At 46.3% G+C, this 72,089-nt stretch overlaps 6 protein-coding genes and 1 pseudogene across 6 annotated transcripts; all 7 read left to right on the forward strand.

Annotated features, from left to right (window-relative positions):
- Positions 1-4,335: 4,335 nt before the first annotated feature.
- LOC144119781 (uncharacterized) lies at positions 4,336-5,498 on the forward strand. The gene is made up of 2 exons (XM_077652322.1): positions 4,336-4,363; positions 5,169-5,498. Exons 1-2 carry the CDS (start codon positions 4,355-4,357, stop codon positions 5,496-5,498), a joined length of 339 nt encoding a protein of 112 aa, XP_077508448.1. The 5' UTR covers positions 4,336-4,354.
- A 9,984-nt stretch (positions 5,499-15,482) lies between these two features.
- Positions 15,483-16,672, forward strand: LOC144119782 (uncharacterized). The gene is made up of 2 exons (XM_077652323.1): positions 15,483-15,491; positions 16,316-16,672. Exons 1-2 carry the CDS (start codon positions 15,483-15,485, stop codon positions 16,670-16,672), a joined length of 366 nt encoding a protein of 121 aa, XP_077508449.1.
- A 139-nt stretch (positions 16,673-16,811) lies between these two features.
- LOC144119783 (uncharacterized) lies at positions 16,812-22,122 on the forward strand. Its single transcript, XM_077652324.1, has 2 exons — positions 16,812-16,824; positions 21,791-22,122. Exons 1-2 carry the CDS (start codon positions 16,812-16,814, stop codon positions 22,120-22,122), a joined length of 345 nt encoding a protein of 114 aa, XP_077508450.1.
- Positions 22,123-28,840: 6,718 nt separating this feature from the next.
- LOC144119784 (uncharacterized) lies at positions 28,841-29,840 on the forward strand. Its single transcript, XM_077652325.1, has 2 exons — positions 28,841-28,849; positions 29,460-29,840. Exons 1-2 carry the CDS (start codon positions 28,841-28,843, stop codon positions 29,838-29,840), a joined length of 390 nt encoding a protein of 129 aa, XP_077508451.1.
- Positions 29,841-32,572: 2,732 nt separating this feature from the next.
- LOC144119785 (uncharacterized) lies at positions 32,573-32,908 on the forward strand. Its single transcript, XM_077652326.1, has one exon. It carries the CDS (start codon positions 32,573-32,575, stop codon positions 32,906-32,908), a length of 336 nt encoding a protein of 111 aa, XP_077508452.1.
- Positions 32,909-43,080: 10,172 nt separating this feature from the next.
- LOC144119786 (uncharacterized) lies at positions 43,081-45,107 on the forward strand. Its single transcript, XM_077652327.1, has 3 exons — positions 43,081-43,089; positions 43,700-44,085; positions 44,975-45,107. Coding segments are annotated over exons 1-3 (396 nt in total). The 3' UTR covers positions 44,976-45,107.
- A 7,589-nt stretch (positions 45,108-52,696) lies between these two features.
- On the forward strand, positions 52,697-52,818 carry LOC144122243 (U2 spliceosomal RNA; annotated as a pseudogene).
- The last annotated feature ends 19,271 nt before the right edge of the window (positions 52,819-72,089 follow it).

The raw sequence follows: 72,089 nt of genomic DNA on the forward strand, positions 1-72,089 counted from the left end.
GATCGCACCGAGCAACGGGCTATCAACACTTGAATGTAGGAAAGAGTTCACTACAAAACCAGCAGAGCCCAGTGTATAACGCTGGCTAAATGACCCTAAAAAAAGTTCGGCGAATTGATCATGGTGTCAAGTTCTTAACATGCGGTTGTAAGAGTACGCGCTGCAGCACTTCCTCCGTAGCACACGACAAACGCAAAAACTTCGTATCATGCGAGTTAATGGCGGTCAAGGCAAGCATTGCTTCGACGGCGACAGCTGCAGGGAAAACGGCTGATACCAGGAACCGGAGTTTCTCGTTTACTTTACAAAACTCCGATACAGAAAGAGCAAAATCCTTTGCGGATAACACCCTGAGCTGAGGAAATACTTGGGAGCTGTATGCGATTTGTGTAGGACCTGCCGCTAACACAAACAACTTTCCTCCGGGTTCTCAGCTTTGCTAATGTTTTGATGCCAAAAGAAAAAGTTACTTCAGTATTCAGATGTGTCACGTGTTATCCTTCATTTTATTTTCCATGCATCAAAATATCTCCCCTGCCGTCATTGTGCTTCGAAACGGCCTATCGTTACTGTGCGGCTACTTCACTTCCGGTTTATTTTTTCTCATATCTCAGCCGCCTGATATCATATTACTCTCCGCCTGTAGTGCTAGTTTCTCCGAACATCTGCATGCGCAGGTAACACAAAAACTCACTCGGCTGAGCATCACAGCAGAATGTGTGGGCAAATGGCTTTCCTGCCCTTCGGTCACGTAGTTAACTGCTCATATGGTCTCCGAAAGGATCCCTTTTGTCCCACGAACCTGCAAGAACATGGTCCAGAAGTTAGCTGATGCAGTATATGTTCGTTTTATTTATTTTCTCATTTTTTAAATGACTGTTTATTGGCCAGAATATATGCAAAAGATTATAAGTGCACACACGAGGGTCCCATAGTCAAAGACAGTGCCGAGACCCTCGATAGGTCTGTAGTACAAGAAATAATTACAACAAAGTCAGTGGATAATTATAGAATATAGAAAATAACAAATCAATCGTTCACCAAAAAAAACCTGTCTATAACCAGAATAACGCTAGCATTATTCATAAAAACAGAACAAAACATTAGCATTCCAATAAAAATAACTTGAGCTTAGTCTTGAATGCAGGCAAGGAAATTGATTTTTTTTAGAGTGGGCCGCAATGTATTCCAAAATGAAATTCTTTGAAAAGACGACGTCGTTTTACTATAATTGGTATGGACTTTGCGGAGAAGAAAATTGTTTTTTGGTGCAAATCTGGTAGGGTTGTAATTTATCAGCAGGGTGGGGTCTACACACTGAAAATGCAGGGTGCCATGTAGTAACCTAAACAACATGATTCCAATGAGATACTGGAAAAGCTTGTGTACTGGTAAAATGTTGTGCTCATGCAATAAAGAATGAGCATTAGTAGAGAAAGGTCTATGGGTAATAATGCGGGTGGCCTGGTTTTGTAAATGTTGCAGAGAGGATAAATGGCAATGATAAGTATTTCCCTATGCAATAATCCCATAAGTGATGTGATTATGTATGAAGGCATAATACAAGATAGGAGTAGGTTGCATGGAAATAATGAACGCGCCTTAATTAAAGCTCTGATGCCAAACATAGATCTTGTTTTTGATGAGCAATATGAACAGAAAATTAAACAGCTGAATCAAGAATAACGCCAAGAAATATTAAGAAACAACAACAGTTGCCTATGCGCATTAAAAATATCAATGACACAACCGCTGAGTAATCATGAAATGTCCTGCAAAGATTAAGAAGAGCTTTAATGTCAACATTTATGCAATTTCAAAATGACCGCCACTTAAAAAAATTATCACTCATAACCACACACTCAGCCGCCATCGATCACTAGATTTAGCTCTTCACTGCCTGGCAGCCTGGGCCTAGCTTTTTTGCGTGTGTTATGATGTTTACATAGCAGTTTAATCCGTGCTGCGCTGCCTACACTTAGGTTATGCAATTCCCGGCGCTACGTTTGCAAAGAATCGTTCGCCTAGCCGACATTAAGTTTGCTGAAGTGTACGGAACGACACAGACACTTATCCAAGCCGGAATTATTTGTTTGCTGATCATATAGTTTGTAAAAGGAGACCGTGTTGCTTGCCCTCAGCGTGGCATAAGTGCCTTGCACGAGTGTGCGTCACAAAGACTCAAGATAAACTAGTGCATATCGAGACACCTAATGAACCCAGGTAAAGGCAGAGCAGAGCCCAAAGCAATCTTCTGAAGGACATACGCAACTTCAAGGGGAGCGAACGCGAGCACATTGCAGAGCCTAAAAGGTGATACATACAGTAGGAGGGTGTCGGTCTGGACATGGAACACTACACGGGCACACAGAATGAGCAAATGGTCAAGGAGATCACAGCCTGGGACGTACGTACCGCACTCTTCGACTTGAAGAATGATACTTGCTTTGGGGGAGATCGGGTGACCACTAAAATGGTGAAGTAAACCGCACAAATATCTAAACGGGGACCAAGGGGTCACCCTAAGAAAATTTCAATCCAATACTTATATAAATACCGCCAAATTCAGCTGAATGTTTCCAGATTCATACGATCCGCATTGTGCCTTCTGCGGTGAAGTGATTAATTTTTACCACGTGGTATGTGCATGCGACAAGAATCCAGGTATTCCAAGAATCAGCACCCGAACAACTAAGGATTGGGATGCGCCGCTGCCCAGCTCACATTCGGAAGACCAGCCATGGCTGGTGAGCAGGGCAAAAGCGGCGGCCAAGCCGATGAGCTCCGAGAATGAGGGCCCACCCATGTGCGATTTCCTCTGTGCATTAAAATTTTTTCTCTCTCTCCAAGTGCACAACCTTAAACTAACTGAACTTTATCATTAATCTTTTTTTATTTTTCATTTTGCTCCTGGTCGTCCACTTTTAGCGTCTTGCACCGTTATTGGTGTTTTCACATTCATATCCATTATGCGTTTCTTTTATGAATGCCACAAGACTCAAGCATTTGAGACGTGTTTCTGCCTAGGGGTTCAATCTCTCTCGCTCTCGTAATCATTATATACAGTGACGCGCAGCCAATGCCTCAATATAAACTTGGGGATTCACAAAGATGGAGACGTGACAGAGAACAGAGGGTGAAACAAATTTCGGTACTTTAATGTTCAGACTCTCGCGCATTGTAACCCTTCCAGACTCAAGTATGCGACTGAAACTACGATGTCATAACTAGCCTTTTTAATCGCACCTTCTTAATAATACGGTCCCTTCTAATTTCTGTACAGTCCCCCCCCCCTCTTCACAGTATAAAATATCTTCAAAAGAGGGCCTACAAGTTTGTGCTGAATAAAATAAATGCAATAAATCCTAGAGGAGATAAATGCCTGCCGTCAAAAAGCATGACCTGTGGCTGCAATGCAATTTTAATTGCGAACAAAAGCAGGTTCCAGCCTTCGCTTACTATACATGGACCGGGGGAAACCTCGTAAAATAAATACACTCTCTGTCACTTCTCAGTAAGGAAACCTCGGTTTATTTTGGGGAAATATACTATGAAAAATGCGCACCTCTTGGAACGCACAAAAAAAAACACATTTTTCGCTTACTCACATGCAGACTCTCAAAATAACACATAGCATCGGCGAAAGGTTAGTAAACAACCTCACGGATACTAAAAAAAAAAAACCTTCAGTATGGCACGCGTCGAAAAAGTGTGTCGACATCGACCCCCGCAGAAACTGAAAGCAGAAAGATATGGCAGTAAGATAGGCGAGGACGCGCAGGTTCCGCCGACCAATGACCAGACAAGGGCCAGATAACATCTGAAAGTTCAAGGCAACAAATAGAGTGACCTCCTGTCCTGCTAAAAAAGGAAGGAATAATCTCGTGGGCGAGGGCTTTGCTACCTTGAGAGACTCCATGCATGTTACCTGTTTAGGATTTAAGTTTCTACTTGCTAAGTACTTTTACTTCTTAGGGTATTATTCGTATTCCTGAGAATGCGACACACGCTGAATGAGGGAGAGAGGCCGACTATACGCTCATATCGGGGCGAAAGATTTAAAGCATGAGCGTCTATTGGCCACCAAAGGTTTTCAAGGTGCTCGATAAAAAAAAAGGCAACGCATGAAAGCAGCAAAGTCATATCTTGTGAAACACGACCGGCAACACAACTTAGCTCCGCCTTTCCATAGCATGTGGCGCCCAGCAACTGTCACTGAGTGAACTGCGCGAAAAACTGAGAAAAAAAAATTAGTTTCCATCTCGCCTGTCCGCGTGTATAAAAGGAGACCGAACACCACTGCCCAGCCATCGTTTCTTCGAGCACCTACAAGCTTCGAAAAACTAATTCAGCCATGATCGCCGTAAGTACGACCACTGTGCTTCATTCTCGTCGACCTAAAATGCAAAACTTATGTACATAAGATCGTCATAGAATATTCTCGGGCATTTATGACGCGTTAATGCTTAGTGCTTAAAACGGTTTTCGCTTCATGAAACCGCTCGTATCTCTTGCGGTGCCCCCCAAAATAACCTATCTTGCAAGCCACAGGTACATGTCGCCGCTAAAATAACTTCCAGGCTTTCAACAAACCGGTTGGCTTGCATAAAGGCTACTGAAAGCCCTCCATTACAAGCACGGAATATATATAATGTATGTCTGAGTGTCACACATATTAAACAGTATTTCATGAGCAAATAAATTACACCTGAGCAACTCATTGTAATGCACCTGCACAACTACGTTTTAGTGCTTCGTTTTTATTTCTACGCTGTAGGCTGTGACAGGGCCCTCGTCAGGCAGAGCATTTTGCCCTGTCATCCTTGATCGTTTGTGTCTGAAAGAATGTTACAAATACATGAATATAATAAAATTTTAATATTCTCTATATATTCCCACTGCTTACCGCATCTTCAAGTCCCTCTCAACGTGTTTAATGTTATTAGGTTCAATTGACTGCTTTAGTTTTGTGCCTCATTTGTTATGAGTATTCTGTGCCCGCTGTAAAAGCATGTTCGCCATTAAATAAATTTGGGACATAAAATATCAATAAATTACATTAAATCAGTAACCATTTAGTTTGTGATTGTACTCTTTTCGCCTACCGATTCCTGGTTATTGCTACCCATCGATTGATCTAAAGACGTTCTTGAACGCCATCCGCGCAGGTCCTCTGCCTGTTCGCTCTGCTGGGCAACGCCCTCGCCGTGTACGTTCCCACGTACGGCGTTCCGGTGGCCGGCTACCCCACCGTGCACAGTGTCTCGACGGTGCACGCCACCCCTGTCGCCACCGCTGTCCACCACGTGGTGCCTGTGAAGCCCACCGTGCACAACGTGGCCACCCCGTTCGGCTACCGCACCACGGGCGTCAGCTACAGCCACCGGGTCGACGCGCACCCTGTGCGCGTCCGCTACGTGTACGGCCTCAGCCCGTACGGCCTCAACTACGGCTACGGATTGGGCGCTTTCGGATACCCCATCCTGAAGAAGTGGTAAGACTCGAGAAATCGTAGCAATTTCTCCTGGATTCCAGAGATCCATGTTTCACAAATCAGCAGAAATCAGTCAGGAAACAGGCAAGCATATGTAGCTTCCTTTCATCGATTATAGAGAGCTTCTGTAGTACCGGGTGTCCTCAGGAAGTACTACCCATAGTAATGACCAACAGTAAGTGTGCCCCAAGTTCACGACCTTGACACCTCGAGATTCAGGGTCATGTAAGCTCATTACATCAATGTGGTCTTTTCCATACCAACAATGTACTCCTTGCAGGGGTCCATGCGATGCACATATGGTTTCCTTGAGGTAATTGAGATAGAGTCACGCTTCAAAGTCTACTCAGGAGACAACCGTCTTTTGCCGAGGCTACCATGATCGAGGGGTAGAGCTGAGCTCTCTGATAAAGCTCATATAACGCTATGTCTTAAAATTCGATTTGTATTGAATGCGGTGACTGCATATCATTGCAAACTTGATCAGGTTAGTGAACCCAGGTTAGATTTTTATAATATAATTGGGTACCACTGATGGCAAAGAGCAATGCTGAAGGTTTCTCGCAGTAATCAAGGAACCTAAATATCATCACCCTTCCACCTGCTCAAGTCATTTTAGTTTCTATAGGTAGGCGTATATTTCTGGGGGGGTGTCACTAAGTAGAGGGTTTTTTTCACCATGCAGGCTATATAACAATATTTCTGATAATCTACGAAACGTGAACTGGCGCTACGCACTCGATCAGATATTATAGCATGCTCTGCACGCTCCATTATTTTCAGTAAGTATAGTAGTGACGAATTCAGAGAGCGGCCCTAATAAAAAAGGATTTGGCTTCCCGGTGAAACCAGGAGTTTTCATTTGTCTCCAAAGATTCTGTCAGCATATTTTCACATAAGCATGGGTGTAACCTTACTGCACTGATCGTTGCCCCCGAGCCTCATTGACGTAAAGGTCAGCTCGTGTGCCAACGTAAAGGCATAAATGAAAGCAAAATTTTTCAGTAGTGCAGTTATGTTCAGAATTTAGGGCCAAATTTCAGTGCATTTTTCTCTTGAATATTTGCATAGCTCAGTAAGAAATATTGACAACACTCAGCCCAGTGCTCTCCATTTCACGACGCCCCATACACACCCGTTTCACTTCCCATTTTTATGCTTTCAAAACAGTTGCTATTGCTGATAACTACAACCATACTCAGCGATCTGTTTATTTACCTTTGCCTTTTCTTCGCAGAACGGCGGTCCTCTGACGGAAAAATGACCATCGAGCCTTCAAGAATAATTAGCATGGACGACGAAACTTCAAGACGATGCTATCGTTGATGATGAGCTTGTTTCATCTCCATGGAGACGATAAATAAAGATCGGAAATCCAAAGCGAAGTTTTTTGCTGTTGAGTTTACAGCAGCCTGCGCGTGCCATAGTGAAAATCACTCAGATATTTTACCTTCCCCTGAGGTTAGATACGACTGCGAAATCAAGGCACCCTATCCCCAAGTGCTCTACGAGTGCATACATTTGAAGTCCGAAGTTTGAAGTTTGAAGTTTATTTTCATTTCAGTAAGAAATGAGGCACCCGAGACTAAAAGTGAAGGTTAATTCACTTGACGGCGCTCGGGCCCCATTACATGGCAAAACAGCGAGGTGTCGGTAGTAACATTTGGTGCACTTACAATTTAGGCAGTACATCCCAGTACATTTACAGACATGTTAGCTCTTATTACGCATAGTTCAGTCTTTTTGTTGTTAAAGATAAAGGCACAATATTAATGACAAACATGATCAGCGAATAATAGCAGTTGTACATAGCAACAAACCCGCAAAAAATCCAAAAGACACAGGAGAAACACACCTCACGATAAGCAGAAAAATTACATTTGCGAGAGAAAGAATGAATGTATTCTTTTCTTATTTACATTTTCAATATTAACTTTATTTTCTCGAAAATAGTTTAACATAGTGGGCAGAGTATGTGCAAGCATTTGTTGGCCAAACGTCGTTCTTACGAAAGGTACCACCCAGTGAAATGGCCGCAATGGCCCAGAACTACTTGTATAATACTGTCATGGCCCAGCAAAAGAATGCGGCATATTTCTCTTCTAGCATACTACGAGGCGATATCGCAGTAACAGTGCCGCGCATGCATTAAGGGCTAAGCAAGCGGTATATCAGCTTGCTTACAGCTTTTGGGTCTGAGCGTCGGTCGTTGGAGGCCGCAGAAGTTTAAACGAATGACTCCAGGCATAAATAATGAACCAAAATTTATTCTATTTATTGATATCCATTTAAACCACGTGTAATGATAAACACCATACGTCGTACTATGTATGCTATTCACAGCGATAAATATGCTTATTAAAGCTTTTTGTGCAATTCTGGATGCCAAGAAAAAGCCCTCTCAAGCTGCGTTTCATAAGCCAGCAAGAGCTAAAAATGATAACGTAGGAGACAGGAGAGAAATTATAGTATATTTTACAATTTGCTTCTACAGAAGTGACTCAACACTCGAACAAAATTATTAGGGGCACTTCACAACCTTGCAAGCAAGTAATGCGAAAATATTACATTTATATTCCTACTCTATTCCAATTTTATTCTTTTCAAATTCTATTCCAATTTAAACCTAGTAGACGACTAATTATAATCTAATGTTTTCTATTCTTTTGTAGTTGTTGATGTTGAGCTAGTTCTCTCACTGGTTAACATTTCGTATTTTCCCGCTTTTGATAACGTCATACTGTTTCGGCCAGTGGTGAGAATATTTTGGGCAATGCCAGACTTTCGTATCGATGAGACATCTCATGCCTTCCCAATTAAACTGTTAGTGCACTGTGGAAAGCTTGTATTTTCAATCTAAACGTTTTGACTGCCTTCAGCCCATACACCGTGGCTGCCGCAGTCACAAGGGAAGACCAGATACAAATCGTTTTAGAGAGATAGATGCGTCACAAAATGCTACCACGATTTACTTTTCGGCAAGTTATAAGATGGTGATAGCAGTCTGAAAAAGCAGGTCATACTGCGCAGTAAAGGTGGAATTCTGCTCACGATTTTGAGATTCGCCAGTAAATTGCGAGGCACAGATTGTATGAACATATTCACACGACCACGTCTATTTACGTAAAGGCAAGGTAGAGTGAACTCCACCGTATAACTTTGCGCTGACAGAAGGCGCCAGCAGCTTCTTTTTTCAGTACTCCCTAGTGTGAATGTGGTGACAAAAATAGTGAGCTGACACTGGTTTGCTGTCAGAAACTGCTCCCAGCAAAGGTTTCAGGGGAATCAAAGCCAATAAGGTCTAGTTGTCAAAAAAAAAACCTTCACAGTTTCATCGTCCCTTGCTTGTTGGTTACCCCTTGTTATTGATTATCCGCTCGCAATACTTGCGACAATGCGCCGAAATCATGCTAGCTATTGGGAGTTTTATTGAAACTAATCAACTACTCAATAATGAAGTGTTAGAAATGTTTATTCTCTTTCAGACAAGCAGAACAAGATCCACGAGCGATCAAGAGCAATCAATGGCTACTTAACACAAATAAAAACGAAAAGCGCGAACCACAAGAATAAAAAAAAAAAACAAAACTTTATCAAGCATGAACGCACAACCACTTTACGGTTGCAAGCAAAAATAAATTTAAAAAGATGCTCTATTCTTTATTAAGTGTCATCTTAATTTTTATGACCTTAGTTTTTCGTATATTGTCAGCTTTCAATATAACAATCAATGTATTGGCAGATCCCCCATCGTTAAGCTTGCATTGTTTTGCTATTACCGTTTTTTCTACCGTCAAAGTGCTCCCCATCGGCTTTCTATGGCAGTCTTAACTGTTCGATGCAAGCGATGGATACATTGTAAAAGACAGATTTTGAACATATTGCAAGAACGGACCATTACCTTCCATATCTCTATACCAGCATCTTACTATTTTTCATTTTTTTTTTAATTTTTGTCCGCGAATCTTGGACATATATTATAATTCAGGATATGAAAAGGATAAGCATTTAATTGTGACCAAATGTGTTGGCCGTCCCAGAAGCATTCGCAGTGAAATTAAAGGGCACGTTCTGAATACATGAATTCATCCCGACCTCATATTTACTCAAGGCTTTAATAATTTACCTTTTGCCAACTCGATCAAATCAGATACCAATCACCGACCTGACAGCACCTTGGTTTGGGCATTTGGGCGAAAAGTTACGAACACCTTCAACTTCATTTGCGTGACCAATTCTCTGCAGAACGTGCTGCGCACGGCGGACTGCAAACCGAAAGCTCAGGACAATACATTTGTGCCTCAAGCCCACTTGGAAAATATTACTGTACAATAAAATACAATTTTATAGAGCGCAAAGTAGAGTAGAATATGAGACCACCAAAGTCTCGGAAGCTTGTGTGCAGGGCTGATTGTCAATCGGTGCAGCTTTTAGCAACGTATTCTGGGGTGAAGAACTGTGTTTGATATGTCGCGTTCTCTCTTTGCGTTCAGACAGAACCGAAAATCACAAAACAATAAGGACGACATCATCGCAAACAATTAGCCAGCAGGAATATAACAAACGAAGCTAGAAACATTGGAGTGTGTGGTGTAGGAACACAGTAACGCAATTAAACACGGAGGCAGGATACGATGCAAAATGCAGAATAATGCGGGAACGGAAATAACACATACAAAAAGGTAGTAACAAGCGCAGACGTACCATGAAGAGCGCCACACTACAAAACAATAGGAAATGCTTAGAAGAGTAGATAAGTGTGAATGAAGGGACACAAGTTAAGGATAGTGATAACACAAGTCAGTAATTAGGAAGGCAGAAGAGTTCAACTCAGTAGCTTAGCGTTTAGCTGGATTGTAAAAATGCAAGTAGGACGCACTGACGCACCATACGCAGTGATCAACGCGGGGTTGTTGAAGAACATAAATCAGAACAAGCAGCACGGTGCACTGCATAAAATCCATGAATTCAGCTATGAAAAAGACGACACTGTGAACGCAACGACGGAGCGAGCAATTAAACGCACAGGTTGTAATGCACAGGAAAAAGGAAAACCCTCTGGGGAACACGCGCACCATTCACAGCATGGAGTGCCTAGCACAGGTAGTACAAAGGGTGCAAAGCTAAAAGGAAACGTTAGCACAACGCATGAAGAATATCCGGGCCAAGCCTAACCTCCGCCTGCGAGAGAACGCTTCGCCCAAAGAACATTCAAATGAAATAAAATTGCCCCTGAAGAAAAACAACCAGAAGCTGCTTCAGTTCTCGCCAGACACCGCGAACGCGCCGTGAGGGTACAAAGAAAAAGGGAGTGAAAGGAGGAGAATATCAAGAGCATCCGTAGTAAAGTACACGGATTAATTTCGACCGCCTGAGTGCCTCTAACGTGCGCTAACGCTGCACATGCCACGGGCGTCTTTTGGGTTTCACCTCCATTGAATTCCGCATCCTCGGTCGTGGCAGCCGAGCGTCTCACCACTGAACCACTGCGAGAGGCAATTAAGGAGCGCCAGCGAACCGATTGCACCTGCATATTGTATCTACACACAATCATATCACAACTCACATCGAGAAAGAAAATAAAAAACGACCCCAGACATCGCACAATATTGGACGAGCAAGCATGAAGTGGCTTGTGCTAATTCCTAATTACGATTTAAAAAAGGTGAGGAGGAAGGAGCCTTCACGGCTAAACAGCACTGAATTAATTTTCAATTGCGCTTTCTTCACAGAAGACTCATTCTTCTATGAAGGAGTGTTAAAAAAGAATAGAAATGCGCAGCACTCTTCCTGTCGTATAGCGTGCAACATATACGGTGACATGCATAGAGTGCCCCTCGCCTCAGTACATACCCAACAATCTTCGACAAAATCATTTTTGAACGGGAGAGAGTTGAGTGCAATTTTTTCATATATTGCAAGATCTCACTATAACAATCAAAATATCACCAAAAGGGTTCCCTATCGGTTTTCTATTCTGCAGGAGAGGGGATGGAAAGAGGTGCTCGTAAGGACGTACATGACGGAGGCCAACAGTTACCGAAACCAAAGAGTACAGGGGATGTCTTTTTTCTGTTTTGTAGTTTATATAAACGGGAGATTAATAAAAGCAGAATAAAAAACAACCACATGCCGCCGGTGGGGTCCGAACACACGACCACTAAATTACGCGTCCGGTGCTCTACCAACTGAGCTACGGTGATCTACCAACTGAGCACAAGATGGGACAGCCGTCGCAGTAGCCCAGCTCGTAGAGCACCGGACGCGAAATTCAGAGGTTGTGGGCTCGGATCTCACCTGCGGCATGTGGTCGTTTTTTCTTCAGCTTATATTAATCTCCCGTTTATGAAAACTACAGATTAAAAAAGGCATCCCCTGTGCTCCTTGGTTTCGGCGACTGTTGGCTTCCGTCAAGTACTGGTTTTCCACGGAAGTCTGAACTGGTCGATGCGAGCGATGGAAACACTATAACAGAAAGGTCTTACTATATATCGGAAGAATGAGCCATTATGTTCGATATTTCTATACCAGTATCTTACAGTATGCCACTATACAAAATTTTTGTCCAAGAATGTTGAAAACGATCGAAGGTCTAGTCGCACATATCTCTTCGGAATCACCAGGACTAATATATCTAGAAGAGAGTGGATTGGGATGTATTTCAATTCTATGCGTAATATGTGTGCAGAAAAGGAGTATAGAATTTGCTCCACATTATTGGTTCTGTATTCCGAGCAGTGACTGAACTGCGTTGTAGATTCCGAGCAGGCATATAATACTTTAAGTGCAGACTCCGCAAGAGTTGCAAACAAATAAAAAATGTTTACAGGACCGTTTAACATTTTTCATGTTGTTGTACTCAGAGTAGTCTTACTGACTTAATCAATGTGCTACGACCAAATTATGTTCTGATGACACGCGGCACAAGAACGCGAAAGCTAACGGATGCGGAACCCTACAACATCCGCACTCTTTGCCACAAAGTTCTTCTTGTAGCTACGGATGTAAACACACGTCTCCTCGCTGATATGCCTAGAACTCGGCCCGGTAAGGTACTCCTGTTTAATAACTATAGGATATGACATTGGCATCGGCGGTACGCAGAGCAACATGAGTATGGCACTAATATGACCAATTAAATTCAACAACAGATTGGATGTAACTGCGCTTAACGCAACACTGAGGAGAAATTGAAGTTGGCTTGTGTCGATAGAGTACCAGCTCCTGATCACAAAAACGGCGCTCTTATTGAAAACAAAGCTCTTGTAAGGTAGAAAATAGCAAGAACCAAAATACAGGTATCGCCACCACAGGCCAATCTCGCAAGTACAAGCGTGGCGATGTCATAGGAGAAGAGACGCCACCTTGGAAGAATTTTCCTTCCTGCATTGTGCGCGAATCTCTGAGACTGACAAAGGAAGGTAGTGCGGTTCAATATTGAAGTATGTTTTGTTTTAAAACCGACAGTGCACTTTTATCACACAAGAAAGGCTGACAAAAGACAACGTGAATGTTAGAAGCAAAGAAAACCGATGCTTGGCGGCGCCACAGGCGGCCAGGAGAGTTTCGATTTTTTATGGCGCTTCGCGTCTATAAGCTTTGCGTGCCCCATGGTTTTGTTTTTGACGCGCCTCGATTTACAAGCGCCGAACAGCAGAGGAACTCCAAGTGCCGCTTCAAGTGCTGATTAACCTTTGAAGGAGCCTGTTAAGGCTTGTCAGATGATCGCCACGTTCGATGAAAAACTATGATGACACGATGGTCGGTGATCGTACAAGGCAGCACTTGTGTCTTCGCACGCTTGCCCGGCGAAACATTCCCGGCTGTGCCAGTCAACTTCGAACTACTTAACGGAAATCGTTTATTAGGGACTGAAGCCAAGGTACAAGGCAGTAAAGAAAAATTGCTGATGACCTAGCTGTGTTAGGCCAGGATATACGTTGCGAAAGCGCGGAGATTTCTGCATCGGAAGAGTGCATTCACTAGATGCGCCTTTATTGATGAATTCACCCTGAGACGTCGCGGCGGAGTGGTAACGTCACCGCCTTAAACAACAAAGGCCCCGGTCCAATTCCGAACCTCGGCACAGCATTTTTTTTTTTATTCAGTGAGTGGGCGGGGGGTTTCAGTGGCTCCCATAGATGCCGCCACCGAATACGTTGGTTAGTGGTTAAGCGCAGGCTCTGTTAAGGCGCGTTTATGCTCTGGCGTAACGCGCGCGCGCGCGCTGCACGGCGACGTCACGTCGGCCAAAGCGAGACCCTCTACACTCCTACTGCGCTAGACCGCCGACGCGTTCGGCGTCTTCGGCGCACTCGGACAGCACTGGCGGAGACTTGGAGCATGCCTCTATTTCGCGCCGAGTGCGCCAGCCGCCGCCGGCCCGGCAAGAATGATTTGGCTCCGCGGCGAGGTGCGCGTTATATTCAATAGCTGCGGCAGTTGGGCAGAGCTGTTCTTTTCGAGCTCTCGGCTAATTTAGTCCATTCACAGTACACATTTTAAGGCACATGCAAGTGGGCGAGAGAGCCCGATCCAGTGGACCCGCTGGATCTAGCGGAAGCCGTTGAAGCGTCGTGCGCCGGCTTTAGTTTCAAGCCGCCAACTTTAAACGCGACCGCACTTGAGCACCAATCCATTTTTTGTGGCGAAAAAATAAATAAATAACTTGGCCCTTCCGCGCCGTTCAAGGAACCACAATCCGTTGGCCCCAAAGCCCCGGCCAGCCTCCGATGGGTGCAACGCGCCGACCTTGTCCTGGCCCCTCGCGACTCTCCGCACTGGCGTTATGATATTTAGTTTGCAACGGCTGCTCACTGAGAAGAGGGAAACGGCCTGCCGGCGCCTAACCTAACCGTGCTCCCTCAAAAGCATCGCACGCTCTGTGGGGCTGAGGTCGCTGAAATGCAGGCCAGAGTTTTTGCGAGAACTACGTCGTCGTGTTCGCGAACGGGATCCATCGTAACGCTGGCAAGACGCCGGTGCAAACGTAAACGGAGCGACGGCAGCGACCCCCGATAGATGCATTCAACGTGCAGCGGCGGTAGCATTCATTTCGGCAGCTGCTAGGCGGCACCGCTAGTCACCAGAAATCACGGAGTCTGCGTTTACGTCGCGTTTCACGTCACTCCGTCCTGTGACGTCATAAGAGTTCTCCGTGACGTCATAAGAGTTCTCGACTTTGAATCGGAGCGGCGGGAAAAACTTTTTCAACTTTCAATCCAAATTTCTTTGAAATAAATGCATCTTTCGCTCTTGGACAAGCGGCAACAAAGCCATGAAATGCCGAACTATCAGATTTTGCTAACGAAAAAAATCCGATAGAGTTCTCCTCAGTGTCCCTTTAAGACTGGACAAAGGGAACGAGACACAGACTTGCAATGAATATCAACCAGAGCTATCATAAGCGCTGTTACAATCTCCCTCATTACGCACCGACCAGCCAGCCCGCATTAGCCCTCTTCTTAAATTCAAAGACCAATACCGTACTAGATACGCAATTAAAGCTTCGAACTACGAGAGTTCAAGGTTACAGAATACGCTACGTCCTCCTTCAGATAAAAGCATGAGCTCGAATGGAGAGGGTCCGGGCTGGTTAATCCTCTGATTTGCATCTGAATGTTCCTGAGAGCTCGACTTCCTCTCTTGACTGCTCGTAAAGTAAACGAAACCCAAATTCAATGTCGTTTAGATTACAGTAGTCACAGGCAAGAGGCACGTACAAGTGGCAGTGAGCAAAAACTGTGACCCCTCCTTTTTCAGCGCAGTCAATGATCTTCAGTGGCCAGGACCAGTTGTTACAGACGTCAGTTCAACGCTATCTATTCGAAAAATCCAGAAAACCTGACTGGCAGCGCTTGATAAGCACCAAGAAGAAAACACACCAGGTTTGGGGTTCTTGCGACGAGGGTATAAAAGAGGACCGAACAGCGCTGTCCAGCTACCATTTCTTCGAGCTATTCCCCAGCCGCAAGGAATCAAATCAACCATGATTGCCGTAAGTAACCCAATTTTCGCATTCTTAGCCGCTCATGCATCGTGGTATTTATGGTCGCTTCATTGCTAGTGAATTCTTTTACGATGAAGGAGGCGTCAAGGCGTGAAATTGTAGTCCATGCCGTCTAAACCTTAGTTCGTTTCCATTGCAGATCCGTGTTTGTAAATTCAGACAATTCTTTTAAAAGTTCTCTCTCATGTGTTTCTGATACTGTAAAGGTTCTAGGAATCGTATATTTGCAGCACTGGCTAGCCATCACGCAGGTTAAAAACCCAACCAAGAATAAGATAAAAATTGTAATTTAAAAGTGTGTTCAAGGGGTCTATTAGTGCTCTCAGCAAAATGGCTTGCGGACAATATGCACAGTCCTGGTCAAAAGTCTTAAGGCAAAAGCCTTTTCGCGTCAGCCGCATAACAGAACCATTATCGCGCTATTAAAGAACTAATGACCTTGAAATGCTAGCAGAAGGTTTCTTAATGCGGTAGAGAAGCTTCCTGCTTGACTTGAGTTTTGAATGATCCGCTACACGGAACATTCTAGAAACATTCATTTCGCTGCAGCCGAACCCTGTGGCCTTAAGATTTTTGACCAAGACTGTACATATGTGTAGATACTTTACTATTATTATATATAACGCACAACGTCCTCCGCAGCGGACATCAGCAACCGCGAACACTTCTAGGGCCCCAACTTTTTATTTGCATGCACACTCAGACTCGTCATTATTTTATTCTTCTGTTATGTTCCACCATTACGTTTCTTCATTTCTTCTCTTCTTTTAATCACTTTATAAGCAACCAACATACCGCAATATGCCTCACAGGTTCTGTGCCTCCTCGCTCTGCTGGGCAACGCCCTCGCCGTGTACGTGCCCTCGTACGGCGTGCCGGTAGCGGGCTACCCCACAGTGCCGGTGGCGGGCTACCCAACCATTCCCGCTATCTCGACGGTGCACGCCACCCCTGTGGCAGCCGGTGTTCACCGCGCGGTGCCTGTGACCCCCACCGTGCACAACGTGGAAACCCCCTACGGCTACCGCACCACGGGCGTCAGCTACAGCCACCGGGTCGAGCCCCAGCCATTGCGCGTCGCCTACGGGTACGGCCTCACCCCGTACGGCCTGAAGTACGGCTACGGACTGGGCGCTTACGGATACACCCCCATCCTGAAGACGTGGTAAGCACCGCAAAATTGTGCTCAGTGATCACGTGCAGGTTATATTAAAGATGAAGCAGGTAAATCCAGAAACCATGATGAAAATATGCAGTAAATTTAGCATTGAAAATAAAGGGTTGTTCTTTAATTGTGCTAGTGCTCGCATGGTCAAGAGACGTAAGTGTACCATTTGCAACGTGAACGCAGATGGGACATAAGATGTGCATCAAGTAAAAAGACTATTTCCTTCAGAAACAGTCATAATGGGTCGTATGTATATGTTTATTTCATACTCTGTTTTTTTTTTCTTGTATTCGTTGTTTTGTCTCCACCACATGCTAGCTTTTCTTTAGAATGAAATGCACGCAGAATTGTCTCTTTTGTACTTAGTTCGAAGGCATGATGAGTTTTTCGTCCTTACAGCATAGTTTTAAAAATGACACATAGGTGACATGCTAATATTGCTCACTGAACTTCATCGCAATTCCTGCTGTTAAAGTAATATTAACAATGGGTATTGTAATAGCACGCAAGCCGAGTAGTGACGCGAACTCAAATTGTTTGCCACTTTTCGAGAGGCCCCAGCGTTCATCGGCTACGGTGGAAGAAAAGTGCGTGCTCTGCGGTATCACACACTTGTTTATGTACGATAAATAAGATTACAGCGTAAGTGTATAAGGCCATGTAAAACTCTATGCTCATTAACGTTGGCCGTATAGGTGCATTTTCTCACCGAGGCCGTTTAGGAATGGAATGTTTAGAAGCTGTGAATATCCTACTCGCTGATGTTATCTTCACGTTCCCATAGGGTTCTCTACATAACGAGTGCAGTGTTCCACCCATAACTGTTTCGCTAAAAGAAAATATTTTTGCTTTACTCGCAGAGACCGTCCAAGCGACCGAACAAGCACCACGACGCTCGTCACGCCTCCGATGTGGTAGCCGCAAGACCATGAGAACACCTCCGCCGACTTGATTGGCCGTTTCGTTAAAAATAAAGTAAAAAGCTAAACAAACACTCATTCTGTCTCGCTTTGCGTTTGGTATGAAAGCTATGCCATGCGGCATACTTATCCCTGTCATACAACAGCAGAAAGAAGCAGGCTGGCGACCAGGCGGTAGGCGACTAAGGGTTAGGTTCTAGGAATAGCAGGGGAGAGTTATTAGCAGAGTTCGCAGATAGAAATAACTTACGGATCATGGATACCTTCTTCCGCAAACAAGATAACAGGAAGTGGACCTAGAAAAGACCCAATGGTGAGAATAAAATTAAAATTGTGTTCATACTATGCGCTCACCCTGGCATTGTGCAGGATGTGGACGTCGTCTTAAAGGTGCGCTGTAGCGACCACAGAATAGTAAGGTCACGATTTAGCCAAGATGTGAAGAAGGAATGGAAGAAACTAGTGAAGCCGAAGTCCATTAACGAGTTAGCGGTAAAAGGGGAAGCATAGGATTTTGAGATTTCGCTGCAGACCAGATATTTGTCTTTACCTGAGGAAGACGACCTTCATGTTCAAATAATGAATCCTAATCTCAATGCTATTATTACGGAGTGCGCCGTAGAAGTAGGCGATAGGATGTTTCTACAGGATACCGGCAAACTATCTCAGGAGACGAAAGATCTGATTAAGAAACGCCAAAGCATAAGGGCGTCTAGTCCTAAACCCAAAATAGAACTAACACAACTATAGAAGTTAATAAATAAGCGCAAGTGTAGATAACATCTGGAGGTTTAATATGAAGAGATTCGAGCATGCTCTCAATAACGAAGGTAACCTAAAAGCGGCGAAGAGAAAACTAGACATAGGTAAGAACCACATGCATGCGTTACGAGAGAAGGATGGCAATTTCATCAGCAATATGTATATGATAGGTAAAGTAGCCGAAGAGTTCTATACAAAACAATACAGTAGCCAATGTAGTCAGAACATTAATGAGAGAGACAGTAGCGAACAGCAATGCGTCATTCCGTCAGTAACAAAAGTAAAAGTAAATAAATCCTTCGGAGCAATGCAAAGGAGAAAACAGCAGGTGAGGATCAGGTAACAGAATCTGTTGAAGTACGGAGGAGAGGTTGTGCTAGAAAAACTAGCCAGCCTGTATACGCAATGTCTTAGGACCCCGACCGTACCACAAGCTTCAAAAAACGCTAACATTATCTTAATTCATAAGAAAGAATACGCCAAAGACTTGAAAAATTACAGGCCGATCAGCTTACTGTCCGTTGCCTACAAGGTATTTACTATGGTAACCGCTAATAGAGTCAGGCCAACCTTAGAGTTCAATATACCAAATGATCAGGCAGGCTTTCGTAAAGGATATTCCACAATAAATCATATTCACACTATCAAGCAGGTGATAGAGATATGCGCATAATATAACCAACCCCTGTATATAGCCTTTATTGATTATGAGAAACCATTTGACTCCGTGGATATCTCGGCAATTTTGTGCGCATTGCGGAATCAGGGTGTCGAAGTGCCTTACGTGAAAATACTGGAAGGTGTTTATAGAAGCTGCACTGCTACTGTAGTCCTCTATAAAGTCCCCAATATAATTCCAATAAAAAACGGCGTCAGGCAGGGACACAACATCTCGCCAATGCTATTCATCGCCTGTTTACAGGAGGTACTCCGAGACCTGAATTGGGAACCGTCAGTGGTAAGAGTTAACTTAGAATTCCTGAATAATCTGTAATTCCCTGAAGACATTGCCTTGCTGAGTCACTAAGGAGATGAACTGTTAACCATGACCATTGCGTTAGACAGGCAGAGAGAACGGTGGATCTAAAAATTAACTTGCTTAGTATGTAGTGGCTGGCTTGAACAACTACAGTCTAGCCAGGAAACAGCAATTCACAATTGGTAGCGAAGTGCTGGCAGTGATAAAAGAATATGTCGACTTAGGGCAGGTAGTGACTGCGGATCCGGAACATGAGAGGGAAATAACTAGACGAATAAAAATGTGGTGGAACGCATATGGGACGTTCTGTCAGATCATGAACGGCAGTTTACCAATTTCCTTCAAGAGAAAGGTGTACAACAGCTGTATCTTACCAGTACTCACTTACGGGGCAGAAACGTGGAGGCTGACGAAAAGGATTCAGCTCAAGTTAAGGACAACGCAGCGAGCTATGAAAGAAAAATCACAGGTGTAAAGTTAAGAGACCGGAACCGCGTACAGTGGATGAGGGAACAAATGCGGGTTATTTTTTTAATTACGTGGGTTAATGACATTCTAGCTGAAATCAAGATGAAGAAATGCGCTTGGGCAGGGCATGTAATGCGAAGGCAAGATAACCGCTGGTCCTTAAGAGTAACGGATTGGAGGGGGCGGCAGAAGGTTATAGGTGGGCGGATGAAATTAAGAAGTTTGCGGGGATACGGTGGCCGCAGCTGGCAAAATTCAGGGTTTATTAGAGAGACAGGGGAGGGGCCCTTTCTCTGTAGTGAAAATAGTCAGGCTGATGATGGTGATAACGACATCTCTTAATGCTGCTTTTCTTTCCGCTTTACGTTTCTTGTTTGTATCGTGCACTTTTCTGCTGTCTTTTTCTTTAGATGCAAATATGTAACGAAAAGATATTTTTTTAGCAAACGCAAAACTGACTATAACGGTTCTGGTGCGACTTTTCAGGAACTTCTTTCAACACCACGATATCAAGAAACAAATACAGCAGTACATGCACATGAGAGCAGGCACAAGGAATAAACAGCATCAGAGAAATTAAATTTAACAAACTCCACGAATGTCTACAAAAACGCCGTCACTGTGCCACGCGTCGGAAAAATTGTGCCGACATCGACCCCGGCAGCACCTGACAGCCATAAAAGCGAGATAGCTTAAACATAGACGCGGACGCGCAGGTTCCACCGAGCAATGACCATACAAGGGCGAGATAGCATCTGCACGAAAAGTTCGAGGCAACAAGTATAATGACCCCCTCTCCTGCTAAAGAAAGAAGGAATAATCTCGTCGAAGATGAGGGCTTCGCTGTCTAGACAGAATGCTCAAATGTTAGCTGTTTCGATGTTTAAGCCGGTGATTGCTAAGTACTTTTAACCCTTTGAATATTGATGTTTCTCATAATGCGAAACACGCTGAATGAGGAAGAGAGGAATAGTGTACACGCTGGTCTCGGACGAACGTTGAGGCATGAGTTCCTACTGATCAGCAAGGATTTTGAAGCCATTAGCTAAAAAAAAAGAAGAAAAAGGCAACGCGGACGACCGCAGCAAAAACACATCCTGACGATGTGAAACACGACTGGCAACGCAGCATAGCTCCGCCCTTTACAGCGTGTGGCGTACAATGACAGCCACTGAGTGAAATCCGCAATAAAACTAAAAAAACAGTTCCCGTCTCTCCTGTCCGCAGGTATAAAAGGAGACCGAATACCATTGCCCAGGCATCAATTTTCCCAACACCTGCTAGCTTTCGAAAAACAAACTCAACCATGATAGCCCTTAATATCACCGCTATGCTTCATTCTCATCGACATGAAATGCAAGGCTTACATGCATGAGAAAGCTGTGAATTGTTCCCGAGCATTTGTGACGCATTCATGCTTTGTGCTGTAAACAGTTTCATTTTTTTTATGGCCGCTTATGTCTCTTACTGCTTCCCTAAACAACCTATCCAGCCATTCACAGGTAGATATCGCCGATCAACTTTACTTTCAACGTTTCAGAAATGCGCCTTGCTTCAATAAAAGGGCTACAGAAAGTAAATTTCTTTGGCGCAGTGTGAATATACTTTACATACACATTTCCCTTGCATACGCTGCATGAGCTTCAGTGTCATATCCAACTGTAGTTCATGAATAAATATGCTGATGTCTAATGAACATCTTATGTGCTGCAGCGTAACTGCCTTCCGCTACTTACTTTTCACTTCTACTTAAAAAATTCTATTGCGCAAATATAAGCGCTGCTTAACGCATCTCCAATCGCGTTTCAACGAGCTTGTCACCATTATGTTTGCAGTTAATGTATTTTGAACACTCAGTAAACTTGGCACATAAAACTGCAATAAATGGCAGTCTATTAACAACTTCACACGTTTGTATTTTTTTGCTAACTGATTCTTGATTATTATTATATGTGGCTGACTTGGCGTCCTTCAACTCCATTCGCGCAAGTTCTGTGCCTGTTCGCTCTGCTGGGCAACGCCCTTGCCGTGTACGTTCCCACGTACGGCGTTCCTGTTGCCGGCTACCCCACAGTGCCGGCTATCGCGACGGTGCACGCCACCCTTGTCACCACCACCGCTGTCCACCACGTGTTGCCTGTAAAGCCCACCATGCACAACGTGGCTACCCCGTTCGTCTACCGCACCACAGGCGTCAGCTACAGCCACCGGGTGGACGCCCACCCGGTGCGCGTCCGCTACGTGTACGGCCTGAGCCCGTACGGCCTCAACTACGGCTACGGATTGGACGCTTTCGGATACCCCGTCCTGAAGAAGTGGTAAGAATTGAGAAACCGCGTGAATTTCGCCTGCACTTCATAAGCCCGTGTTTCCCAAATCTGCCGGAAACATCCAGGAAATATGGAAGCTTATAACTGCACTTCCTCGATGAATAAAAGACTTCCAATCTACCGGTTATGTGCAAGAAGTAAAATCAATAATACTGTCATACAGTCTGTGCGCCTCATGTTCACCGTCTTGGCAGCTTCAAAATTGAGATTCATGTTAGCTCGTTACATCCTTGCAGAGTCTTTCGCTTAGCAAGAAGCGCTCGTTGTCGGAGTCCAAGCAATGCGTTTATGGCTTCGTTGTGCTTGTTGAGGTACAGCCATGGTTCAATCTCTGCTCAGGAGGAGACATCTGCTTTTGCTGGAGGTGCATTGGTCGAGAGGTAGACTTGTGTACTTTGACATAGCTCATACCACTGTTTATCTCTACTTGTTCGGTCTGTATTGAACGCGGTTATTTGTTGGATGCCACTGCTTAACTGATCAAGTAAGTGATCAAAGCCCTGATTTTAATAACAAAATTTGATGTCGCCGATATTGAAGCAAAATGTGCAGTTTTGTTGAGAATAATCAGTGACACTGCAGGATTTCAAAATTCCAGCTGTTGCAAGTCATTTCGGTTTCCTCCGTGGGTAGGCTCCTATTTTTTTTTTCGGAGGGGGGGTCCCACGCAAGCCACACAACTGTCTCAGCTAATTTACGATACGTGAACGGATGCCACGTAATCGTAAGCTTCTAAGACAATATGCTCCGCACGCGCCATTGCTTGAAGTACGCTAAGAAATGATGAAGTAAGAGACCGCTGTTAGCAAGACGGCTTCTGCTGCACAAAGAATCCACGATTGTACACGCGCTCCGGAGAAACAGTCAGCATATTTTCACATAAGCATAGCTGAAACCTTACAGCTCCGGTCTTTGACCCAGAGCCTGGGTAACACAAATGTCAGCTAGTGTGTTGCCATAATACTATGGATGAAAGCAAATATTTCAGATATGCAAATTTATGGTCTGACTTCAAGGTTATGATTTGCCGTTTGGTATTTGCATAACTCCATGAAGAAATTTAGAAACGCCATAGCCCAGCTCGCTCTGCACTATAAAGCCCCATGCACACCCGTACCATTTCTTCTTTATGCCCACAAAAAAGACTGCCATTCCTCATAACTACCGTCATAACGAGTGATTTGTTTACTTATATCTACCCTTACTTTCACAGAACGGTGGCCTACTGACGGAAGAACGATGACCAAGCCTTCCAGAATGCACAGCACGGACCACAACACTTCAGTAGGATGTAGTTTTTCATGATGCGCTTCTTTCGTCTCCAAATATATGATGAATAAAAAATCATACAGCCGAAGCAAACTTTTTTTTTGTTTTTTTTTTTTTTGTTGAGATTACAGCGTCGCGCGCGTACTATTTTGTGAAAATCTCTACCAGATATTGTGCAGTCCACTGCGATGAAGATGGAAAGCTGCACAGCCTCTACGCCCGCGTTCAATGCTTGCACACATTCCCAAGGGACATGGCCTGAGGCCCGCAGACCACACATTCTCCTGAATACGTGCTTCACAACCCACGCTCTCCTAAAGGCCCGGATCTAGCTGTATCTTATTTTCGTGGGTCAGAAAAAGAACGCGGCAGTTTTCGCTTGTTGCATACTACGTGGTGATATCGTCCTAACAGTGCCGCGCATGCACCCAGTGCTAATCAAATGGTATCTGAGCTCGTTTACTCTTTTTGGGTTTGAGGTTTTGTGGTTAGAAGCTTTGGAAAATTAATAAATGCACTTCGAGGCTGTTTGGTTGATGAAACAGGTTGATGAAAATGGAGGCCTAAGGAAGTTTAACATCCCAAAGCAACTCGGGCAATGAGGGACGCCGTAGTGGAGTGCTGCGGAAATTCCGACCACCAGGGCTTCAGTAACATGTTCTGACATCGCATAGTACACGGGCTCCTAGCATGAGACCGCCGCTGCCGGGATCGAACACGCGCCTTTCGGGTCAGCAGCCGAAAGCCATAACCACTGAGCCACCCCGGCGGTTGAGGATGAAAATTGAGCTTTGCATATCTCTTACAATTAGGAACAGAGTTGAATCTGAAATCCATCCCAGCACATCAGTTATAAGGCCAGGAGGACACTATCAAGTGAGATAATATGTCATCGTCAGTCACTACAATATATTAATGAACTTTTCAGCAGCAGTGGCTAGCGTGACTACTAATATAAGAAACGTAGATGCAGTCGCATTTCTAGATTATTCCATAAGGATACATTGTTCTAGAGAACGCATTTTCCGGGCTATTTCCCCCGCAGCTTTCACTCATCTCACGTAATTACGCATGCAAGGCGGTGGCAGTCGGCGCCGAACTCCTCCCAGTGTTATCGAGCTGCTACGTCGGGCGTTTTTTTCTATTTGGACAGCATAAAGGGAAAGGGAAACAGCGACCAGCTTCACCGGTCGCTCTGCGCCATTGAAGGATAAAAGGCGATGTCTCACTGGGAGGAGTTTCACACCTATTCTCACCGCCTTGCATGAGCAAATGCACGCATCGAGCTGAAAATTTGGAAGCAAACATCTCAGAGAACACGCCCGCTAAGATAATTCAAAGAAATGAAATTGTGAAGGAATACGACTCCCTCTTAGTTTCCATTATGAACATACCCGCTTGTTGCAGTCAATGAAAAAATTCATTAATCTATTTTAGTCAAATGGGTACCCGATGATGGCAATTATGATTTCGCTTCGTGTTCACTCGGCAGCGAAATTTATGAGCAGAGGTAGATTTCATGTATCTCTAAGCGTCTATTATAAAGAAATCTTTGAAGCCTAATTCTGATCACACTCTATTTTATTCGATTATATGGAACTGAACCTACAAAATACATGTACGTACAATGATCTGCATCACACGTCGTACTATGCATGCTATTTGTGGCGGCTAATAATTATTAACTGAGGATGCCGAGGCATTGGCCTTTCAATTCTTCCTGCTTCCAAAGGAGAAAGAGTTTAAAAATGGCAGTTCCCGATACTGCACACAAATTACACTGTATTTCGCTATATTTGCTTCACTGAAGTGAAAGCTACACTCGGCGCCTGCCAATCCGCCATCACTCGATCAAAACTGTGCGCACTCAATGGAAGGCATGTGTTTTCCATTTCGATATATACTTCGGGCATCCATAAGTGCAAGCCAGCCCAAAGGTATTCAAGAGCGTGAGAGGCGTCAAGAAATTGAACACCAATTTGCTGCTCGGAAAATGATAGCATGGTGCTAGCAGTCCGTGCAAGCAGATTGCAGTGCAGAGTAAAGGTGAAATCAATCCCACGATTTAAAAGTGCTCAAGCGAATTGCGAGACACAGAACGAATGAATACTCGTATATTCACACGACCACTTCGCTTGTGGAACGGGCAGCATTTAATCCGCAATGCTCAACACTTGATGCCCTCCTTCCGCTGACGGTGCGTTAAAAGAAGCAGCCAGCAACTTCTTTTTTCACTATTTTCCATCGTCAATGAGCTGAGGAGAAACGTGAGCTGACACTGGTTCGCCGTCAATAACTGTTCCCAACAAGGGCTTCAATGTAACCACCAAGCTCCTAAGCCCGAGTAGCCAAAAAAAAAAGACTCAGAGTTGCATCGACATTTACTTTTTGGTTAACTCTTTTTAGTGGTTATGCCCTCGCACTACTTGTGACATTTCGGCTAAAACATGCAATATTTTGGGGTTCAACTGTACTTGGGGTTTAACTGTAAACTGAAGTAACACTCACAAAAAGCGCGAAAAAACAAGGAAGAAACTCGGCACCAAAAATCGAGCATTAAGGGTTAGAACAGTAGCTACACGTGACTTGAGTTACACGCGCGGAGACCTGACATATAGGAAGAAGGCTTCTCACATTCAAAAATTCCTTCAAGCCACTGATCTCATTTGAAAGGGGTGACAGCAGCAGTTAATGACTACTGTGGGTGTTCGCGTGCGTAGCGATGTAGCTGTGCTAAAGTCACAAATCTGAGCCGAATTTCATGGAATAATTATTTAGGTGCTGCTACGCTAGAGCAACTTCTGGCACAATAAATGCAAGGCTAACCTCACCACTAGCTAACAACAATTCAACCGTACTAGAGGCGCAAGTTGAAGTAATAAGATAAGTGTCCAGGAAAGAACACATGAGCGGTGAACCCAGTAGCTTACCGTTTTCCCGACTTGAAAGAAGGGAGTAGTATAGGAGCAACTACGCGACAAACGCAGTGAACAACTCAGAGGTATTTCAAAACAAAAATCAGGGCAGGCCGCCCAGTGCAAAGCATAAAGTCCACGAAGGCTGGAGTGGAAAAGACGACACAGTGAATGGAATAACAGCAAGGGAGTGAGAAATTATACACTCAAGACTAAACCACACACGTAGCACTCAAAGCATAGACTGCCTGACTCAATTAGTACACAGGCCGCCAAGGTACAAGGAAACGCTAGCACAGATGTTTTCGAGATACGTAGAACCTCGCATGCGACAAAACTCTTCACAAAAGGAACATAACATAAAAAAATGTGTCTGAAGAAAACAAAGGTGCAATACCTGCCTCACTTCTAGGAGGACACCTCAAACAATGCCTCAGTGAGGGCATGCAAGGAAAAAAAGCAGAAAAATAAAAAGGAAGGGGAAAAGAGTGTCATAGTGGGGGCCTCCCGGTTAATTTCGACCAACTGAAGAACATAAAACTCCACTCACATGGCACAGCACACGGTCGCGTTTAGCAGTTTACCTCCAGCGAAACGCGGCAGCCGCGGTCCGGATTTCCTCTCACGTCGTCAGGCTCGGCAACCAGAACACCTTAACCCTGAGCAACCACCATGGAAACGTTAGGAGCGCCATGAACTAATTCCAATGCACCGCATATTGTACGCAAACACAACCACATCATATCCCATCACACAGCTACAAAAAATAATAAAAATAATAAAAAAAATAATAAAGCCTAAGACATCGCCTAGTGTTACACGAAGTAGCATGTGGTATCTTTAAATAATTCCTAATTACGATTTTAAAATATATGAAAGATTATTAATTAGCTTTCCCGGCGGAACAGACATGACTTAATTCTTCACTTCGCTTCTTTACAGAATCCGGACCAAATATATAAGAAGCATTAAGAGATCACTGTCCGCGTTATTTGCGCAGACTTAAGCTATATTAGGTGTAGTTGGCACGAACTACATTGGAACAGAAATGCGCGGCATCCGTTGCCGTCGTTCTTGTCTATTACCTGCTGGAAAATGCCTAAGTCTGCACTCGGCTTGGTACCTGAAGTTTAGTCTTAGTTATCTTGAAGGCGGGGAAAGTGTCGTTTGTTGTTAGAATCACGAGGAACAAATTGACTTTTCAGACAATGACCTCGGGACCGTTTTTATATGGCCATCTGATTTAACATAGCCAGGGCTATGTAATATGTTTCAGACAAGCGGTACAGAATGATCTCCACACGATAGATTTTTGGATAGCGCTTGGGAACTATCAAAGTCTATACCAAAACAAATTACACACGTCCCAATAGTTCCAACACATTGTTGACAAATTTTCGCAGGATCAGTGAATTTTTCTTATTCAACTGCGCTGAGATGAGTCTTATTCGATTAACGACATAATCAGTGTGTTTGGACCATACTATGTTCTCATGCCATGCAGCAGGATAATGAGAAAGGTAAATTATATGAAACCCTGCATCACGAACGTGATTTGGCCCAGACGAAGCCTCTTTTGCAACTGCGGATGTAGAAACAAATTTTTGTCAAATATATGCCTACCACGCGACCTGGTAAAGTGCTAGTCATTAGGAACTGCGTGATATTACACCGACATCGGTCGCCCGCAGGGCAGAAAACCATTCAGTAACAGGAGTGACTAAATTCAACTGCCAATGCTGTAAAAGTTAAAAAAGTAACTCTTCGAAGCACTTCAGTTCAAGGCTACAGAACGCGTCGCATTGTCCTCTAGGTAAAAAAAGGATGAGATCGAATGGAGCGTGTCTGCGCTGTCTAATCCGCTGATTTCGATCTGAATAATTTGTACAACTCGCCTCCCAGTCCTGACGGCACGTAGAATAGCTCGACCCAAATTTAATGCTGTTTAGACTAGCGTAGTCAGAGGTGAGAGACACGAAGAACGAGGCAGCGAAGAAAAAATAAATGGGACCAATTATTCTTCAACCCAGTTCATGGCTTTCAGTGCGCAGGACCACTTCCTACAGACTTCACGCGGTCCGACAATCAAAATCCAATAAAACCTGACTGGTACCACTTGATAAGCTAAAATAAGAGAACGCATCCCTTATTTTTTAGCCCAGTTCATGACTTTGATTGCAGAGGACCAGTTCCTACAGACGTAAGTTTAACGCTGTCCTACTATCAAAATACACTGAAGCCAGACTGACACCTCTTTGATAAGAAGCCACAAGAAGAAAACACATCCCATATTTTTCAGACCAGTTCAAGGCTTTCAGTGTTCAAGACCAGTTGCTACATACATACGTTTAACGTGGTCCTACAATCAAAATCCAAAATAACATGACTGACACCGCTTGACAAGCCATAAGAAGAAAACAAACCAAGTCTGGGGTTCTGCTGACGAGAGTATAAAAGCGGATCGAACACCGCTCTCCAAGTATCATTTCTTCCAGCTACTCTCAGCCGCGAGAAATCGAGTCAGCCATGATTGCCGTCAGTATACCAATTTTCTTACTCTGAGCAGCTCATGCAGCGGAGTATTTGTCGTTCTCTAATTACTTGTGAATTGTTTTGTGGTGAAGGAGCCGTAAGGCTGTGACACGTCATAGCTAACGCATTCTAAACACTGGGTGTTTTTCGAATTCTGCTCTATGTTTTAACTTAAAACGTTTTCCTTAGCCATTGCACTCTAATGCATTTCTCTGAATGTTAAGGCTTTAGGTTCGTATATTTACGCAACACTCGCTAACAATCACAGAGGTTCGAATCCCTGCCAAGGCTGAGCTCATAATTGTAAAGTACAGAGGTTCTCGGTGGCTCTATCAATGCTCAACGCAGATAGCTTGCAGACTAACCATCTAAGTTGTGTGTGCTTACTTTACCATCAAAACACAATGTTCAGCGCCATGTAAAGTCGTAGTGGGCATCAGCAACCACGAGCAGCTCTGGGGCCTCGACTTTCTATATTTCATGTACACTCAACTTCTAATTATTTGTTCTTCTCTTCTGTACAATTCATTTTGTTCATTATGTCATTCCGTTAGCGTATAATCTCATTTTAACCACCTTGTGCCCACTCAACATACCGCAATATGCCTCACAGGTACTGTGCCTCTTCGCTCTGCTGGGTAACGCCCTCGCCGTGTACGTGCCCTCGTACGGCGTGCCAGTGGCCGGCTACCCCACTGTGCCGGTGGCGGGCTACCCCACTGTGCCGGTGGCGGGCTACCCAACCATTCCCGCTATCTCGACGGTGCACGCCACCCCTGTGGCAGCCGGTGTCCACCGCGCGGTGCCGGTGACTCCCACCGTGCACAACGTGGAAACCCCGTACGGCTACCGCACCACGGGCGTCAGCTACAGCCACCGGGTCGAGCCCCAGCCATTGCGCGTCGCCTACGGGTACGGCCTCACCCCGTACGGCCTGAAGTACGGCTACGGACTGGGCGCTTACGGATACACCCCCATCCTGAAGACGTGGTAAGCACCGGAAAATTGTGCTCAGTGATCGCGTGCAGGTTATATTAAAGCTGAAGCAGGTGAAGCCAGAAGCCACGATGAAAAAATGCAGTAAATTTAACTTTGGAAAGAAGGAGTTGTTCTTTAATTGTGCTAGTGCTCGCAGAGTTAAGAGACGTAAGTGTACCATTTGCAACGTGAACGCAGATGGGACATAAGATGTGCATCAAGTAAAAAGAGTCTTTCCTGCAGAAACAATCCAATGGGCCGTATGTATACGTTTATTACTTAAAATGTATTTTGTTTTGCTTTTTTTATCTCCACCAGACGCTAGGATTACTTTAGCGCTAAACGTAAGCAGAATTGCCACTTTTATGCTTAGACGGGAAGCGTGATGACTTTTTCGTCCTTAAGGCACAGTTTTAAATCTTTTACATAAGTTCCAAGCTAATTTACTCCTACGAACTAAAGCATAGTTTCTGCTCTGAAAGTGGCAGTTATAACGGGGATCGTGATATAAGTCCAACCGAGTAACGCTGAAATTCAAACCTTGTTTGCCACGTTTGGAACGCCCGTAGCATTCGTGACCTGCATTAGAATAAATAGGCCTACTCTGCATTGTAGCACACTGCTTTAAGTAAGTGATGAAGTTTCCAGCATAAATGAACAGAGAATTCGTGCTCAGGGACGGTGGCCATATCTGTACATTTTTTGTAATAAGAGAGCATTTGCGAACAAAATATTTAGAAGCTGTCAATATCCTAGTCGCTAATGCTATATTCAAATTCTCTTAGGTATCTCTGCATTACCAGTACAGTGTTCCAGTACTGAATGTTTCGCTAAACAAGATGTCTTTTCTTAACTCGCAGAGACTGTGCAAGTGACCGAAGACGCACCTCCTCCGAAGACTTCGCCACAATACCGTGATAACGCCTTCGTTGGCTTCTTTGGTCGTTTGGCTAGCAATAAAAGAAAAAGCTGAGCAAACACTGCGTGTTTTCTTTCTTTCTCCTCAGTATATGTATACAATGTGCCCTGCGATATATTTCACCTTTTTACTCATCTGTTCGCCCTACTTTTTTTTTGCACTTCACTTTTCATGCCTATGTCACGAACGTTTCTCCTCCCTTTTCAATTTCTTTTACCGCAACAAAAAGAAAATATTTTTGCTAGACGTAAAATTCATTCTATCAGTTTTGGTGCAACTCTTCAGACACTTCCTTCAACACCTCGATATCAAGAAACAACTGGCGCAATACATGCACATGACATGCCGAGGCACTGCGCACAAAAAAAAAAGAAGTACCATCGGGGAAAAGAGTGTAAACAACTCTTCCAGTGTATATAAAGACGCACCAGGTGACACGCGTCGGATAAAGTGTGTCGACATCGACCCCGGCGGCCTCTGAAAGCCGGAGAAGAGAGATATGGCAGTAAGGCAGCCGCGGACCCGCAGATTCCGCCGAGCAATGACCAGACAAGCGCTCGATAATATCTGCAGGGAAAGTTCAAGGCAACGAGTAGAGTGACCCCCCGGTCTGCTAAAAAAAGGAAGAAATAATCTCGTGGGCGAGGGCTTTGCTTTTCTGAGAGACCTCATGTATGTTACCTGTTTCGGTGCTTAAGCCGCTACTTTCTAAATACTTTTACCTGTTTGAATATCATTCCTCTTTCTTAGAATGGGAAACACGCTGAATGAGGGAGAGAGGCCGAGTATACGCCTATTTTGAGGCGAGAGTTGAAGCGTGAGTTCCTATTAGCCACCATGGATTATGAGGCCACTCGCTTAAGAAAAAAAAAAAAGAAAAAGGCAATGGTTGCGACCGCAGCAAAAACACATCCTGCCGATGTGAAACACGACCGGCAGCACAGCATAGCTCCGCCTTTTCACAGCACGTGGCGTACAATGACAGCCCGTGAGTAAAGTGCGCGAAAAATTGAAAAAAAAAGTTTCGGTCTCGCCAGACATCGCGTATAAAAGGAGGCCGAACACCACTGTTCAGCCATCGTTTCTTCGAGCCCCTACGAGCTTCGTAAAACAAAGTCAACCATGATTGCCGTGAGTACCACCAATGTGCTTCATTTTCGTCGACGAAAAATGCAAAAATTATGTAGATAAGGTCGTCATAAAATATTCTCGGACATTTGTTACGCGTCCATGCCTAGTGCTCGAAAGAGTTTTCTTGTTGTCGTGTGCCATCACGTCCATGTATTCCAACGAAATCATCTATTCCACCAGCCCCGAGTAAATATCACAGTTCAACTAGCTTCAGGCGTTCCTGCAATGCGGCTAACATGTATAAACGTGCTCCTGAAACTAATCTCCCTAGCGGCAGTGAGAAAATATTTATGCATGACATTCATATTTTCTGTGCTTCCATCACGTGAGTCATATATGTTTTAGCGTCATGTGAACGAGTATTCCGCGAGTAAACTAACCGATTCCCTATCAACTTCTTATACTCTTCGTACAGAATTGCTCTTTAATACAGTTTAATTTCTACTATGTAAATTCATCTACTACGCAGATATTACGACTTAGTGCTTACTCTTCTACCGCCTCTCTATGTACCTAAGTTGCTCACCAGGCAGCTTTATTTTGAGACCTCCAAGGCTTATACCCATTCTGCGTGCACTGTAAATGTATGTTCAACAGTGAACATTGGCAAATAAAACTTCAATAAATATAATTTTTCGGTGACTAATTCCTAGATAATATTATAAAAGCGGCTGACTTGGCATTATTCAACGCCACTCATGCAGGTCCTGTGCCTGTTCGCTCTGCTGGGCAACGCCCTCGCCGTGTACGTTCCCACGTACGGCGTTCCGGTGGCCGGCTACCCCACCGTGCACAGTGTCTCGACGGTGCACGCCGCCCCTGTCGCCACCGCTGTCCACCACGTGGTGCCTGTAAAGCCCACCGTCCACAACGTGGCTACCCCATTCGGCTACCGCACCACGGGCGTCAGCTACAGCCACCGTGTGGACGCCCACCCTGTCCGCGTCCGCTACGTGTACGGCCTCAGCCCGTACGGCCTCAACTACGGCTACGGATTGGGCGCTTTCGGCTACCCCATCCTGAAAAAGTGGTAAGAGTCAAAAATCGTCTCAATTTCGCCTAGATTCTCCGAGCCCATGTTATACATTTGTGCAAAAATCATTCGGGAAATAGGTAAGCCTAAAATGTCTTTCACCGACCAATAAGGGGCTTGCAGTGTACCGGGTCTCTGCAAAGAGTTAAAGCAATGGTAAAGGCCTTCAGTATGAGTGCCTCATGTTCACTGTCTGAAAAGCTTCAGACATCAGTGTCATATAAGCTCTCTACATGCTTTCAGATCCTTTCGCATATCAACAAGTACTTCTTGTCGGAGACCATGCCGTGCGCCTTTGGTTTCGTGCGCCCAGTATAGAAATAGCCATGGCTCGAAGTCCACTCAGCTGACAACTGTTTTTTGTTGAAGCTGTCTTGATCGAGGGTAGATTTGTGTACTGTCACGCAGCACTTACCACAGTTCAGATATTCTAATTCGGTCCGAATTAAACGCAATTATTTAATGCACGAAACTGCTCAATGATCCCGTTAGTGAATGAATTCCCGGCTTTTTTTACAATCAGATAACGCGTATATCGAAATGCCGTGAGAAAACTTACTCAGATTAATCAAAGCACCAGAAGAATTTCGAATTTCCAGCTGCTGCAAGTCATTTCAGTTGTCACAGGCAGGCGCACATTTTCTTCGATATCGATGAGTGGAGAGTCTCTTGAGAATTCTGGCCAAAACAATGTTCCAACTAATCTCCGAAAAGTGAATGGATGTCACGGCCTCGATCAGTTTCTGCGAGCATGCCCTGTGCGCGTCATTATTTACAGCAACTAGGGAGGTGGTAAATTATGTTACCGGTGATTCCAAGAAGTCATAGGCTTCAGGATAAAACCATGATTGAGCATATGTCCCACCTAATCTACCTGCATGTTTTGACATAAGCACTCATGAAACTTTACAAACTTGTCTTTTGGCTATTTGTAAATCTACGGAAAAAAATAATTACACCACAGTGTGCAGCTCTTATCTACATCATGAGACGCCATATAGACCCGTACCATTTTCTCTTTATGGCCTCAAAAACTTCAATACCTAATAACCGCTATGATATTCCGAAATTGATTTTTATACCTATCTGCCCTTATCGTTACAGAACGCCGGCCTACTGACGGAAGAACGACGCCCAAGCTCTCCAGAATGAATAGCACGGACGAAGATACTTCAAGAAGATGCTGTTTTTGACGATGCACTTGTTCCGTCTTCTCGGGAACGATAAATAAAACTGAAATACAAAAATGAAATTTTTTTCTGTTGAGATCACTGCGGTGGGCACGTTACTCTGCGTTCCACTGCAATGAAGAAGCGACTACTAAAGCTGCACAAGCTCTCCCCCTGTGCTTTATTAGTGTACCCATCCCCAAGCGAAATTACTTCTAGACCACACACGGCACGTTCCCGAGAGTGAGTTCTCCCCAGCCTACGTAGTCGTAATGCCCTGAATTTGTTTTGCAATATTCTCATATGCAAGAAAAAGAAAGCGTCAGTTATCGCATCGAGTACAGAACGAGGCGATAATCCGATAACGGTGCCGCGCAAGCGTTAACTCACTGCTAAGCAAGTGGTAATTCAGATCGCTCACTGCTGGGTCTGAACGTCGGCGCTAGGACACTGTTGAAGCTGAATGAAACAACTCCGAGATTTACGTAACAGGGCTAAAATATATTATATTCAATTATATGGGATGAGCCCCAGGAAACATTTGCACATATAATTATACACATCACATGTTGTTTTTCGTTAGCTATGTGCAGCGATATGTAATCTTTTTAAATACTATTAGGAAATAAGGATATCGAGGGAAAGTCCTTCGAAGCTGTGTCGTATAAAGCAGCGAGATTTTTAATGCGGCAACTCACGAGACTTCGGAGAAATTATACTCTATTTTGCAATTTGTCTGCACCGACATGAAAGCTACACTTGGCGCCTACCAATCTCCCCTCATTCGATCAAAACTGTACGCACTATATTGAAGGCCCCACGTCTTTGTGTCGACGCTTTGGGTATCCTCAGGAGGAATATCATGACAGCCGTAGTCACAAGGGCAGGCCAGTCACAAGAGATTCTAGGGCGTGAGATGCGTCAGAGATTTGAGCTAAGATTTGCTGCCTGGTAAATATTAACACGATGCTAGCAATATTTTTCCAGCAGATTATAATACATAGTAAAGGTGAAATCATTCCCACGACTGCGAAGTGTGACTGCAGATTTAGAGAAACAGAAATGGTGAATACATTTACGCGACCACATCTCTTGTGCGACGGCCAGCTCCAAATCCGCAGTACTCCAGATAGAGTGCACACTACCCAATAACGGTGCGCAGCCCGAAGGAGCCAGTAGGTTCTACTGTTACTATTCTCTAGTATGAATGAGACGAGAAAAACAAGTGAGCTGACTCTGGTTCGCTGTCAGAAACTGCTCCTAACAAAGGTTTCAACGTAGCTACCAGACCACCAAGCTCAAGGTGCCAAAAAAAAAAAGAGAACTCTCACAGTTGCATCGAAACTCACGTGTTGTTTATCTCTTCTTGGTGGTTATTTCCTTAGAATACTCGTGACAATGCGGCGAAATCATGCAAGATACCTTTCGGGTTTCATTGCAGTTAATGAAGTGTGCAAGTTGAAAGTATAAAAAAGGCACATTCCTTTAAAGGCAAGAGGAGCAACATGAGGATCCATACGCACACAATTGAGGGGACGCAACAGCACAAGAGGAGCAACATGCATGAGCAACAGCGAGAGGGTCGTTTTCTTCCCAATACAAATATTTGTCTCATTAAAAAAACAATGCCTATTTGCCATGAACAAAAACGTAACATCCAACTCTGAGTCATCTGAAGCATGAGCATGTGAACGCTGCAGGAATATAAACAAAGAAAATGTAGAATGGTGCTGTATTCCTTATTAAGATGCTGTCTTCAACTATCGCTGAACCAAATATTTTTCCGGCCCATTCCGAACCAGTCCTGATTTCTTCGTGCATCACCTACCTCTTATTTTCCAGCCTCTTTTATTCGATGTCAAATAATCGCGCGTGTTACACCAAAATAAATTCGCTGTACGCCGTGCAAAAAACAAAGAGCACATTTTCCTAGGTTTACATGGATATGCAATAAATGTTTCCTCTCCGATAGTGGCACCAGCAGCTTCTTGGTAAAGATCTCATGAAATCGCAGATGAGCTAAATTAATAGGTTATAATAATTAGGTGAGGGGATAAAAACACACTAAACTATGAGGAGGAGGAGGAGGAGGAGGAGGAGGAGGAGGAGGAGGAGGAGGAGGAGGAGGAGGAGGAGGAGGAGGAGGAGGAGGAGGAGGAGGAGGAGGAGGAGGAGGAGGAAAGGCAGGGAGGCTAGTCAGGAGAATAACCGGTTTGCTACCCTGCGCGGTGGGAAGGGGTGAGGGGAGAAAAAGATGAAGGAGAAAAGAGAGTTGCAGGAAATTGAAGTCACTATGCAAAGTCAGAGCGTTCAGTAAAGTCACAGCCTATCGTGCCGGCAAGAAGTCCTCAAGAAGCGGAGCAGTGCCTTGGAGGCCTTCACCGCCGACGATCGCCGCGGACAGTGGCCGAGAATCTTCATTTCTGTCAGTGGGCGTGGATCTAGACGCTCCAGTGCACGACAGAGAGACTGCCAAGAGATGGAATAAATTAAACACAGTATGTTAATATTGTGGCATTAAAACTGATATCTGATAAGAAACAAAACTAACAATAACTGACGACCAGTAACACTCACCAGAAGACTGACCGCGACAGGGCAGAGAAAATTGTGGAAAGCCACGCAGGTGCCCTGATTCTACTCAGTCGTCTATCAACATGGATGAAAATTAGGTACCACTGTTATGCGACAGCACCGGTATGTCTGATGCATGGAGACAGCACAGTTGTTATTCTTGAGTGTGTGAAAAATTGCGTACTTATAGCAGTGTTCAATAATGTTGCCGGTCCGAGAAAAGTTTTCAATGGAACTAAAGGGCACATTATGGAGACCTATTGGTCCCGAGCCCACATTTCTTCAAGGCTTAAACGCCATTTGTCCACTGCAGTCAAATCAGACACCAGTCGCCGCCTGATAGCATCCTGTTCTGGGCACTAGAGCTTAGCGTTATGAAGAACTTCATCTCCATGACCGCACACATATTTTAGACTATTTTCGTCACCAGTTCTCTACCCAAAATGTGCTACGCGTGTCCGGCTGCGAGTACTAAACACAGGACAACACTTATGAGGCTCGACTCCACCTGAAGAACATAACGGCATAATAAAACACACTTTTATACATCGCAAAGTAGAGCACAATCTGAGCCCTCCGAAGCGTCGAGCGCTTATGGACGGGGCACGTGCACATTTTCAGTCGCTGCGACTGTTGGTTTCCAAGTCTGGGGTGGACAATAGGTGAGGTGCGTTTCCGAAGTGAACTCAAAGAGCCATGAGAAAATCGTCTGCCAGCTACTTCCGGTTGCAACTTTCTCCCACACACTGAGTTTTGCATATCAATTGCCCTGCATGCGTGCATCGTTTATTCAGTCATTTATCTGTGCTGCGCCGTCGCTTATTGCACAGTATCACCGTAAGATCAGCGCGTGGTGCATATGAACGCGTCCTGAGCGCAGTAATTGACAATACCGAAAGCTAAGAGTGTGTCGTCGTTGTAATTAATATGCCAGCGCGAGCTGGATGTTCTGTGCATTCACGGTTATCGGTTTCACGCGCGTTTGAACTAGTTTCTTTTTTCGCTGCACTACGAAGGCAACAAAGGGCTGAAATGTGCACTGTTTAGCAGACGATAGACGTATTTTCCTCACAGCAAGTAAAAGCTTCCAGTGGGCTAGCAAACTATCCATACACGACACTGTGCGCACAGCGCGTCTCAACACATCGCACTCTATACGCATACATGTAGAAAGCATCCTACCATTTTCATAATTTAGGTTACATTAGTGCGAAAGCACATCACGATGCAGAGCAGAGTCGACATCGTGTTGGTCTTGCGATAGTTCAATACAATCAGCGGTGTTCCAGAGCAAATAAATAAGTGTAAGAAGCGACATTAACACAGCGATTGCCTTGAAGCAAGCGAACAAGTGGAGAAATTTGGAACCGGAAGTAGTGGTAGCAGACGACTTTCCCATGATCCACTCCGCTGAATCCGGAGACGCACCTCACCCATTGCGGCTAATACGTCACTCTTTCCTTCAATGCTCAAGTAGAATCATAAATCAGAAAAGACTCAGAAATACGCCATTGGAAACAATGAGCCAGGAGGAATATGCGCTACAACAATTAGAAACACGGGGGAAATAGGTAAGACTACGCGACAACAAAAAAAAATAGCGAGGATACATACGACGCAAATGCACAAGAACGTAGAACCGAAAGTAGGAAAAATAAACTCAGCTACACTAAGGAAGCTAAAAACTAAAGTAACAAAAGACGCAGAAGTACAAGCAGAGAGCTTAACACACCAGAACGATCAGTACCAGTCCGGGGAGTAGCTAAACGTGAATTAAAGGAATGTAAGTAAAAAGTAATGACCAGGTAAGTCCAAAGTTAGGAATACAGTTGTGCTGAACCAAGATACCCAGCTTTTTTCTGACTCGAAAGAAGGGATTGGGACGGAACGACGCACCATAAGCGTGAACAACGGCCTTGTATTTAAGGATAAAAGTCAGAGCAAGCTGCACGGGGCAGAGCATCAGTGCCACGAAGGCAGGTATGGAAAGGCGACACAGTGAATACGATAACTACAACGGAGAGGGCAAATAAACGCTGCACACGAAATAAAAGGCAGTATGGACAGCACACGTACGTCTCACATAGACTGTCTGGTGCCGCGGTAGCAGGAAACGTTAGCATAAATAACTTTCGAGGTGTGCAAATCTTCCGCATGCGAGCAAATTCTTCTCGCATAGGACTTTAATTAAAAAATGGCTACGGTTTAGCTCTGGTTAAACCTGGAGTGACGCGATATATAGCTACATATGGCCGAGTTGAACTCACTCAGCCGAATTGCAAAGTCAGTATTTCGCCGCTCTCGAAGGAAGGAAGGAAGGAAGGAAGGAAGGAAGGAAGGAAGGAAGGAAGGAAGGAAGGAAGGAAGGAAGGAAGGAAGGAAGGAAGGAAGGAAGGAAGGAAGGAAGGAAGGAAGGAAGGAAGGAAGGAAGGAAGGAAGGAAGGAAGGAAGGAAGGAAGGAAGGAAGGAAGGAAGGAAGGAAGGAAGGAAGGAAGGAAGGAAGGAAGGAAGGAAGGAAGGAAGGAAGGAAGGAAGGAAGGAAGGAAGGAAGGAAGGAAGGAAGGAAGGAAGGAAGGAAGGAAGGAAGGAAGGCCTCAGACGTTGCTGGCACATACCCACTACGGGGGAGTGGCCAAGACACAGGCGGCTAATTGCTGGATACAGGAAAGTTTTGACGGGAAAAGGAGTGGTAATAATATGTAGCCTGATAGATTGGAAGACGGAAGGACAGGGGTCCTGTTAACTTGGAGATCGAGGACGGGACCACGGCTTCATGTGCATAATAGTATCCAATGCCTGAAGTGTTTCAACGTCGTACTGACTGAGAGCGGGAAAAAGGAATTGAATGTTTCGCTGGGCGTTCTTTCTTCATCTTCGTCCCACTTGACACGGCGCATACGCACAGCTGTTGCAGCTGTTGCGCGCCGCGCAGCCGGCAGCAGCAGCTACTCCGCACCACGTGACCACCCCCGTGCCTGGTCACGTGACCAACCACGCGACCACGGGTGGCCACGGTGGCCACGCTGAAGGCGCGAAGAGGTGGCGTACAAAATTTACAGGAGTCTTAATTAGATTACGTGTTCAGAATGCGATTGCATTGAAGTCCAAGGTCCGCCCGGCCAGCTTTTCCTCCTCTCTTATGGCTGAACGCCGCATACGCATACGCCAGCCTGTGCAGACGCCTACACTCCGTCAGCAGCGGCGTACTTCCGTTTTCGGCTCACCGCAAGGGGCGCCCCATACCCCGCCGCCCAGTCACCGAATGTTATGGCAGATGACGCTGGACACCGCCGGACGCCGCCAGGTTTTCTCTTTGACATGCTTTTAACACTTATTGCATTAATAAAATATGTGTATATGAAGAAAACAAAGGCGAACTAAGTGCCTCACGTCACGATGGACACATCAAACGTACCATGAGGAAAAGAATTAAGGAGGGAATTAGTGAAGGAACGGGGAAATGATGTTGTATAAAGGAGGGAGGACTACGAGTTAAGTTCGACCACCTAAGGATCTTAGTGTACTGGCTTCTCACAGCTCATGGGCTTCCTTTGCGTTTCTCCTCCATCGAAATGCGGCCGCCGCGGTCGGGATTCGATCCCGCATCCTCGCACTGGGCAGCCGAACGCCTTCACCACTTAACCACCGCGATAGGCAAATGAGGAGCGCAACGAACGGATAAGGTCACATTGCACCTGCACATTAAGTGTAAACAATATCGCAACTCGTCCAACAGTTAAAAAAAATAAATCATTAAGAAACGTTCCGAGACGTAGCTCACTACTAAACTATCAAGCATGAGGTGGCGTAAGAACATTTTCTTTTCACGACTTAAAATATGTAATTTCACGTTCATGGCAGAAAAAGCTATGAAATATTTCTTAATGTCGTTTATCTGGTAGAATTCGGGTGACAGATATTAAGCGTAGTTGGCAGAAATAAAGTACAATATAAATGAGCTGCCCCCGTCCGGACGTTGCTAGCGTATATTATACTCGGTGTTTCACGCAAGATTTTACACAATTTTAAAAAATAGGCTGTTTTAGTTAGAATGGTGCTTTTTTCGGCATAGCATTGTCAGCGGTGTATTACATCAGAATACAGCTAAGACGTGTTAACTAGCAGGCTGGTTAACTAATGCTGAATACTTAACTTTTTAACCATTACTGCTAGGCTCCTTAATTGTTCAGAGGCGTGCAGCCCACCTTAGTAATATGCATATCAGCTTTTAGAATTTCGAAAAACGGTTACCCTCGGCGCTGTGGCTCAATAAATTTAGGCTGCATCGCGCCTAAATACATGTGCTTTCGAGAAGCTTGCTGGCAAAGGAACCTCTCCACTTCACGTAACTCGTCGAAATAGACGAAATTTGTTGGGTCACAGCGTTGAGGGTAACCGCGTTTCCCAAATTCTAAAAATTTATATGGATATTGCTTGCGGTGGGCTACACGCCTCTCAGTAATTAGGGAGCCTAATGGCAATAATTAAAATATTTACTGTTCAAAATGAGTTAACCATCATGCTAGTTAGCACGTCTTAGCTGTACTCTGGCACACAACACCGCGGACAATACTATGCCTAAAAAAGCACTCTTCTCACCAAAAGAGCCTATTTTTGAAAATTTTGTAAAATCTTAGGTGAAACACCCTGTATACTGGCAAATGCCTAGGCGACCCTAGCTCGAGTTGCCAGATTTAGCCTGAGGTACCTTGAAGGCAGGGGAACAGGAGTGTCCCGTTAGATTCACGAGTACAAGTAGACCGTGCAGAGTGTGACCTTGGGCGGTTGTCATTTTTATATTTTTGATGGATTTCTCCTATCCAGGGTTATGGAATATGCGATCAGACAAGCGGTATCACACCTTCTCCACACAATGGGTTCTGGATTGCGCGCAGAGACTGTAAATGGCCACACCATCTTAAGTAGACACCCCACAAGTTCTAAACAGCATATGACAGAACACTTATGACGCACGAAAGTTACGTCAGCCTCCAACATGAACGTTCTTTGCCTCAGAAGAAAACCCTCTTGTAGCTGCGGATATGAAAACAAATGTCCCCGTGGATATGCATAACACGCTACCTGGTGAGGCACTCGTCATTAGTGACGTCAGCGCCACGGAGGGTAACAACGACGCGGCAGTAACAGGACAGAATAAATTCAATGACCAATGCTCTACACGATACAAAGTACAGGGGGCCAATCGGGTTATATTTATTCAATTTTCCAATTTTTTTTGCGATTCTCGGACCTTCGTCTCTCTCGTAGCAAAGATTACAGCAGTAAAAGTTTAGAAAGTAGCGTTGTTGTTTTTTATTGTAGCCGCCTAAAATTTCGAGTGATTGGCGCTACTTATGGTGTCAGCGCATCGCGGAATCTGCTGCTTTCAAATAGCGGAGCGCCCCCAGCATAGCATGACCGTGAAGAGGAGAAATCAGAACTTCGCTGCTCTGCGATTGCTAACACTCATCCTTTCGGCGTAGGTGACAGTATAGAGACAGCGGAACCATTCTGTACTTAGCTAATGAATTAAAAGACGTCGAGGCATGCAATGAAGTTGACCTTTTTTTTCTATGCAGAAGTGGACTTGTTTCTGAAAGCCATTTTTTGTAAGGAACGCTGTCATGTAAATATTTCATCTGAAGTTTAACTTGTATTATCATAATTACTGAGCCTGCAAACAAAGACCTAATATCTTTGTTGTACAAAAGCAGATTTTGCGAATTTGACATTAAAAACTTGTTCACTTTCTCTTTCATCTTTTACCGCACCGGAGATGACTGTACGACGGTGTTATTTGTATTAGTCAGCAACTACAACATGTGGCTTCAAACAAAATGCCGTTCTAAAATTATCCTAAAAAGTTACACTTTTTTTGCGAAATTGTGTTACATTTTAAGCATAAACAACCAAAATAGTTTTAAGTGCCGTGTCCCCCCTTCAACGCTTCGAAGCACGAGAGTTCAAGGCTATAGAACGCGTGGTGTTCTCCTGTATACGAAAGGAGGATGAGATCGAATGGAGAGGGTTTAGCTGTTTAATTCCCTGATTCTAATCTGAATATTTTTGCGAGCTCGATCTCCTGCCTTGCCTTGATGCCCGTAAGATAACACACACCCAAAGTTTAATGCCGTTCAGATTAGAGTGAGAGGCGAGGGGCATGTACAGGTGGCAGCTAACAATAAATTACCCCTTATTTTTCAGCACAGTTCATGGCTTTCAGTGGGCAGGACCAGTTGCTACAGACACATGTTTAATCCTGACCTATTCTCGAAATACAAAAATCCTGATTGGCACCGCTTGATAAGCACCAAGAATAAAACACAACAGGTCTGGGGTTCTGCTGACGAGAGTATAAAAGAGGATCGAACACCGCTCTCCAAGTATCATTTCTTCCAGCTACTCTCAGCCGCGAGAAATCAAGTCAACCATGATTGCCGTGAGTATACCAATTTTCTTACTCTGAGCAGCTCATGCAGCAATGTATTTGTCGTTCTCTAATTACTTGTGAATTGTTTTGTGGTGAAGGACCCGTAAGGCTATGACACGTCATAGCTCACGCCTTCTAAACACTGGGTGTTTTTCGAATTCTGCTCTGTGTTTTAACTTAAAACGTTTTTCTTAGCCATTGCACTCTAATGCATTTTTCTGAATGTTAAGGCTCTAGGTTCGTATATTTACGCAACACTGGCTAACAATCACAGAGGTTCGAATCCCTGCCAAAATTGAGCTCATAATTGTAAAGTACAGAGGTTCTCGGTGGCTCTATCGATGCTCAACGCAAACAGCTTGCAGACTAACCATCTAAGTTGTGTGTGCATACTTTACCATTAAAACACAATTTTCAGCGCCATGTAAAGTCGTAGTGGGCATCAGACACCACGAGCAGTTCTGGGGCCCCGACTTTCTATATTGAATGCACACTCAACTTGTAATTATTTGTTCTTCTCTTCTGTACAATTCATTTTGTTCATTCTGCCATTCCGTTACCGTATGATCTCATTTTAACCACCTTATGCCCACTCAACATACCGCAATATGCCTCACAGGTCCTGTGCCTCTTCGCTCTGCTGGGCAACGCCCTCGCCGTGTACGTGCCCTCGTACGGCGTGCCAGTGGCCGGCTACCCCACAGTGCCGGTGGCGGGCTACCCCACTGTGCCGGTGGCGGGCTACCCAACCATTCCCGCTATCTCGACGGTGCACGCCACCCCCGTGGCAGCCGGTGTGGCCGGTGTCCACCGCGCGGTGCCGGTGACTCCAACCGTGCATAACGTGGAAACCCCGTACGGCTACCGCACCACGGGCGTCAGCTACAGCCACCGGGTCGAGCCCCAGCCCTTGCGCGTCGCCTACGGGTACGGCCTCACCCCGTACGGCCTGAAGTACGGCTACGGACTGGGCGCTTACGGATACACCCCCATCCTGAAGACGTGGTAAGCACCGCTAAACTGGGCTAGTTGGTGATGTGTAGGCTTCTACAGAGATGAGCGCAGATGAAGTCACCAACTGGAAAGAAAGCAATCGTTGAATCTATCTGTGAAAAGAAAGTCTTTCCTATTAATAGTGGTGGTACACGCAGGGTTATGAAATGTAATGATACCGTTTTAAATGCGAGCGTAGATTCGGTAGAACGAGCTTAAGCAAAAGGGGTGAATGGGTGGGGGGGGGGGGGTAGGAAGGGGGCTACAGGAGAAGTGCCCACGGGTGGTAAACGCAAGCTCATTTCTTACTGTTCCTTTTGTTTCTCTTTTCTTGTTTTACCTCCACCAGACGCTAAATATTATTTAGGGTGAAATGCAAGAAGAAATGTTACTTTTGTGCTTAGCTGAAGGCGTGATGTCTTTTTCACCCTTAACGCATAGTTCTAAAAGTGACACATAAGTCACAAGCTAATGCAGTTTATCGAAATGCAGCGTGGTTCCTGGCGTGAAAGTGATAAGAATAAAAGGGATACTGTTATTGCCCCCCCCCCCCGCCACCCCAGTAGTAGCGTAAAACCAAATTATGTTTGTTATTTTTGGAAGCGCCGTGGCATCCATGAGCTGCCATGGAAGACAATTGCGTTCACTGTGGCGCAGCACGCTTCTTTGAGATGCTTAGGATTACATTGTAAATATATAATACCAAGTACCTTATTGTCATGAATAATGGACAAACAAGTACATTTTTTCACTTAGAGACCATTTAGGAAAGAAATATTCAGAAGCTTTCAGTGTCCTTGTCGCTATTGTGAAAGTCTTTTTTGTGCTTCTCTGCTTTAGCAATACAGTGCTGCAGTTAAAAATGTTTCGATTAAAGAAAATATCTTTCCTTACCTCGCAGAGGCGTCCAAGAGACCGAAGAAGCCCCGCGTCACAAGGCGCGCCTCCGAAGTGGTAGCCACAAGACCGTGATAACGCCATTGTTGACTTCTTAGGTTGTTTGGAAAAAATAAAGTGAAAAGAAAGCAAACTTACTTTTTTCTTGCTTTTCCTCAGAATGCATGCTACGCCATGCGGTGTACTTTGCCGTGTGGTTTGTTCCCATTGCTTCTCTATCCACTTCACTTTTCTGGCTTGTGTCATGGACATCTTTTATTCGTACTCGCAATACTGTAACAAAAATATTTTTTAGCAAACGTTAAACTACAACGATGCCTCGTCAGGCACCTCCTTCTACACCACGATATCAGCAAAAAAAAAATGGAGCAATAGCTCAAATTATGCTTTGTTGCGCCGGTGCTCCTCACTTCCTGTGCTGCTCATGCAGGTAGTCATAGTTTGGTGCCCCAAAAAAAACTACATTTTCTTGACCTTCAGAGGTTTCAAAAGAAATACTTTTTCTTCTCATTAACAACTCATAGGGAATCGTCTTCTCCGTGGCTGCAAACTCGTCATTGACAGTAACCACCAAACTTCGTTATATAGAACGTTCATTAGTAACTTTTCATTACCATAGCTAGTTGTTAGCAAGATTTTCGCAATTACGTCCGCCGCAGCTGAGAACTTCCTTCTGTAGAGGTTCTTTTTTTTCGAAAAGCTCATTTTTCAGAATTTTTGAAAGTGTTTTTTGCAAAACCCTACATAGTATTGCGTGTATTTAGTTAATGCTTGAGTGCTTATTCCGCAAATATTTATTCCCGAAGGCAAACGGAAAGTGCAATGCCAAAATCTTATTTACCATTCCACTGCGCGTTAACTTGTACCGACGACGGTGGTTTGAAGAAAGGAGTGCAAGAAACGACTCATGAGAAGAGTGTATCTCTTTGTCGACGTGCTCATACGTAACCGGCAAAATGGACGGATCATGTAACACGCGGATTCTCCGGCAAAATGTCAGTCAAAACAAACCGCTCATCCCGAATTTCAGCAAAGCAGATCTCATAATTTGTAGAAGAACCGTCAAGATAGTTTAAAATGATTTATTTAACCGCGCAGAATCCCAAGTAGAGGTCGATATTTTTAGAAAAGAATTAGAGAAGAATGAGGGAATGTTATGTCCAGTTATAACCGCATCTGTTTCATGCTTTGTCGACGGGCAAACTTAGTATAGCTGACAGGTGGGCCGGCATGTTTTCTTCGGAACACGCAAACAGCACAGCAGGCCTAAGCATCGAATAACACGAAATTAAGCGGCCTCGTAAACCTAACACTGCACCGTTCCTACCGTCTCCAACGAGCCCGTCAGTCACTTGCACCATTATCTCCACTTCTACTCTTGGAGGTAATTATATCTTCTATAGGATGACGAACAAGGGGGTTGTAAAGCTACGCTCGAGGCCCATTGGGTCATATAAAAGCTCGACGCAGTTCATCGCATTCTCCACAATGCATGGTTGCTCTCGTATCGCACAAGCCAGGAAACGAACTTAATGCTATTTGGAAAAGATAATGACTCCTCGCACTGTCTTCTGCATCTTCTGAGCTTAGTTATTCTTGCAGTTAGTGTCTTCTTGCCACATCCAACTGCTACGCCAGCAGAAAATCCAAAATGTAACGAATGTCTGCTCAGCTGACGGGCAGATCTCTAAGGCCATGTTTTATTCCTAAGAGTGTGGCTCGCTGCAAACAGAGCGAGCCGCCCTCCACTACGTAAACTGACTTGGAGCCTCCGGAGGCTTTTTAATTTGCTCTTTTCTGAGCACTCAAAGCGGCCGTTGCACCATTGGCGCTTCCCAGCAGCTGCCCCTGCGTGAGTCTTTCCTAACGCAGGAAGCGCGGCGCACGTGTCAGACGTAATGGAGTGTTTAGATCTCACCACGTTGTTGGCCAAGACAAACTCGTCTGGTTCTTTTTTTTTCCCTCAACTCGTGCTTTTCGAATACAAGATATCGAACGCTTTTTCGACATCCTATTATCTCTTTAGAAAGAAAACGAGACGTGGAAGTTTATAGAGGTTTAACGTCCCAAAACCACCAAGGCTATGATGGACGCCTCAGTGAAGGTCTCCGGAAATTTCGACCACCTGGGGTTCTTTAACGCGCACTGACATCGCACAGTACACGGGCCTCTAGTAATTCGCCTCCATCGAAATTCCACCGCCGCGGCCGGGATAGAACCCGCGTCTTTCGGGTCAGCAGCCGCGCGCCGTAACCACTTAGCCACCGCGGCGGCTCGAAACATGGATGCAGTGGTATCAGAGCCGGTTACGGTGTGCATAAAATAAACGACATCGCGCGTTTCGCCAACGAGGAAAAACTAGCGCCTTTCACCGTGTCGCGTTGACGTGACTGATAACAGTGTGTTCTGTCAGGCTTACATCGGTGCGCTGAAAGCAATTCGCAAGAGCCATTCGCGCAGGCGAAAAGTGCAGAAATGCTTGAAGAACCGGTAAAACTAATCACAACTCCGTAATGCAATGAAAAGGCTACGCTGCAGCCTGGCACCGTTTCCTCGGGTGGCGACACACGCCCGCGGCGCACCGCTTGAAAGGGGCGCTGAAACGCCTTCCAAGGATAGCACATTAATTCACTTAATCACTGCACTGTGTTGCCATAAAAACATGAGCCAAACAATTCACTTCTACACGCAGCAGACGACGCACAATCACCCGTCAAAGTTGACGAGCCCTTCCCGGCGACATTTTCATGCTCGCACCCTCCTCCTTCCCCCGCATCTGCGTAGACAAGGTGAGAGGTGGCCATTGGTTAGATTCTTTCAGACGTCAGGCAGCTACCGTGGCCGCGACCAATAAGCCGCTTAGCTCTGGCGGGTCGGGAAGCTCCGCTCCCAGAGGGGGGTCGGCGAAGAAGCGCCTACCTTCCAGCGTGCAAAAAGTGACGAGAGGAGAAGGAAAGGCGCGAAGACGCTTAAATTCAAATTTTAACTACAGATAACTCAGCTTCTACAAAGCGCATTTAAAAAATCCTTGCTGGACACAATTAGTGAAGCGGCGTGCTTCAATATTCCATGCATGCCGCACATTTATTAGAGCCTCGATCACAGCTCCTTTAAGAAGGCGATGAAAACGAAGTGTCATACTTTGCACAATCTGCCAGTTGGATCTTTTTTTTGTCTTATTGATTTATGCGTTTTACTCTCGACAGGTTCATTTTCCTTTAAACTGTCCTGTTCTTCGAACCGAGACAAGCCGGCAAATTAATGATTGTACACTGATGCATCTCTACTTTGTCTTAACTCCGTTGCGTGGCTCCTGAATGGTGTTTGATGTTGTAGGCTCGCAAAGCTCGTTCCTGAGGTGCCACCTCGAAGATAAAAATATCAGCACTAGGAAAAGCGGGCAGGAACACCGAAGTCTTCTTTAATAAAATCCGAGCAAATTTCCACAGCATGGAGCCCTAAAAGAGGACATCTGCTCCAAAGGGAACTGGCACCATCCGCTGCTAGAGGGGACTACCAAGGACCAGGCTTGGTTTAGTTTACACAAATTTAAATTGTAAATTGCAAATTCCGGGGTTTAATCTCCCGAATCGACTCATGGGCTACGAGAGACGCCGTAATTACAGCGAACTAGAAGTTCACTGCAGCTGTAATGAAGGGCTTCAGATTAATTCAGGCCGTGTTAGGTTCTTGAACGTGCGCTGACATTCCGCAACACATGGGCGCGTTTTGCGTTTCGCCTCCATCGAAACACACCCGCGGCGGAGCATTCAAGACGGTCTTCTGTTCAAAGCATCACCCAGAAAGCCATCCCTCTACACCTCCCTTTCCATCCAGTGCAGAGTAGCAAGCAACAGAGTTGTAGCTCGCGCCGACCTCTCCGCCTCTGTGCAAACAAACCGCCCTCGTAATGAGAACACATGTCGCCTCTGAGGCTAATATCAACATGATCAGACTGCGTCTCAGGCGCAGCCACTTCAGCTATCCAGGGCCATTCACATTTCATTCTTACACTGTGGGAACTCGTCCCCTTTGGTTTGCTTTCCCGCGATGCACCCTACCTAGTTACCTTAACTAACAAAAGAGGGAGCCTGCGTCGCAGAGACACGAGCGCCACGGACGGCGTGATAGCTGCACGCGCGCGGGTGGAAAAGAACGGCAGGGGAACTCGACTTGCGCGGATGTTCTAGCGCGGCGCTCCGCCCTCCGCCAGTGGGGCGAGGCCTCGTGGTGGGATCATTAGAGAGTTTTAGTTTCACGGACGTAGAGGCTTCACGTACGTATAGCTCTTACGGGTGACCAGTGCGCATGCGCAGAACGCAAAGGGTATACGCGAGTCTCACCTACGTACGTGAGATTCTGATTTTTGCATTGCGGTCTCAGCGTTGCTTGCGTACGTTAGCGCTGACAAAAATGGCGGCTCCCTGCCCGCCGCTTCACAGCGATAACAGCTGCGTCGCTAATCCATCGACGAGACATCGTGTTATAAACTGCTGTATTCGCCTTCAATTTGCCCATTCTTACCCTCGCATAAGGTTTCAAGCGGCAAAGAGCTTTTGTTTTTCAGACAGAAGGGCGATTTTTCAGCTGTTAAGACTGATGAAGCAGCACTCCGACGCAGTTCGACTGGCTTGACTTTGACTCGTATTGTCTTAGAGTGGCTACAGCAGTGTCTTCATCTGTCAGAGGAAGAACGCGCGGCGTATGTCGCGCACGTGCAACTAAAAGGGGTTGAAACTACATGCGCGTATGCTACGTAGACTTCTCACGTTTGCGTACGTGAACTCTGTACGTACGTGAAACTAAAACTCTCTATTCTCCCACCAGCTCGTCCTGTTTGGCCTAAGGAGTTTCTCCCTTGCCCTAGCGCGAGCGAAAGTTCTCTTGTAACCGTGCTGGTGAGTCGGACGACCTCGATTCCTTCGCATAATTGCTGCCAGCAGGCGTTATTGTTGTTGTAGCAATAAATGCCTGTTTGTCTCAGCCAGGGTGTGGTCGTTCCTTTGTTTCCTTCAGAGCAAGGCCCACCGTTCGCGAACACGGGGTGGCGTGCGGGCGGTTTTGAACTGTGTCAGCCGCGGTTACGAGGGGAGAACATATTTATTCCTCCTATCACCACCAAACCACGCACAGCTCTGGGCCTGACATACTTAACAATTCTGAACAAAAGCATTTTTTTAGCGGGAGAAAGTTCATGAACGGAATTTTTTCATATATATTTAGATTTCACTATAGCAACCAACAGGTCCGGAGATCTCCCGTCGGCAGGCTTGCATTTTTCGCTATTAATGTTTTTGTTGATATCAAATACGTTCCCATTTTTTTTCTGTGGCAGTCTCAACTGCCTAATGCGAGCGATGGAAATTTTTGCGAGAAATATTTTGCTACGCATCGGAAGAATGGACTATATACCTTCAATATTTCTATAGCAGTCCCTTGCAATATTTGAATATTCAAAATCTTTGTCCAAGAATGTTGGACATGATAATACAAAGATTATGTTCATTTGTTCTCAAAATTCAATCGATTTTTCTATTCAGTATCAGCTCAGGTAATGCAGCGCTCCCGCTAACGCCAGACTATGCTATTGGTGCGATGGATGCCCTCCACTATAGCCGTCTTCATAGAGAGGCCGAAGGGCGCCGCCATATTGGAAACTGGGATATGCTCGTAGAACGGCAGAGAGCTGGCGACTAAGACCCAACTGCTCTACCCACTGCCCAGAAACCCGGTTTCTCCAAGAGAGCTTGCAGGATGATGAATTTATGGAGAGCGGTAAGTAGGTAATCGATCTTTACGCAGTTTGGTGTTTGGAAATTAATCGCTGACCCCTTTGCGAGCTAAGAAAGAGAGAGAAATCTTTTTATTAAATATATGTATGCCATCTGTACAGGGCATTCCTAGTGACTCAAAAGCTGGAAATTAAGTGCTCGCTCTCTCTCGTTCTCCTAGTCCAAGATTACTTCTGCGAGTATCCACTCTTGCCATGACGAGAAGTCAATATGGAGGCGTGGAGGACTAGGAGAATGGGGTGATGTCTAGCAGTTGTTTCGTACACCAGGATAGTGCGCCACAGTGAGGACATTTGTCAGTTCCTCGAGATTGGGTCCGTGAATGGAGGGATGATTGAACGTATGTTTGCGCTCACCGTACGAAAATTGTCGTTATGACTGATTGACCTTTACTAAAAGCGAAAGATGGCAGAAGAGGTTGTTGGGCGGACCTCCTAGCCCGGCCGTTCGTTGGTCGCGGCCGGCGCGCAGGCCCTCGCTACCAATCCTTGCTGGTGTTCAGGGTCATCGCTGAGCAGAACGGCCTCCCATGGTTATTTGGAAGGGTTGGAATGGGGTCTAGTTAGAGACTGAACTGGCATGCCCAGACCATGTGGTACAGATTAGCTACCTCTCCACAGTGTGGGCAATGCGGGCTGTGTGGCGTCGGGTACCCCAGATACAGTTTAGGTGGTGCGGGGGAAGTGTTTGTCTGCAGACGTCAGACTATGTGTTCCTCTGCCTTGCTAAGTGCTTTGTTTGTGGCGGGGTAGATTTCGGTTAACTCCATAATTTGCCACTCGGCGCGCAAGGGTGGAAGAAGACGAGGAGTATGCTCGCAGAGGCTGACCACGCGCCCGATTCCGCGTTCGCCGATCAGAAGAAGCTACGATTCGGCCATCGTCACCTGTGTCTTCCGGCATGCACAAGGAAGAGAAGGGCAGCGAGTTGACCGGCAGCAGCAAGTGGTCTCGGGGGAGCGACCGCCGCAAGAAGCCTCTCCGCCACCGGTCGCAGCGCAGGAGCGCCGACGAAGCCGAGAGGGGTCAGGCGGAGCGGACGCAGGCCACGACCAAGGAGGCATCCCAGGCCAAGGCCAACGAGGCATCCACGGCTTCCACGGCTACCACTCAGCAGGTACCGAACCGATTAATGAGTACTCGTACGTTCCAGGGCAGCAACGCCACCTTATACATGAGGCATGGCGTATGGTGGAGGAAAACTTGAGGTCTGCCATTTAATTTCGGCCTCTTAGAGTTCTAGCCTACGAACTACAAGGAAGGGGACCCACCGCGGTGGCTCAGTGCTTAGGGCGCTCTGCTACTGAGCCAGAGTCCGCGGGCTCGAACCGGCCGCGGCGGCAGCATTTCGATGGAGGCGAAACGCAAAGGCGGCCGTGTGCTGTGCGATGTCAGTGCACGTTAAAGATTCCCAGGTAGTCAAAATTATTCTGGAGCCCTCCACTACAGCACCTCTTTCTTCTTTCACTCCTACCTTCCACCCTTCCCTTACGGCATGGTTCGGGTGTCCGCCGAGCTGCGAGACAATTACTGCGTCTTTTCTTTTCCTCGAAAATTATTATTTTATTTAGCCAATCGGAACTTGTAGCCGGCGATATCATAATAAAATCGCAGGTTATGATTCGATAACCGAAGTTAAGGAGCATTGGTTCGTATCATTATCTGAATGGAAGACTACCTGGGAACACCAAGTGCACATGGCTCTTCTTATGCCCTTTCACCTTGAGTTCGTCTGGTACGACAAACCACCAAATTTAATTCAATTGGTGCTGCACAATAGCAGAACGCCTCTCGCTAAAAGCGAAACACAGGTCTGACAAGCATTTGGGTATCTAATTGATCCTTGAAATGTGTAACTGGGCTAGTTGGTGCATATTAGAGAAAGCTATATCACTCGCCGGGACGCGTTGCAGGAAACGTTGGAGACCCTGTAGAATATCTGATACGGGTCCCAATTGGACTTATTTTTGGAAATATGGCGGAGTGTTTGAAGGTTACTTCACTTCCGCCACCGGTTGGCCCGGTATTGCACTGCCTCCGGGATCGGCCTGGGTCATTATACCGCACGTCTTTTCTATTCTGTTTTTCTATCCCATCTTTGAACTCTCCTACTATCTGTACGTGTTAGCGATTGTGGCTCATCTTGACCCAGTGGGCAGGCCTGTGCACTTTCCTTTTCTTTCTTTCTGGAAACAACAGACAGACGGACAGACAGGAAATATAACCTTTATTACAAGAGCGCATATTAGGCAGCCTCGACACAAGAAGGCTCTCAGTCCAGAGGGCAGAGATATGTATAGGTGGCCTTTGTCAGCCGCATGCGCAGATGCATATGAAGTAGACGAAACCTAACCCAGACATCCAGCAATATACTCCATACCTCCGTCTAGGCGAAAAGCATGAGAAAACAGCACGTCGTCATGGGACCCACGGACAGACGACACGACGCAGGCCCGTTGCTGTGTTGCGTCATTTTGGGCCTTGTAAAATCCAAATTGGTAATTAGTCTTCTAAATGCTGCCGCCGAAGCAGGGATCGAAACCGCGAACCAGTCTGAGCAGCCGGATGCCACAGCGACTTTGCCAACTTGCAAAAACTTGGTTCTAAGCTATGGTTTGTAATATGTGCTAAAAGACCTTATCGCAAATCACGACTCAAAACAGGCTTGACTGGGCAACTGCTCAATTTGTGTGTCGTTTTGAGCTAATAAGTATTTCAGCACAAAGTTGGTCCGCAGCTGAGTTGAGTTTATCAACGTTGGTATAAGGAAAGCGCCAACACTCTTAATGAAGCTTCCTGTATACGGCGCTACCTGCCTCATTGGAAACAAAGGTTTCACTTCGTTTGTCTTTTCGTTTTTCTCTTCAGTTCTTTTTACTATTGTTAACCATTTCTTCGGCTGTGCGAATAACGGAATAATAAGAATAGTTAGAAAGGCTGGGGTAACATTTGCGCTACTTCTAAGTTAACAAGATGCTGATTGTCCATCGCACCAACGTTGGCCAGCCCTGACGACCAACTTGATGAAGGACCACCCATGAGAGCGAGTAAGAGCGGCGTTAGTATGGCATGCCACGACATGTCCTGCGATATAATACCATAGCAGCCATACTGCACCATGTCGTATCCTACTATCAGGGATTAATCTCCGGGACGCGTGAGCAGAAGGGGAAGCCGACAGCTTTCTTAACAGCCGATGATTCGAGACTGGCCCTGTAGAGGTTAAAGCCCGACTCGCCTGCTCCCATGTTTGGCGGTCAAGTGACACTATCGTTCGCACACGCAACTGTGCGCCTGAATCGTCATTAGCGCATTTTGGAGACATTTGTCTCGTTATAGTATAGCACAGCATGCCATTCCACGCCACGTGATAACCAGACACTGTGAACCATTCACATTTTCGATAATAATGAGGACGAATTTTCAAAACCTTCCACAGGCAATGGGAATTGCACCACATATCCCTGGCGAAGCAACAGCGACGAAACTTCAAAAACTGCCGCAAGCCGAGTCTGCGATTTCACAGATTCCGGGCCAAGTCCTGGAGTCAAAGTCGACGGCTCTCGTGGAGATCCCTACCTTGACAGCACCAGTGGTGGCCGAAGAACCTGAGATGACAGGACGCGGTGTCGCCCAAGAGGACGTCAGGATGGCTTCCGAAAACACTGCGGTACGATAGACTTCGGCATCTCTGACGAACTGAATGCATTGAGAATTTATACTCAACACCCAGAACTGACTGTGAACGCGCATTTTGTTTCAGATGCTCGGGGTGTGTGGTTTTAAGGTTGGTTTATATTGGGTTTAGCGTCCCAAAGTGCATCAGGCTATGAGGGACACGGTAGTTGAGGGCCCCAGATAATGTCGAGCATTTTGGGTTTTTTAACGTGCACTGACATCACATAGTACACGGATTTCTACATTTCCTGTGTATGGAGCCACCCCTGAGCGCTTCCCTGATAAATGCTACAATCTTCCACACGTCCGCCATATAGCCTCGACAGAGGGCACAGAAAAAGAAACGAAGGCCAATTGCGGGGAATCCTTACGAAGCTCGTCGATTGGCGTTAACCGAATGTGGAAGAATATGTACAAGCTATAGACCTCTTTCTACCTATGTCACGGATGACATATCGGAGGAGGGGCGATGGTCATGGCTTGGCACGGTTGGCAAAACATTCTGTGGTGCCATGTGGTGCAGAGGATTAACTAGTCTCGTGTAGTGACAGTATCCTGTGTTTTTCTCCATGCCGTCGAGTTGTTGCCGGGTGGAATGCGCTCATTGATCGAAGGAGGCCAGCGGCATATTGTCACGGTAATGGACACAATCTGAAGCAGCACGAACACTGAGTAGTTCCAGTGCAGGATCGCCAGAAGCGCGGCAGCGAAACTTCGACGTCTTCTCCTGAAGCGACACCTCACATACCCTTAAAACAAACAAAACACAACACACACGAGAGAGACAGGCGCTGAAGCAAAGGCACACAATACTAACAAAAAGCGGAAGAAGCATTTGTCTATTACCCTTAAAAACATGCTTTCATACGTAAATCGTTGGCGACTTCGAAGTAGGGTGGCAGACGGCACGGCAGCTCTGAACAATCTGGGAGCAGTTCTTAATGTCACTGATCCTTCTAAGGACTTTGTAAGCACCAAAATACTAGAGAAATAGCTTTTCAGACAAGCCTTTCTGTCGCACGGGATTCTATACCCAAAGTTGGTCGCGGGGTTTAGAAAACACTTCCCTGAGACGATGGTTTTAGCGGCGCGTATATTTATCCTGCTGCCGCCGCAATTTCGCAGTGGTTAGAGCGTTCAGTTACTGATCCGGAGTACCCGAATTCGAACCCGACCGTGGCGGCCGCGTTTCGATGGAGGCGAAACGCAAAAAGGCACCCGTGTGCTGTGCGATAACAGTGCACGTTGAAGGTCCCCAGGTGGTCGAAATTATTCCGGAGCCCTCCACTACGGCACCTCTCTATTCCTTTCTTCTCTTAGTCCCTCCTTTATTCCTTCGTTTACAGCGCGGTTCAGGTGTCCGCCGATGTGTGAGCCAGGTATTGTGCCATTTACCCGCCGCGGTGGCTCAGTGGTTAGGGCGCTAGGCTGCTGATCCGGAGTTTCCTGGTTCGACCCCGACCTAGGCGGCTGCGTTTCGGTGGAGGCAAAACGCTAAGGCGACCGTGTGCTGTGCGATGTCAGTGCAGGTTATAGATCCCCAGGTGGTCGAAATTATTCCGAAGCCCTTCACTATGGCACCTCTTTCTTCCTTTCTTCTTTCACTCCCTCCTTTATCTCTTCCCTTCAGGCGCGGTTCAGGTGTCCGCCGACATGTCAGACAGATCCCGCGCCGTTTCCTTTCCCCAAAAACGAATTTTAAATTTTAATTTTTTTCCGTGCGAACAGCAATGTCACAGTCTCAGTCAAGCTTCCGTAACACCGAAGGCAGGCCCTTGATTGTAAGCAGATCTTCCGGACATACTCGTGTGCTTACGGATTTTGGGGCCAACAAGCAAGCAAGCACTTTGCTTTATCCTCCTCTCGAACGAATTATACTGGAATCATGACAGATCTGGCGCTCAGAGGCCTGGACCTCGTGCGATTGCTGGGAGAATTTGATGCTAGGCATTCAGTTTATTATAGTGCAGCATATGTTCAAGGAGCTAGCTTCTGTCACGAGACGGGTCTCCATAACATGCGAGCGGAATGGCCGCTCACACGAAATCTTAACCAATACCGCTTTTGAGCGCTGTGCTGTCCAAGATGAAAGTGATTTTGCTTAATTAATTTAGGAGCGTTATTGACTGCTGTAGTGGTGGTGGTAGTGGTTTTTATTAAAATAATAGTAAAAAGGAAGGAAAAGATATTTGCTAGCCCCGGCATCTGCCATCGATACTGAAGCATCTGAGCTGGGGCAGCGGAAATAAAGGATAGCAGGCAGAATGGAGAAATGAAATGAAAGACGTGAGAGGACAGGAAGAAGAGGATAGGGGGAGAAGTAATATATACAAACTATTTACACAAAAAGAAATGTGTCTAGGTTGTGCGCGTGATTAGTTCAAGTTGGAGGAATTAAAACACACGCGCACAGCACTGTGTTGGTTACAACTGGAGTAAGGCGTCCAGTTATTAATCGTTCAAGGTAGAACTCGCGGAGCGTTCGGTCACTGCGTGTAGCTACCTGACGGAGAACAGATGGGACGTCAAGCCCTTGCGTTCGAGGAATGCACAGAGGGTCAACAAGGTTTGCTCAAGTGTTCGCGCACTGCCCTGCGAGCACAATAGCGTCCTGAGGGAGTCTGTTAGTATGCCCAGCGCCCTATAGGCCGCAAGCATATCGCGACGAACATCGGCGAACGCGGCCCAGTGAAGGAGCAGGTGTTCTAGTTTTCCACTGCTACGCATCCGTTACACACATCACTCGTCGCGATTGAAAAATTGAAAATTGTTGAAAATTAAAAATCGGTTTTGAGGGAAGGAAATGACGCAGTATCTCACATCTTGGTGTACACCTGAACCGCGCCGTAAGGGATTGGATTGGAATTGTAAAACATTTACTGGGCCGAGAGCAGGTTGCAGAAGACACATACTAGATGGCCGCTACCCCATGGCTGGCGGCGACCTCATTGGCCGCTCGATTGCCCGTACTTGAATCTTGGGGTCCGAGCTGACCAGCACGGCCTCCCACCGCTCGGGAGAAGGGAGCTGTATCAACTCCGCCGGAGGCGGATCATTTGCGCCGTTCCAGAGAATGTGGTAGTATGTGGCCCTTTCACCACATTTATGGCAGTTTGGGTCGTACTGGCCAGGGTACATGAGGGCAAGCACTGCCGGATTCTTAACGATCCCCAAGAAAACACACGGGTCGGAAATAGCGTTAGCATATATACCTCACCTGATCGCACACTCTCCAAAAACATTCGCGACGCCCGCTGGTCCAACTCAAAACACACGCTGGAAAGCGACCATTACATACTAGCCACGAAATTTGACACGAAATTGCACAAACTGCATCCCATGCGCACTCGCATTACCGACTGGGATAGGTTCAGACGCTTACATAGCAGACTGCCCCCGGTCAGATCAACAACCTAACGGTGTGGATCGCTGCACTCAAAGACGACGTCAAGACCAGCACGGTCGAGACGACTACTGAGGAGCCACATCAAACGACTGACTCTAAACTCCTCCACATGTGGGAAGCGCACGCCAGCCTGCTAAATCGCTGGAAGAAACAGACACAACAGAATCTTACGCAAGCGTATGGCGCAACTCGAGCGCCAAATCGAAACATACACACAAGAACTGCAAAAAAAAAAACAGTGGGGCGAAATTTATGATAATATGAATGGGAAAATGGGATGCAAAAAGATATGGCTCTTGCTCCGCCTCCTGTTCGACCCAACACATACAAAATCCACACAACGCGACCAACTCACGAGACAAATTCACCAGTATCAGGGTACAGGCGAAGAGCTACTCGCCGAACTGCAGAAACGCTACCTGAACACGTCGCATACAGACCCCATACCCGCATATGAGGGCCTCCCCAATGAGACGCTGGACGCAGATGCAGCAGATGCCGAGGTCTGGCTTGTTCAGTGTCAGCTCCGTACCATCTCCACGGCAAGACCGGACGGAGTGTCGCACAAGACGTTCAGAAACCTAGACCCCAAGTCTGTCGCGTCTCTGGCAGACCTAATGAACACCTACTGGAGGAAAGGCGGGGTCCCCCAGGAATGGAGGCATGCACGGGTGACCTTCATTCCCAAACAGGGAAAGAAACTCTCGACCAAGAATCTGCGGCCCATCTCCCTCACGTCTTCCATCGGAAAACTCATGAAGCATGTAATCCTTAACCGATTGCAAAATTAGGTGGAAGACCGCGACCTACTTCCTCCCGCAATGATTTGCTTTAGGGCTAGGTTTTCCACGCAGGACGTGATGTTCCAGCTTAAGAAGGACGTGCTGGGTCCTCCACGCGGAACCGGGACGAAGGCAGTGCTCGTGCTAGACCTGAACCGTGGACGAAGGCCTTCGACAACGTCTCGCATGAGGCCATCCTCACGAGCCTCTCTAAAACTGACCCGAGAGAATAGACATTCAATTACGTCCGATCATTCCTATTCGAGCGGACCGCAGAGCTTGCATTAGGTGGCCTCAAATCGGAGCCCATTCCTCTGGGACGCCGAGGCACGCCACAAGGCTCGGTGCTCTCGCCTTTTCTCTTTAACCTTGCACTCATTACACTACCCCTAAACTCGCCGCCTTGCCGCGGCTGCTGCACACCTTATACTCGGACGACATCACCCTGTAAATAACCACTGGGAATGTCAGCCAAATAGAGGATACCCTTCCGCAGGCAGTTGACATAATTGAAACTTACGCTTCGAGAGCGGGCCTTGAATGCTCGCACTCGAAATATGAACTGCTGGATCTTCGGGCCAAGCCACGCGGTAGAAAGGCAAACCTGACCCTACCGACCCTTCTGAATGTATATGTACAAGGACTTCCGGTTAAGGAGGTCCAAACCATATGCATACTGGGCATGTACATACAGAACAATCTTAAAAACACCAAAACAATTAACAGACTCACGGCCATGGTCAATCAGACTGTGTGGCTAATCAGACGGATCTCCAGCAAAAGACGAGGCATGAAAGTGAGATCTATGTCGATTTGTGCAGGCTTTCGTGCTGAGCAGGATTGTCTACTCCCTCCCTTATCTGCAACTGCAGCTCGCGGAAAGGAACAAGGTCGAAGCTAAAATCCGGCAGGCCTGCAAGGCGGCCCCTGAGCTCCCGCACAGTACGTCCACGGAAAGGTTGCTGGCCCTTGGGGTTCACAACACACTCTCGGAGCTGTGACAGGCACACCTCGTTTCCCAGCTCGGACGACTCACTCGTACGAGCGCGGAAAGGGCCATCCTATACAGACTAAAGATGTGCGAACAGCTCCCAGAGAGGAACGAGAAATCGTAGTTACCCACGCACATCAGGAAAGCTCTTTTGATCCAACCCCTACCCAAGAGCATGCACCCCGCGTACCACGAAGGCCGACGCACAGCGAGGGCTCTCGCCCTACACACCAAACACGGCCGACACGACAATGTGGCGTACGTGGACGCAGCGGAATACCGACAAACCCCGAGAAAAGCGTTTGCACTGGACGCGGTATGTGAGAAAGATACTGCGCCATTTCTTTTCCCCAAAAACCAATGTTCAACTCTTCGCGGTGAATGGTAACGGCGCCCCTTTGGCGGCCGCGTCGATGGAAACCACCTCCTCCGAGACGGCGGAGGAAGCGGCAATAGCCTTACCTTTAGCGAACACGCGTGCTGATATTACATTCAGCGACTCCAAAACAGCCTTTCGCAATTTTGCGAGGGGCCGTATCACATCTACCTCACTCCGCATCCTTCAAAACACCCTTCTTCCGATTAGAGAAGTTGAATTGATCTGGGTTCCGGCCCACTCGTATAACCCGGCGAACGAGGCGGCTCACGCGCAAACCCGAGGTTTCCTCGACCGGGCAGTGAGCGCGCCCTCCGACCCGAATTTCACGAGGGACGGGTATCAGTTTAGGCTGGAGAAGCTAGCATATCCCCTCCCCACAAATCTTTAACACAAGGGCAGGAAGTTACCTGGCGCCGACTGCAAACACGCCGTAAGGGAAGGTGTCCCAAAAGCGACTCAGGCCATGATGAACGCCGTAGTGAATGGCTCCGAAAATTTCGACCTCCTGGGGATCTTTAACGCGCACTGACGTCGCACAGCACACGGGTGCCTTTGAGTTTCGCCTCCATCGAAACGCGGCCACCGCGGTTGGGTTCGAACCCGGGTACTCGATCCGGATCAGTAGCCGGTCGCCCTAACCACTTGGCCAGCGCGGCGGGTTGCCAACCAAGCCGGTTTTCACCTTCGGCGCGTCTACTTGCCCATGTGCTCCTCGTGATGTCACATTGCTTGAAACAGAGAATGGTCGACTGCTCCACGGTTATGGCATTCCAGGCCTCTATTGCACTACACGTGCAGCGGCAAGGTGGAACAGGTATAAAATACTGTTGTGCATTATTGCCATGCGATAGAAGAAATCGTAGGTGCTGCTGTCGCGGAGGCCTAATAAATGCTTCATATTTAAGCCAACCTTGTTAGATATGAAAAATATATCCAGCCTTATTTCTTGCACATTAGACGCGTGTACCGTACTATGTGGCATCTGTCGAACCAATCGACGCCTGAAGCGGCAGCGCGGAGCATGCATAGCATTTAGGGTTAGGCTTTGGTGGAAATGTGACCGTTACTCCCATGGCCCTGCATCACTGAAGTTCTGTTCCTATATGCACTATACTCGAGGAAGGCTTTCTGTGGCTATTCAGTGGAAGCGACGAACATCGAGACTTCAGCAGGCGTGCCGTTCTCAAGCGCTCACTAGCGAGAGACGTAAGTCGTCTGTAAGATCGCGGCGCACGCTCGTAGCTTCCACTCCATAGCCAGCTGTTTCCAAGTATAGTGGGCTTTCCTTGATAAAAGTGGAATGTTTGGGTATAGTTCCCGCTTCATACGCGCCCAGCGAGTGCAATAAGAAGACATGGCTTTCCTCCGTTCCGGAAGCCGACGGTCCCGAACGCCGGCGTTCACGCTTCCGCAAGGCTTTAAATCAACGGAGGACTTATATGCGTCATTCGCATAGGTATATACCTTTTCTGTTATGGCTCTTGGTTTTGTCTCTTGGTACATACATTCTAAGCCAAGAACGCATGCCTGCCTTTTTTGGGCCTCTCCTGTCCTAGTCCGCAAGTCGACACAGATTGGCGGCATTAAACCATATCTTCCCTTTATTTCCAGCGAGTGATGGCCAAGAGCGTATACCGATGAGCTTGATCATAAAAGTTCGCGCGTTATCGCAGGTAAATCGAGAAGGCGCTCCGGGCACTACACACGCCAAGGAGGAGGCTACCAGGGAGGCCGAGCTGTGGTCACTGGTCGCGATCGCTCTCGCCGCCACTGCCGCAGTCCTCGTCGTTTTCTACGTCGTCCAGTCTACCTTCAAGCGGCAAGTGTGCACCACGGCAGCCTGCGAGTCGTTCGCCAAGTTGCTCGGCGAGTCCGTCAATGCATCCGCCAACCCGTGCGACAGCTTCGGCAGATACGTCTGCGATGGCTGGCGCATCGGGAACGTCGTCTCGGTGCAGGAGGTCATCTATCAGACGGCGCTCGAGGCCATCGTGAAGTCCATAGCCAAGGTCGCCATTCCCGAGACGAGCCAGAACGCCGGAGAGCAGACTGCGGCACTATTCCGGTCCTGCTACACGTCCCAAGATCGTTTGGACGCAGAAGAGGCCTTATTGGTAAGGAAGTACCTCACGCAAGCTGGCGTGACGTGGCCGTGGGTGCCCGCTCAGCCGGACGTGCTGGAAACGAGCATGTTTCTTGCTTTCGAGTTGGGCTGGCCAGCGGTCCTGGACTTCAAGTTAGAGCGCGACTCGTCCTCAACTACCGTGGTCATCGACCCCGCAAGGAGCTTGGCGCTCGTTCTCAGGGCGGAGTTACAGGTGTCGAGCGAAGAAGCCTGGAAAAGGTACTTCGACGCACTCGTCCTGCTCTTCTCGATAGGCGACGGCAGCTCCACCGTGACCTACAGTGATGTGCATGACGCCGATCTCCTCATGAAAAAGCGGCTGAGGGACGCATTAGTGCGCAACTGGACGAGGCTGGAGATGAACAACTTGTACCCCGGCGGCGAGGTTTGGGCCAATGCCCTCGCTAAGCGGAACATCACGGGCAGCCTTCGCCTCATGTCAAGTAGCTCTTCCTTTGTACCTGAATTTGTAGAGCTCTGGAAAGAGTACGGTGAAGCCAAGATGCACCTCTACGTCTCCTGGTGCGCCGTGCGGTACGTGGCACGGTTCTTGAACAGGCAGCTGCTATTTACCAACGTCGGCCACAGGCACTATTCTACGAGTATTTCCTCGATGACGTGCCTCCTGTTCACGTACGGCATGGTAGGTGACGCTGTGTTCGTACCGTACAGCGCTCAGGTTCTCCGGTCTGGCGTGCGCTCTGATGTCGCCAAGCTCGTGATGGCCGTACGCAAGGCGTTCACGCAGCGCTTCCTCAAGGATCCCTTGTTTTCCACGGACATGGCCATGATCACCGAGTGGGCATCCGTGCGTGACGTCTTCAAAGCGTTCGACTACCGCTTCGAGCACGACCTGAGGCTGTCATTCAGGGGATACCCAGACTTGACGACGTCGTTCGTGCGCAACTGGAGGAACCTGTCTAGATCCCGCTACCTGAATGACACCGAACCCGTCCACCACTACGCTGTCGACACCATCATGAAGGGCGACCTCTACTCCATCCTGAAGAGCTCCAAGGACTTCGCTCTGCTGCCATTCGCGCTGACATTCCCAATGTACGACGCGGACATGTCGATCGCCCTCAAGTACGGCACGCTGGGCACACTACTTGCGCGTGCATCAGCTGAGATTGCGTTGAACCACTACGCTGCGCACGCGTCCACGGCAGAGCGGGTGTTCGCGGCTGAAAAATGTTTTGCCAAGGACTCGCGAACTATGTCGATCGTGCCGCAAAAAGGCGTCTTGCTGGAAGCTGTCGCTTTAGAGGCCGCACTGGACGCGTTCCAGGAGGCTGCGGAGGATTCGAGGAAAGGTCAAGATGGCCTTGGAGGCTATTCCGCCATCGAGGCTTTTTTCCTCTCCTGGTGCTTCACGAAGTGCGCCGCACCGGCCACTACTCGCTCAGCAGACGTCGATCGCTGCTCCGCTCCTTTGCGCCACGTGCAGCGATTCTCGGACGCCTTCAGCTGTCAGCCAGAGACGTCGCTGAATCCAGTGAAGAAGTGCCGTCTTTTTTAATGCGTCTATGGGTTGCCTCTGCCGGACGAAGCATCACGTGGTCATGTTTCGAAACAATCAGGAAACGATTGTCTGCTTCAACCGCTCAATATTTCGCGCAATTATGCCTCCTACAAAGATATATACATTTTTATACCACTGTGCTATTACGTTGGTCTACAATATTTGCCGTCTGTGTGAAACTATACTTTATTGACTATGAATGGGGGCATTAGAAAGGCACAGCGGTTAAAGCAAATGCCTGTTTAAAATTTTGAAAGAATGCTGCAGGGTTATCATCATCATCATCATCATCAGCCTGACTACACCCATTGCAGGGCAAAGGCTTCTCCAATGTATCTCCAATTAACCCTGTCCCTTGCCAGCTGCGCCCACTGTGCGCCCACAAACTTCTTGATTTCATCCGCCCATCTAACTTCCTGCCGCCCCTGCCTTCTCTTGGAATCCATACCATTCCCCTTAATGGTCAGCAGTTATCTTGCCTTCTCATTACATGCTTTGCCCAATGCTGTTGCAGTGTGTGGCAGCCTTTTTCTTGGTTCTTTGCCATCACCTTCATTCTGCCGCTACTGCTTATGTGTACATTTTTTTTTCATTTATGAATCGATTGCTACTGTGTACGAGCTACTACTTTACCCGATAGCTCAGTAAGCGTCTTGGTAGCTATTGTAATTGTGTATCTCTACAAGGCACCCGAAACTTTCGTTCAGCAGCGCTGCTTGCCTTTGTGACAATGCGGTGAAACATTCGCAGTCGCAGGACCTCAAGCATTGTATATATGCTTCCAGAACGCAATGACCTTGTTTATTGTGTAGCTTCGCTTTTTTATAACGTACGCCAATACAAACGCTGGTCGCACGTGTGCTGGATGTATACTGCATCTTACGTGGTCATTGGAAACTCTAGGTGGTCGGAATTTCCGGAGCCCTAGACTACAGTGTGTCTCATAGCCCGAGTCCCTTTGGGACGTTAGATCCTTGTAAAGTAATCCAATAATTGGAAACTGATAGTTATTGCACGATGTTTTTGTATTGCATGTGCCACTGAGTCGTCTCCGTCTCAGTGTAACAGCAAGAGCTGCAGCCCAGGTAATCTCGAAAGGTTAAATCAAATCTAGTCCATTTTTTGTTTTAGGTCGAATGTTAGGTTGCACAGGCAATGGTTGAACACTGAGTGCGCTTCCGCGGTGACAGTTACTCGACGCCGCGGGCGACAACAGCGCACAAGAGGGTCTTTGCCCTTGCTCGCTATCTCCACCGGTACTCTGCTGAGCAGCAGCTGTAGAAGCCTTTCCTTGAAAGCTGGCAGTGCACGATACTCGGAACTTCCAATAAACACTGTTCCACGGAATTCTGCTTAAAGCATGTGACTTCTTATATCCTTAACTTTTTGATACAATCCATAGGTTTTCAGCAGGAACCACTTGAGCCAATAAAATCTGAATAAATTCAAGGAAGTCTTATGGAGTAAAAAAATGCAAGAGCACACGACGAAATTTAATAAAATTCAAACGAAGCTAAAGAAATCAACATGAATTTAATTGAAACGTGAGATGAATGCTTAAGGAAAAATAGCTGTCAAAAAATAAACGCATTACTACATCCCAACAACAAAAGGAAAGCGTACTCTTCACCGCTGATTTTGTTCCCCTCAGGGCATGTGTTTAAATTATATGTTGGTTTCTCTCCTTTTTTAATATAAAAAAGATAAGACGCTGTGTATCGAATGACCCATTATATTTTCATAAGAGAAGATTTCATGCCTAATCTGGAAGTGAATAATTCCGATTTACAAAATTGCGCGATACTATTGTAGGATCGAAAAAAATTTTAATTGTATTGTTCACGTTGTGACATGCCCTATATCCATGGCCTTTTTCCTTTTTTTTTAACCTTGATGTGGCTGAAATGCTTGTTCATTTTTTTTTTACAAAAATCAGCTTGTCTCTAAAAGCGACAGAAAGTGGCACCGCTTGGAATGCAGGGAGAAATCGCCTCTATCTAATTTTCGCAATTAACTTTCTAGATTATCGGCAATTGCACACATAATATGAGGTGGAAGGCAGATCACTCAAAAATTTACACGCTGTTGGGTTCGCTATGCGGAGAATGCCTACAAGTGTGGTTCCTGAGTGGTGTGTGCGAGGTTCTCGTTTGCGCTTGTAGTAGTAGCGATCCTTATTCCCCGCCGAGTTATTTTTGTGGGGTACGGATGCGCACTCGAGGTACTGGCCTGCTTATATTTTCAAGCTGAGTAGGAATCGCTTCTTTGAAAAGACTTGCTGCGTTTTCTTTCTGAAGCTAATGAAGGACGGTTTTATTGTGAGACTGGTTTTATTGTGGGACGGGAAGTTAAGCGCAAGCAAGTCTAGTTGCGGAACATGCAACCGGGCACCAAGAACCAGAGCTCGAGCTGAAGCGCGTACACCAGCCGGCAGCTGAGGTTGTTGTTGTTTACCTCAGTAACCCAACAAAATTCGTCGCTCTTGACGTCGGTGCACTGTCGTCTTCTTTATTGCGCTGATAGTATTTTTACTCTAGACTGTAGCCGCAAGCCAAGCAGGAAAAATGCGTACCATTGCTGTAAAGTCAAGGTAGTTTCTTTGGGGAAAATTCTTCAAGCTGGTCATTTCGTGCCCTTTTACTATATTAAAACAAAATAGCCGGTATCTACATCGCATTATGAACAGGATATTAAAAAAAAGAATGCACGGAGGCTAGTTAAACTGTTTTTGTAGTTTCACTTATCAAGTTCTTATAGAATATTAATTTCGACCAAATTTAGTTTTCTAAGAAAACCTAAAGGCACACTGACGTGAAGAAGTTTAAAGCTGTAATGGTCATTGGCCGGAAATTATTTATTTTATTTATTGATACTGCCGTCCCGGAGTTGGGATTTTAGCAGGGTGGGGATACAAACTAAGCAGTTTAACAAAACAGGCAAAAGTAAACAAAAATAACAGTGCAAGTTGAAGCTCTTCTGCATCACTGAGAATACAACAATTAAACATATAGAACAAAGCAGTGAAATAGCAAATGCAATAAAAACTATGTGATATGTTGCAAGAACAACGTCAACGACGGCTGCAGCACTTCATTGTTAGTGAGGTTATTCCAACCGGAAATAGTTCGTGGAAGGAATGAGTATTTAAAGCAGTTTTTTCGAACGCGAGAAGGGGTTAAAGTTAGCTGGTGTCGTTGTCGCGTCGCATATCCGGAAGAAAAAACAGGAAAATCGGTGAGTTCCGTTCTGTAGTGTCTTTTTATTAATTTATACATAAATTTAAGTGATGCACAACGATTTCACTGTCATTGTCGGAAGGCTATCTTGGATTAAGAGATGTGTTACTGATGTACGTCGGTAATTGTTATATATGTATCGTGCCGCCCTCTTTTAAACCTTCACTAATTTATTCATGTTAGTTTGCGTGAATGGGTACCAAATGATAGGAGCATAATCTAAGGTAGGCAGAACAATACATTTTTAAGCAAGTAGGTGTACAGATGGGGTAGACAACCAAAATGCCCGTCTCAAGGAAAACTGTTTACGAAAAGCGTTACACATTATGAAGTCAATAATAATAAAGTGAGATCAACGTAATTATTTAGGTGTTATATGTACTATATTTGGGTTTTCACATTAAAGTCAGCTGTCGAAAGGTGGAAGGGGGACTGCTTTTCCCAGAGAAGGTTATGTAAAGCAGCCCACGAATGTGTGGTCAACATAAACGTATGTTGATTTATTCTGGGGTTCCTATCACCAACATCTATTTAAAACATGGAGCTTATTCAAAATTTCTGACTGCAGTTCATGTTCTCAACTTCATGAGGTCACTCCAACATTAGTTACATAAAAATAGATCCAACCTTCGTACTCTCCAGCGGCCAAGAACCATTTATACAAGAAGCTGCCTATAGAGGCTTTATCATGGGCATTTCAAACTATCCAGTTCAATCTACCCTCACAATTCGTTTAAAAATTCCTCGTGAACTAAAATCGTTAAAAGAATACAGTAGCTAATGATAGGCATATCCTATATTTTCTAGTAGAATCACACCTTGGATTCGTTTGCCTGCTGTAGAAGTAAACTGTTGCTTTGTTGATGTATCTGTAAAATGTTCATAATTTGTGAACGAATTTGTTGTTTAGTTCTGTTTTTCTCTATTTTTCAGTGTATTAGCTTTAGTTCTTACGTTGTCTTGCTAAATTTTGGTTCTGTGGTTGGATTCCGTTTCGAAGGATGTTATAGCAGGAGTTTTCCAGAAAACTAAATTGGAGATCACCGGTTTTAGGGTCCAGGGCATTTGAAAACCTATGACTCTAATGTTGATACGCTATTGTGCCAGTCTAAATTCAAAGTAGCACGTGAAAGAACTCTATAAACGCGTGCAAGTGTAGCATTCAGTGCGTTACACAAACAAAAAAAGATATACTAGCAAAATTTGCGCAACAAAAGTGCCTTCGTAATCAAATCCCAGAAAAATGACAACACGCTGCCAGAGCCGAGAACATTCTTCTTCTCAGAGATTTGGGGTTGGCAGTTCATGTAAAGTTACGCACTGCATCTTGTCGAATTCTGCAGCTGTCATACGGCGTTGCACGCACCGAGAAAAACAATATTGCTCGTAGGGCATGAAAGCACAAATGAGTTCACCGCACTCTTTCGTTGGTTTGGAATCTTTCAAAATATTATGTCCATCCGGAACGAATGTGGCTAAGACGATGCTTTTTCACTGTTGAGGCCTAAAATTCAAATGAAAAATAATAATAATAATAATAACTGGTTTTGGGGAAAAGAAAATGGCGCAGTACCTGTCTCATACATCGTTGGACACCTGAACCGCGCCTTAAGGGAAGGGATTAAGGAGGGAGTGAAAGAAGAAAGGAAGAGAGAGATGCCGTAGTGGAGGGCTCCGGAATAATTTCGATCACAACTGGTACAAGAGAGAAGAAGCCAAGATCAACGTCCTCATCCGCAGGGTGTACAAGATAGCACTGGGTCTACCCGAGTCCACCAGCACGCAACGCTTGCTCCAGCTCGGGCTTCACAACACGCTTACAGAAATCGCCGAGGCGGAGCGCACTTCACAACTAGAAAGATTAGCGGGCACGAGAGCAGGACGCCAGGTTATGGAAAGTGTCGGCATCTGTTACCATGCACAACAAGGCCAGAAAGTCGCTGTTCCGGACGCGATCAGACAAACTCTAAGAGTCGACCCGATTCCACGAAACGTCCACCCAGAACAAAACCGGGGAAGAAGAGTGGCCAGGGCCAGAGCTCTCCTGCACAGCCACGGAGACGAAACGGGGACAAGGTACGTTGACGCCGCGGAATACGCAGAACGCTCGCGATTCGCGGTTGCGGTCGTCGATTCGAGTGGCAAAACGCGCATAACGGCAAGTGTAGCGTGCGAGCGCGCAGAAGAAGCGCAGGAAGCGGTGGTGGCCCTCGCCCTCACGGATCCGACGTGCACCACAGTTCTCTGCAACTCGCGACAAACGGTCAAAAAGATCGCCAAAGGATGGATATCACAGACAGCGGCCCGAATCCTGAGCAACCGAAAAGTCCAGTGGGAGGAAGCTTTTCAAACCAGAATCCAGTGGTTCCCGGCGCACATGGGAGAAGTATCGAACACATATCGCAACCGAAACGAGACGGCACACGCCAAAGCGCGCGAGCTCGCAAACCGCGGCGGCAACCGTCGTCTATGGGACAGCACCAAAGGCTGTTTGACCACATAAAACGAAATTATCAAGGCCTTCTGCCTGGCCCGCCGAACCTTCCCTCCGCCCAACGACAAGCTGGACAGGGCGCACGCGGTGGCCCTCAGACAACTGCAGACGCTCACGTACCCCAACCCGGCACAATATCACAGACTCTGCCCCGGAACATACCCGACAAATATATGCAAGGTCTGCCACACTGCTATAGCAACTTTACCCTACATGCTCTGGGACTGTAGAAAAAACCCTGACGGTGCTAACTCCGGAACCCTCCCGCCGCGGTGGGCCGCTGCCTTGCGCAGCCCCAGTCTCGGTGACCAACTATGGGCCGTCCAGCAGGCCCGCGAGGCGACGGCGAGGCAACACCTCGACGTCCCCACGTGGGAGACCTAAGGCCCCGTCGGCGAAAGCTCTGCAGGACTTTTGAATAAAGTTGTTACCAACCCAACCTGGGGATCTTTAACGTGCACTCACATCGCACAGCACACGGGCGCCTTAGCGTTTTGCCTCCATAAAAACGCAGCAGCCGCGGTCGGGTTCGAACCCGGGAACTCCGGATCGGTAGCCGAGCGCCATAACCACTGAGCCACCGCGGCGGGTTTCATATGTCGCAAGTTCGCGAAAACCGGCTATACACGGCGAAAACTTATTTTGGCAATGAAGAGAAATTTCATGGCGATTTTCCCGATCTAGAGGAGGTGCCTCAGTTTATCAAACACGGCACTGTTACTGAGGACTGCTCTTCGGGTCAGCCCAGGTAGAGACGCACTTGTTTTGAAATTTTGCGATAAACTCGAGCAGTCGATCGACAGTGGCGGCCTTGTTTTCCTTTTCGGCCTTTTCCGGCGCGCACTTTTCTCGGAGCAGTTAGCCGCGTCTGTTACTCACACGTTATTGGTAAGAAATTGGTGGAAGGCGCGTCATTAATATAATGACCGCTTTGATACAAATATTTTCGGAGGATCCTCTTCGATTCTTACCATTAGACCGTTTGACTGACTGATTCCAGTGAGAGTAAGGGTATCTTTTTTGCCCTTCGTGCAAAACGAATCAGAATAAAATTGAATCGCACTGAAATCTTACATCACAGCTCGATCTCCGTGTGTAACAAAGCCCCCTATCACCATAAACACATCCGCTATAAGGCTTGGTATTGTATCCACAGTCACGTACAAAACTATTTGTGCTTGAAATGCACCGCTTAATCATGTGTGCTCCGCAACGTCCGTCCACAGACAGCAGCCACATACTTACAAAGGCTCTTCTTTTCCGTACAAATTATCCTCTAAGTAAAAGCTTGGTGTCTGGTAACAACTGCCTTCAAGCGTTCCTCTACAGCGCGGATACATCCTATTACCATGTTCTCAGTGGTTTCATGGCACCGCAGTACTCAAGCGAGGGCACTAAGCGCTTCTTTTATCTCGTTGTCGTACTATCATCCATGTAACAGCGCTACTAAGGTATATTTTTACAGCAAAACTTTCGCAACAACGCCTGAATGTGCGCAAAACCACTTGCGCAACGGAGCAAACAATCGCCCACCCTTCTTAGACAACTTCGCGATGTCGCCGCAGCGTGTCATCGATTTCGTGGAAATTGCCAATAGGGGCGGAGCGTGTGTAACTGTGTCACTCCGCCGATACTTCGGTCCAAGGACGGCCACCTGGCACGATGCTCGCTGCGCAGTGGATTCGCTTCGTCGCTGGTCTAGCTGACGCCATCTATGGGAATTTCTTGCAATTGGACGCGCATAAAAGATTCGTTTTAATTAAGAAGACCGTTTTTGCAGTTGCTCATTAGTTACACCTCTTCCTGATAGGTGAGGAAGAGGGCAGAGTAGGTAAGGGAACAAACATGGGTTAATGACGTCCTAGTCGAAATGAAGAAATGGGCTTGGGCAGGGCATGTAATGCGAAGTAGAATGCAATATGCGTGTGTGTGTGTGTGTGTGTGTGTGTGTGTGTGTGTGTGTGTGTGTGTGTGTGTGTGTGTGTGTGTGTGTGTGTGTGTGTGTGTGTGTGTGTGTGTGTGTGTGTGTGTGTGTGTGTGTGTGTGTGTGTGTGTGTGCGTGTGTGTGTGTGTGCGTGTGTGTGTGTGTGTGTGCGTGTGTGTGTGTGTGCGTGTGTGTGTGTGTGCGTGTGCGTGTGTGCGTGTGTGTGTGTGTGTGTGTGTGTGTGTGTGTGTGTGTGTGTGTGTGTGTGTGTGTGTGTGTGTGTGTGTGTGTGTGTGTGTGTGTGTGTGTGCGTGCGCGCGCGTGTGTGTGTGTGTGTGTGTGTGTGTGTGTGTGTGTGTGTGTGTGTGTGTGTGTGTGTGTGTGTGTGTGTGTGTGTGTGTGTGTGTGTGTGTGTGTGTGTGTGTGTGTGTGTGTGTGTGTGTTACCATATGAATACATTAACATTATTAGCTTATTAATGATTTAATATGTTTTTTACCGGATTACTACGATGTTATTGGGTGAATATGTGGTGCTACCAGGTTTATTTGTTTAGTCAAAATGTCCCTAAGGGCCTTCATACGTAGGTATTGCACAGGAAGGGGCAGATACGGAAGAATTACAAGAATGCAAAATAGACATGTAAACCTGCAAATACAGGGTGTTTCACCTAAGACTTTACATAGGTTTTAAAAATAATGTTTTTGAGTTAGAAGAGCACTTTTTTCAGCATGGTACTGTCAGCGGTGAATTGCATCACAATACAGCTCAGAAATGCTAACTAGCAAGGT

Source organism: Amblyomma americanum, chromosome 2 (genome assembly GCF_052857255.1).
Source record: "Amblyomma americanum isolate KBUSLIRL-KWMA chromosome 2, ASM5285725v1, whole genome shotgun sequence".
NCBI lineage: Eukaryota > Metazoa > Arthropoda > Arachnida > Ixodida > Ixodidae > Amblyomma > Amblyomma americanum.

Coding starts and splice junctions, on each gene's coding strand:
- LOC144119785 (XM_077652326.1), top strand. CDS start 32,573: ATGCAGGTCCTGTGCCTGTTCGCTCTGCTGGGCAACGCCCTCGCCGTG.